This window comes from Thalassophryne amazonica, unplaced genomic scaffold (assembly GCF_902500255.1).
Source record: "Thalassophryne amazonica unplaced genomic scaffold, fThaAma1.1, whole genome shotgun sequence".
Taxonomy (NCBI): Eukaryota; Metazoa; Chordata; class Actinopteri; order Batrachoidiformes; family Batrachoididae; genus Thalassophryne; species Thalassophryne amazonica.
The window spans coordinates 281,616-344,099 of NW_022986263.1; the positions used below are offsets into that span (position 1 = coordinate 281,616).

General features: G+C 41.9%; 1 protein-coding gene across 3 annotated transcripts; it reads left to right on the plus strand.

Moving 5' to 3' along the window:
• Nucleotides 1-4,645: 4,645 nt before the first annotated feature.
• On the plus strand, nucleotides 4,646-58,105 carry ilkap (integrin-linked kinase-associated serine/threonine phosphatase). 3 transcript variants are annotated; one of them, XM_034165426.1, is made up of 10 exons: nucleotides 4,646-4,914; nucleotides 20,001-20,132; nucleotides 20,267-20,384; nucleotides 41,670-41,776; nucleotides 42,070-42,163; nucleotides 42,350-42,437; nucleotides 49,692-49,822; nucleotides 49,993-50,112; nucleotides 57,501-57,582; nucleotides 57,857-58,105. In XM_034165426.1, the coding sequence occupies exons 1-10, from the start codon at nucleotides 4,872-4,874 to the stop codon at nucleotides 57,995-57,997; spliced, it is 1,056 nt and encodes a 351-aa protein (XP_034021317.1). In that variant the 5' UTR covers nucleotides 4,646-4,871; the 3' UTR covers nucleotides 57,998-58,105. The 3 variants fall into 3 exon arrangements, with proteins under 3 accessions (XP_034021317.1, XP_034021318.1, XP_034021319.1); XM_034165427.1 differs by lacking the exon at nucleotides 4,646-4,914 and having other exon boundaries at nucleotides 20,007-20,155; XM_034165428.1 differs by lacking the exon at nucleotides 4,646-4,914 and having other exon boundaries at nucleotides 20,032-20,119.
• Nucleotides 58,106-62,484: the final 4,379 nt, after the last annotated feature.

Consider the following 62,484-nt stretch of genomic DNA (forward strand, 5'->3'; position numbering starts at 1 on the left):
TTTCTGTAAGGCAGAATAAATCAATATGTTGATCAATTATTATATAATTTACTAACAGGGACTTAGAAGAGAGAGACCTAATGTTTAATAGACCACATTTAACTGTTTTAGTCTGTGGTGCAGTTGAAGGTGCTATATTATTTTTTCTTTTTGAATTTTTATGCTTAAATAGATTTTTGCTGGTTATTGGTGGTCTTGGAGCAGACACCGTCAGACCACCAGAGCAAGAATTTTAGCTGAGGAAGCTTCTGCGATTTGAAGCGAAACGTCCTCGCGTCAAGCAACCCAGTCCAGTCGAAGATTCAAGCTTCTCTACTATGGAAACCACCTGGACAAATGAGAGCCTACACAAAAACATTTGTGGAGTAAGTTTTCTTTGAGAGAGAAGTACCAACATTTGAAAATAAATTATTAAACTTGCAAGCAATATCAAAAGGATCAGAGAAACTTCTAGATCCATCTGAAAAAGTTTTAAGTAGTTCATGTTGGGAAAGTGAAATGCACGGACCCATGCCAGGGGGCGCAAATGAACGGTCAATACGAATTCAAATAAATGACAATTTATTATGCAAATGTGCAACACAACCAAATATGCTTAAGTCAGTCAATAACCAAAATGGTGATGCGTGGGCAGGCCCGAGGGTAGGAGACGCCTATCCAGAGAACAGCCGGGACCCACGAAGTTCCACCGCCAACGGAGACCTGCAGCACACCAGAGCCGCCAAGTCCCGATTCCCCCAGGTGGCCACCGCTCGTGGCTGTCAGACTTGGTACTGCTGGCAGGAAAAAAAACAGGTTAAGGTTGGTGTGTGAACATCCAACAAACAGTCAGCAACTCACAGAAATCCTCTTGTAGGAATAAATCCAGATACTCCCAGAGTGCAGAGTAAAAACTGGAGGACGTGCAGTGTCAATTGTTGTACTTAGTAAGTGAGAAGTGAGGAGTGGAGACGCCAACTCCTCCAACTTCCACAAACTCGGTTACAAGCTGCAAGTATAAGTCACAACTGCAAAGACTTCAGTACAATGAATGTGCGTACGGCACAAAATGGCTGAGTCGGCTTACCTGCGGGGTAAGCTGATAACTCGGCAGAGTTATGGTGTCTTTCCCAGGCTTTTATGGAATGAGGTGATGAGTGATGACAGACAGCTGACAGCCAAACGGTGCACCTGGATGATCCACCTGGCCAGTGCACCCTCTGGTGCCCGAAAAGTGCCAACAGGCAGGGCGCCCTCTGGTGGTGGGCCAGCAGTACCGCCTCTTCGGCGGCCCACACAACAGTTCATTGATTTATTGTTTGTTTTTTTATTTTTTTGTTTATTTATTAATTTATTATTGTTTATTTTATTTATTGTTTATTTGATTATTTATTGTTTATTTTCCAGGTCCCTTTAATATTGTTTCTTGATTTTTGAAAATTGTCACTGAAGTATTTCTTCTTTGCAGCCCTAACAAGAGTAGTGTATTTATTTTTTTTATAGAATTTATAGGTTGATAAATTTAAAGGTGAAGGAGTTGATAAATATTTTTTATACAGCTTGTGTTGTGAAAGTGTCGTGACACGGACCCACAACAGGGGGCGTTAATGAACGGACAATGGATAAGCCAAAAGTAACAATTTAATGTTGTGAATCGCACAACGACGTACAGACAATAACAATATGGTGGACTGTCAATCATACACCAGGTGACGTGTGGGCAGGCTCGATGATAGAAGACGCCTGGTGATAGAAGAGCTGGATCCCACACAGCTTCCACCACCAACGGAGCTGAAGAACACCGGAGCCGCCAAGCCCTGCGCCCCAGGTGGCCGCTGTCTTCAGCCGTCAGACCCGGTACTGCTGGCAGAGAACAGAGACAGTCCAGATGAGTGTGAGGTCGCACACTCAGTAATCCCACAGTCTGTATACAGTTAGGAGGGAGAACCTCCACCTCCAATCACACACTCGTACAGCTCCTGTGAAACCACTTATGTGGTTTGGGGTGTGAGGCAAAGCCGTCGCAGTCCACACCAAACGCCAATACCGCAGATAAGGACACCGTCACAGGAAAATGGCTGCAAATGAGATCAGACTATTAGTCACAGTTAAGCTTAGCAGAGAAATTACCTGAACAGTAGCTGATTTCTCGGCGGGGAGGTGGAGTTGCAGTCCGGCCTTTATGGTGGTGGTGATGAGTAGTGGATGAGTGACAGCTGGTACGGATGATGAGTGACAGCTGTCACTCGTGGTCGCTCCGACGCCCTCTCGTGCTTGAAGCCCGCACTTCAAGCAGGGCGCCATCTTGTGGTGGTGGGCCAGCAGTACCTCCTCTTCAGCAGCCCACACAACAGCTTGTTTTTTTCTGAATAAGGGTTTTTGTAGCCCCTTAGAAAACCATGGGTTTTGCTTTCTGGATGTATCACGAGATAATTTAATGACTGGAAATGATTTTTCGTAAACTTCACTGAACATTTGCATGAAGACCTGATATGCTAAATTGGGATCTGTTTCCATATATATTGTTTCAAAAGAAATGTTCTCCATTAGTCTCTTGAATTTAATTTTATTAGTAATATAAAAATTTCTATAGTCAGTAGTTGATTTCTTATTTGGCATATAACAGTTTTCCAATTCCACAATTTGAAATATTGGAAAATGATCTGAAATGTCTGTAAACAATATTCCACATTTCATTGCATAATTTAAATTATTAAATAAATATTATCTATTAATGTAGCAGAATGTTTTGTAACTATTATCTGTGTGGTAATTGAGGGAAAGAAGTAATCTGCATGAAGATTATTTAAGAAATCATTCGTTGCACAATGGGTTTCCCTATTGAACAAATTTTTATATTAAAGTCGCCAAGAATTTGACAGATTTTATCCTCTCTGTTAATGAGTTACAGAATATTTGAAAAACACTGGTTGAAGTTCACAACATCTGTATTTGGTGGCCTATAAATACAACCAATGATACGATTTTTTTTGTTCTACTATCAGACAATATTTCTATGAAAATTGATTCAAAATCAGATTCACTTGAATTCATGAGATCAAACTGGACATTGAAATCTAGATTTTTATGTACAAATATTGAGACTCCTCCTCCAGACCTTTGTTGTCTGACAAAGTGAGTAGAGTTATAAAGTTGTAATTCATACAAATTAGTGTCTTTGCACTGCTCAGTCAGCCATGATTCTGTAAGGGCAGTTACAGAAAACTCATGATTCAAAGAGGATATAAAATGTCTCAATTTGTCATAATTTTTTGGAAGACTACAAATATTTAAATGTAATATTGAAAATGTTTTATACACACATATAATTGCAAAACATGTGGGTGTGTTAAATGTTCATCAGTGTGTCTCTGATGTGCACATCACTCTGATGACTTCATGTTTTCACACTATTAACGGTTCCCTGCGTTACCTGCGCGTGTCAGAGATGGGACAATAGCTGTAGAAATGTACATACGCCAGTCTGGATTTTTGCGTGACGCACCACACATTTCCACACTCGAGTCACTTTTGATACATCTGCACGTGGACATGGAGATGGACGTACGCCAGGTTTTTGTGTGTACACACACTTTGTACACGAGGCCCTGGTGTCCTGGTGCAAACAGAACAACCTGGAGCTCATTTCCCTCAAGACAGTGGAGATGGCTGTTGACTTGACAAAGAGCCCAGTCCCGGTCGCCCCATCACCCTGTGTGACTCCCCAGTCACCATTGTGGAGTCTTTCCTTTACCTGAGGGTCACCATCACCCAGGACCTTAAGTGGGAGCTGAACATCAACTTTCTCACTAAGACAGCACAACAGAGGATGTAGTTTCTGTGGCAGCTGAGGAAGTTCAACCTGCCAAAACCAATGATGGTGAACTTCTACACTGTCGTCATTGAGTCCATCATCTCCTCCTCCATCACTGTTTGGTACGCTGCTGTCACTGCTAAGGACAGGAGCAGACTGCAGCGTATCATCCACGCAGCAGAGAAGGTGATCGACTGCAGTCTGCCATCCCTACAGGACCTGTACACCTCCAGGGCCTTGAGGTGAGGGTAGATAGAGGCCGATCCCTCTCACCCAGGACACAAACTTTTTGTCACCTTCCCCTCTGAGGGAGTGTGACAAAAACAGCTTCTTTCCACCCACAGCGAGACTAATAAATGCTGCCAGAGAACCCCATTTACCCTGCACCCCCCCAACTTCCACAAAGTACAGATTGGTCGCCCCTGCACTGAAAGGTTCTGTACATCTGCACACCAATCATATGCTTTTGCACAGCCCCATCACACTGTTATATTTATTTAACAGTGAACATAGTTTTGACTATTTGTCTATTTGACTCTTTTACTTCTTACAGAAGTATTTTTTCCTTCTCTTCTCATTACCAGTTCGAATTCCTTGTATGTGAGAACTTGCTTAGCAATCAATTTGATTCTGGTTCTGATTCTAATGAGGTAAAATATTGGCATAGAATATCTTTTATTTTGAACTCGACATTCGGAAATTGATTTGTCTATTTTCTCAAACAAATTACAAAGCAAAATCTTATACTACATCCAATCTTTGTTAAATTTTTCTTCATCTTGCCTTTTGTTTTGTGTAACGCACTTTATTTTGAAAGCCACATTGAGAAGTTGTTTGCGTCATTCTCGTGGACTTTGTGCCAGTGCAGTGGTTTAGCCGACTGCTAATATGCATGAATTTGGAGTAAATTAAGCTTTCAAACAGTACGTGTCAAAATAGTTTGAGTTTCTTTTGTGTTTCTGTTGAATTTATACGGGCAGTAACACAACTTAAACTTGGCCAGTTTGCTGGGCTCCACACAAACGGAATTGTGCAGGTGTCGCTCACACAGCTAAGCTAGCTTAGCATTAGCCGTGGAATGGATTTGTTTGACGACCTCCCGGAGCCCAAGCACACATCTGGTGAGTTAAAACTGTTAAAAACACGTCACTTGTTCACTGTTGACAGTAAGGAAGCTTCGTGAAGCGTATGAAGCTTTCCCCTTCTTGTTTCCAGTTAAATGTTGATGTTTTGAATCGCAAAAGAAGCGACATCTGGTGGAAGGCAAAAAAAACAAAAATAGCATGCGAGTATGTCAGTTCAACTTATTTTATTTGTGTGCGGCGTAAGGTAAAAAGAGAAGTGGCAGAAGCGAAGGAAAAGGCATATTGCGAGCTGTACAAGAAGTTGAATAGTAAGGAAGGAGAAAAGGACTTGTACCGATTGGCACGACAAAGGGACACAGCTGGAAAGGATGTGCAGCAGGTTAGGGTGGTAAAAGATGCAGATGGTTAATGTGCTGACAGTGAGGAGTGTTGCTGAGAAGGTGGACGGGAATATTTTGAAGAGTTGATGAATAAACAAAATGAGCGAGAGGAAAAGGCTGGAGATGTGGTGAGAGTAAATCAGGAAGTACAAGAGATTAGCAAGGAAGAAGTGAGGGCTGCTATGAAGAGGATGAAGAGTGGAAGGCAGTTGGTCCAGATGACATTCCAGTGGAGGCATGGAAATGTCTAGGAGAGATGGCAGTAGAGTTTCTAACCAGATTGTTTAATAAAATCTTGTAAAGTGAGAGGATGCCTGAGGAGTGGAGACAAAGTGTGCTGGTTCCTATTTTCAAGAACAAGGGTGATGTGCAGAGCTGCAGTAACTACAGAGGCATAAAGCTGATCAGCCACAGCATGAAGTTATGGGAAAGAGTAGTAGAAGCTAGGCTTAGAAAACAGGTGAAGATCTGTGAGCAGCAATATGGTTTCATGCAGAGAAAGAGCACTACAGATGCAATGTTTGCTCTGAGAATACTGTTGAAGTACAGAGAAGGCCAGAAAGAGTTACATTGTGTGTTTGTGGACTTAGAAAAAGCTTATGATAGGGTGCCAAGAGAAGAGTTGTGGCATTGTATGAGGAAGTCTGGAGTGGCAGAGAAGTATGTTAGGGTAGTGCAGGACATGTACAAGAATAGTGTGACAGCGGTGAGATGCGCAGTCGGAATGACAGACTCATTCAAGGTGGAGGTGGGATTACACCAAGAATCAGCTCTGAGTCCTTTCTTGTTTGCAGTGGTGATGGACAGGTTGACAGATGAGATCAGACAGGAGTCCCCATGAACTATGATGTTTGCAGATGACATTATGATCTGTAGTGAGAGTAGAGAGCAAGTTGAGTCTAGTCTGGAGAGGTGGAGACATGCTTTGGAGAGAAGGGGAATGAAAGTCAGTAGAAGCAAGACTGAGTACATGTGTGTGAATGAGAGGGAGCCCAGTGGAATAGTGCAGTTACAAGGAGTAGAAGTGGTGAAAGTAGATGAGTTTAAATATTTGGGGTCAACTGTTCAAAGTAATGGAGAGTGTGGTAGAGAGGTGAAGAAGAGAGTGCAGGCAGGGTGGAGTGGGTGGAGAAAGGTGGCAGGAGTGATTTGTGACCGAAGAATATCAGCAAGAGTGAAGGAGAAAGTTTACAAGACAGTAGTGAGACCAGCTATGTTGTATGGTTTAGAGACAGTGGCACTAACAAAAAGACAGGAGGCAGAGCTGGAGATGATGAGATTCTCTTTCGGAGTGACGAGAATGAACAAGATTAGGAATGAACATATCAGAGGGACAGCTCAGGTGGGACGGTTTGGAGACAAAGTCAGAGAGGCGAGATTGAGATGGTTTGGACATGTGCAGAGGAGGGACCCAGGGTATATAGGGAGAAGGATGCTGAGGATGGATCCACCAGGCAGGAGGAGAAGAGGGAGACCAAAGAGGAGGTTCATGGATGTGCTGAGAGAGGACATGCAGGTGGTTGATGTGACAGAGGAAGATACAGAGGACAGGGTGAGATGGAAACGATTGATGTGCTGTGGCGCCCCCTAACGGGAACAGCCGAAAGACAAAGAAGTGTCGGTCGCACATCCGGGCACTTCCGCCCGGAATCAGTCTGTTTTGAAGGTGCACGTTCGACGCAGTACTCGTGTAAATGTGTGCAAATTGCCATCAATCTGTCAAACTTAAAATAAAAACAACTTGCTTGTAGTGGTGCAGCCAAAGAACCGCAGCCAAATGAAATGAGTCAAAATCTGTGGAAAGACAATAGAATGCCACGAAACTGGTGATTTGGATACCAGGAACATTGACACAGAAGCAGGCATCAGGTACCGTGGGACTGGACGTTGTATGAGATCCACGTGAGTTTCTCTCTGTTTCAGTAAGTTAGTGCTTCAAGGACATGTCATACATTATTTAACATCCCACTTAAAACACATCAGCAAAGTATTCATGGTGGTAAGTCTATCCGTGCACATGTGAAAATAATTAGTGATCGCTGATGTATTTTATTTCTAACTATTAGTGACACTGCAACTGAAGCATTTTGAACCACTGAATCTGACTAAGGAAACAGGCCACACTGCCCCTGTGAAAATGTGAACAAGTACAAAAAATAGAGAATTGCAGCACCACCTATGGGCTGCACCCTGAGTAGCTGCCAAAATTTTCACGTTTTTGGAGAGTCCATACCTGATAGAGGGGTCAGTCAATCGCAGATCAACCAATGAGTTAAACCCCACCTCCTCCAATTTTTATGAAGTTTGGTATATAGGTAACTCATAGCCAGGAAAGCCTGAATTTAAAATTTTAACTTGATCGGACCAGCAGTTTTTGAGATATTGCAATTTCATTTTTTCACTTTTTCATGAAAAAGGGTGCGGCTGCCAAATTTCAAATTACTGTAACTCAGCAACCACTGGTCTGGACATTTTTGTAATGGTGGTAACATAGGGAATCTAAACCTGCATGTTGTTTTGTGCATTTGAGCACTTTTGAGTTGGATAACCTTTTGAACTCTATTTTTACCCTGAAATTGACACTGAGGGACACGCCCAACCATTTTGGCCCCATTATGAAAAATGTAGCCCTATATGTCAACTACAACATATAAAAATTGGAGGGGTTTTCTTTTTTATTTTCGTGCAATACCTTGTGGAAGTTTAATTCCCATTCCTTCAGAGATCCATTCAGTGTCCATTCTGTATACTTCAGTACATATACATAGTGTTGGAAGTTGATGTATTCCACAAAATATTGTCAATCACAAACCAAAAGTAAATGAAAATTTCACAAATGTCTGTCTTATGAACACCAGGTGTATGATTTTTACTCCATGTCAACAGGCCAATTCAAACAGTGGTCAGAAATTCTGGCTAGGTCATTGTGAGAAATACTGTAGTTTCTGGTTGAAGATGATTTCAAGAATGGAGCACTTATCACACAGTGTACATCAGATACAGGAATCCAACAACAGTCATCTCTGGATGGCCAGTAGACGGTTTTAGCTGGTCAATGAGGGTGCATAAACTTAATCCTATCGTCACCAAACTCCCCTGAGACCTCCTCCACCAATCCAATCCATGGTACATTATCACAGGTGCAGCATGCAAAGTTTTGAGGTCGAATTGGGTCATGGGTCAGTTAAAGATGCTTTTTAATCACTCCCTCGTTTCCCTTTGGGTTCTGCAGATCATAATTGTGTGCACCGTCTGCCAACCTACAAGACTGTTCTGAAGAAGGGAAAAGTAGAAACCAAGGATGTGAAAGTCTGGACCGCTGATTCTGAGCTCTGCCTGCAGGAATGTTTTAACTGTACTGACTGGGACATGTTGAAGCAGTCCTCTGATAAATTGGATGAACTCACTGATGTCATATGCTCTTATGTCACTTTTTGCAGAGACATGATTGCTCCCTGTAAGAGAGTTAAAATGTGTCCAAACAACAGACCCCGGGTCACTAAATCAGTGAAGTCTTGTATAAAGAAAAAGAAGGATGCCTTTAAAAAGGGAGTAGACTCAGACCTTCTTTTAGTCACCAAGGAGCTTAAAACAGAGACTCTTAAAGCAAAACAGAGCTACAAGTCTGAGTTGGAGAAGAAGACGTCTGCTCATAACCTTGGGTCCGCATGGTCTAGTATAAGGCCACTGCGAGCCTCCAAAATATGGAAAATAGCACAAACATTACTTTAAATAGTTTCAACTCAGATATTGAACCAGCTAACACTCTTAATTATTTTTTTAATCATTTATCCAATTTTAGTAAGGAAACCCAGGAACTTGGTCTCAGGCTCCGTGACCCCCAGTGTTTTTCCTTTAACCAATGGGATATAGAAAAAGCACAAAAGTAAACTAGAGTCATGGTCCAGACAATATCTGTGGCCACTTACTTAAATCTTGTGCAAAAGAGCTGAGTCCAGTTTTTTATCATATTTTTAACCAGTTTTGGAAACACAGCATGTTTCCAAAGTGTGGAAAGATGCTGTTGTGGTCCCAGTTCCTAAATCTAGTAATCCCACAACTTTGAATGATTTTAGGTCTGTTACCTGAACATCAATCCCGATGAAAATCTTTGAGAAATTGGTACGGTCTGAAATGCTAAAAAGCTCTATGCACGCACTTGATCCGTTACAATTTGCTTCCAGGCCTAACAGAGGAGTGGAGGAGGCCACACTCACTCTGCTTCATTTGCTTTTTACACATCTGGAGGCAGCGGGTGTCACGTCCGTCTTTTATTTATTGACTTCTCCTCAGCTTTTAATACAGTTCAACCTTGTATTTTAACCCAAAGGCTTTTAGAACATTTTAAACTAAGCAACAATCTTGTGGGCTGGATTTTAGACTTTTTAACAAGCAGAACACAGAAAGTCAGAGTGAACGGGATTTTATCAAACACAGTGTGTTCTTCTACTGGCTCACCACAAGGGGGTGTGCTCTCACCTCTGTTATTCATTTTTTACACCAGTATGTGTCAGAGCACTTTTAAAAACAGGTTCATTTTAAAATATGCGGATGACAGTGATTGTCAGACTGCTGCAGGACAATAAGAGCAGTCACAGCCCTGTAGGTGACCATTTTGTTCAATGGTGTGAGGACTCATATCTTCAGATCAATACATCAACAACTAAAGATATGGTCATTGATTTCAGGAAGCATGGTAGCACACCCAACAACACAATAATTAATGGTCAACCAGTTGAAATTGTGCAAACTTTTATTTTGTTGTGCTTTTATTGAATCTGTTTTATCTTTCTCTTTGGTGGCCTGGTTTGGCAGTTTGACACTGAAGGACAGGAACAGACTGAGGTCAGATTATTAAATGGTCCAGTCAACTGATTGGTGAGTCACAGCTGAGTTTAGAGTCCCTGTACACCAAACAGTTACAGTGGATAACCAGCTGCATCCCAGTTGATGACTCCCACCCTCTGGCTAATGAATTTCAGCTCCTACCTTCTGGCTGTAGGTTTAAAGTCCCAAGGTGTAGGACAAAACGCTACAGGAGTAGTTTTGTTCCAGTGGCAATTCTGCATTTGAACAAATCTTAGTAGGTTTTGCACATATTTATATATTTATTTGCCCTTTGTACATCAGTTTTATGCTGACCATCTTTTAGTGGTTTCTCCTGATGAGTCTTTCTTTTTTAGTGGTTTAGTGAGCTTGTGAGTGCTCGGTGGTGTCTGTGTTACACTCAGTGTTGTATAGTAACAAAGTAAAAATACTTCACTACTGTACTTAAGTACGTTTTGGGAGACTTTGTACTTTACTTGAGTTTTTTAAATTCAGCTTACTTTCACTTTTACTTCACTACATTTCCGACCTTAATTGCATTCTTCTACTCCGATACATTTTCTATGCGCCATGCCGTTACTCGTTACAAAAAAACAAACAAAACACACACAAAAAAGTCATGTTTTCACCCAGAGACACCACTGATTACTAGTGACCGCAACAAAGTCAGACCGATTTGTCACGAGTCATGTCCGATAGGCTTTTTGGCAGTTGTGCACTTGGGGGGTGTTTGTCAGGAAAATGATCATTTCTCTGCATTGATTACAGACCTGCAGCGGGTCTGTAATCAACTTTTCTGCAGCGCAGCTTTGCTTTGAACCTTGCGCCAATCGAAGCAGTGATTTGCAGGTCGAAGCAGTGCTTCGATCTACGATTTGTGGGTTCGTTAATTTCACTTTATCCTAATTTTTTCCTGTTAAAACCCTGAAGAGCATATGCCAGTGAGTAATATTTAATATTTTTATGTTAAACCGACCTGTTATGGTCTTCTGAAACAGTTGATAGATATATTTTATAACTTATAAACGGGATTGATGCTAATGCGTTAGCATGTCTATGGCGTTTTCAATGTTAAAGTTAGCATTAAGCTGTTTGCATCATTACGTTTGTGTTGATTTGTTTTCTGTATAATTAATGGCTCAGCATTCATTGTCGTAAAAGAGTCAATTTGTAATTTTTTAAATTTATTTTTATTCATATATTATAGCAATAATAGTCTACATAATAGACAATAATAGTCAATAATAATAGAATAATAATGTTACAATTTTAGAGAAAGAGACAAAAAGAACCTAATGAAACAAAACACAACAGAAAAGATAAAACCATGGAACAATGAAAATAAATAAATACATATAGAAATAAATAAGTGTTTCCTGTGAACACCTAGTGAGTAGCCTACTCTTGTTTAGGTTTTGAAACCTTGTTTCTGAAGTGTTTTTTTGTGATGTGCACAATTTTCAGTATTTTGACTAATACTACCAGTCATTTACAAGCCTAGATAAACTTTGTAATATAAAAAAATCAGTCCGTTTTTGATTATTAACATTTACTTGTACTTTTACTTTCAATACTTGAGTACATTCAGTTGTACATTACTTGTCATACTAAAGTACAATAAATACTAGATACTTTAAGACTTTTACTTGAGTAACTAGTAGTGACTTGAACTTCTACCAAAATCATTTTTTAATGGGTATCTGTACTTTTACTTAAGTGTGATTTTCCGGTACTTTATACAACAGTGGTTACACTTTGTTTTGCATATGTTATTCGTTAGTGTTTTCAGTGTTATTGTTGTGTCTGACTAACTTGGACGCCCTTTTCTGTTTGCTGCAAGTCAAATCTACCTACGGGTACAAATTAGGGCTGCCATAACTAGTCGACTAGTCACGACCATGATGACTATTGAAACCGTCGACAACTAATTTAGTAGTCGACGAGTTGTTTATTTTATTTAAGTCTTTGTTTTTCTCTCCATTCATAGTTTTAGGCAGCGAGCCATTCTGCCGTCATTTGGATGTTAAAATTTGGATAAGACGGCCGATTAAAACAATGGCCGTCTTGTTCAAAGCCGTTTAAAATGCGCAGTTTACCGAAGGAGCTGTGTGTGTGTGTGTGTGCGTGCGTGCGTGCGTGCGTGCGTGCGTGCGTGCGCGCGCTCGCAACTGGAGCGGGTGGGGGAGGAAGATTCCTGAACGGAGGCACGAGACGTTACATTCTGCTGAGAACTATGGAAAGCCATCCATGCCACAATGACGCCACTTTCAGTCGCGTTTCACCAAAAAAAGCCGTAAAAAACGCAGTTTTATCAGTTATTATGGCGCTTTTTATTTATTTATTCTGCCTTACAGAAACCTGGTTACAGCAGGATGAATATGTTAGTTTAAATGAGTCAACACCCCCGAGTCACACTAACTGTCAGAATGCTCGTAGCACGGGCCGGGGCGGAGGATTAGCAGCAATCTTCCATTCCATCTTATTAATTAATCAAAAACCCAGACAGAGCTTTAATTCATTTGAAAGCTTGACTCTTAGTCTTGTCCATCCAAATTGGAAGTCCCAAAAACCAGTTTTATTTGTTGTTATCTATCGTCCACCTGGTCGTTACTGTGAGTTTCTCTGTGAATTTTCAGACCTTTTGTCTGACTTAGTGCTTAGCTCAGATAAGATAATTATAGTGGGCGATTTTAACATCCACACAGATGCTGAGAATGACAGCCTCAACACTGCATTTAATCTATTATTAGACTCTATTGGCTTTGCTCAAAAAGTAAATGAGTCCACCCACCACTTTAATCATATCTTAGATCTTGTTCTGACTTATGGTATGGAAATAGAAGACTTAACAGTATTCCCTGAAAACTCCCTTCTGTCTGATCATTTCTTAATAACATTTACATTTACTCTGATGGACTACCCAGCAGTGGGGAATAAGTTTCATTACACTAGAAGTCTTTCAGAAAGCGCTGTAACTAGGTTTAAGGATATGATTCCTTCTTTATGTTCTCTAATGCCATATACCAACACAGTGCAGAGTAGCTACCTAAACTCTGTAAGTGAGATAGAGTATCTCGTCAATAGTTTTACATCCTCATTGAAGACAACTTTGGATGCTGTAGCTCCTCTGAAAAAGAGAGCTTTAAATCAGAAGTGCCTGACTCCGTGGTATAACTCACAAACTCGTAGCTTAAAGCAGATAACCCGTAAGTTGGAGAGGAAATGGCGTCTCACTAATTTAGAAGATCTTCACTTAGCCTGGAAAAAGAGTCTGTTGCTCTATAAAAAAGACCTCCGTAAAGCTAGGACATCTTTCTACTCATCACTAATTGAAGAAAATAAGAACAACCCCAGGTTTCTTTTCAGCACTGTAGCCAGGCTGACAAAGAGTCAGAGCTCTATTGAGCTGAGTATTCCATTAACTTTAACTAGTAATGACTTCATGACTTTCTTTGCTAACAAAATTTTAACTATTAGAGAAAAAATTACTCATAACCATCCCAAAGACGTATCGTTATCTTTGGCTGCTTTCAGTGATGCCGGTATTTGGTTAGACTCTTTCTCTCCAATTGTTCTGTCTGAGTTATTTTCATTAGTTATTTCATCCAAACCATCAACATGTTTATTAGACCCCATTCCTACCAGGCTGCTCAAGGAAGTCCTACCATTATTTAATGCTTCGATCTTAAATATGATCAATCTATCTTTGTTAGTTGGCGATGTACCACAGGCTTTTAAGGTGGCAGTAATTAAACCATTACTTAAAAAGCCATCACTTGACCCAGCTATCTTAGCTAATTATAGGCCAATCTCCAACCTTCCTTTTCTCTCAAAAATTCTTGAAAGGGTAGTTGTAAAACAGCTAACTGATCATCTGCAGAGGAATGGTCTATTTGAAGAGTTTCAGTCAGGTTTTAGAATTCATCATAGTACAGAAACAGCATTAGTGAAGGTTACAAATGATCTTCTTATGGCCTCGGATAGTGGACTCATCTCTGTGCTTGTTCTGTTAGACCTCAGTGCTGCTTTTGATACTGTTGACCATAAAATTTTATTACAGAGATTAGAGCATGCCATAGGTATTAAAGGCACTGCGTTGCGGTGGTTTGAATCATATTTGTCTAATAGATTACAATTTGTTCATGTAAATGGGGAATCTTCTTCACAGACTAAAGTTAATTATGGAGTTCCACAAGGTTCTGTGCTAGGACCAATTTATTCACTTTATACATGCTTCCCTTAGGCAGTATTATTAGACGTATTGCTTAAATTTCATTGTTACGCAGATGTACCCAGCTTTATCTATCCATGAAGCCAGAGGACACACACCAATTAGCTAAACTGCAGGATTGTCTACAGACATAAAGACATGGATGACCTCTAATTTCCTGCTTTTAAACTCAGATAAAACTGAAGTTATTGTACTTGGCCCCACAAATCTTAGAAACATGGTGTCTAACCAGATCCTTACTCTGGATGGCATTACCCTGACCTCTAGTAATACTGTGAGAAATCTTGGAGTCATTTTTGATCAGGATATGTCATTCAAAGCGCATATTAAACAAATATGTAGGACTGCTTTTTTTGCATTTACGCAATATCTCTAAAATCAGAAAGGTCTTGTCTCAGAGTGATGCTGAAAAACTAATTCATGCATTTATTTCCTCTAGGCTGGACTATTGTAATTCATTATTATCAGGTTGTCCTAAAAGTTCCCTAAAAAGCCTTCAGTTAATTCAAAATGCTGCAGCTAGAGTACTGACGGGGACTAGAAGGAGAGAGCATATCTCACCCATATTGGCCTCTCTTCATTGGCTTCCTGTTAATTCTAGAATAGAATTTAAAATTCTTCTTCTTACTTATAAGGTTTTGAATAATCAGGTCCCATCTTATCGTAGGGACCTCGTAGTACCATATCACCCCAATAGAGCGCTTCGCTCTCAGACTGCAGGCTTACTTGTAGTTCCTAGGGTTTGTAAGAGTAGAATGGGAGGCAGAGCCTTCAGCTTTCAGGCTCCTCTCCTGTGGAACCAGCTCCCAATTCAGATCAGGGAGACAGACACCCTCTCTACTTTTAAGATTAGGCTTAAAACTTTCCTTTTTGCTAAAGCTTATAGTTAGGGCTGGATCAGGTGACCCTGAACCATCCCTTAGTTATGCTGCTATAGACGTAGACTGCTGGGGGGTTCCCATGATGCACTGTTTCTTTCTCTTTTTGCTCTGTATGCACCACTCTGCATTTAATCATTAGTGATCGATCTCTGCTCCCCTCCACAGCATGTCTTTTTCCTGGTTCTCTCCCTCAGCCCCAACCAGTCTCAGCAGAAGACTGCCCCTCCCTGAGCCTGGTTCTGCTGGAGGTTTCATCCTGTTAAAGGGGAGTTTTTCCTTCCCACTGTAGCCAAGTGCTTGCTCACAGGGGGTCGTTTTGACCGTTGGGGTTTTACATAATTATTGTATGGCCTTGCCTTACAATATAACGCGCCTTGGGGCAACTGTTTGTTGTGATTTGGCGCTATATAAAAAAAAATTGATTGATTGAATTGATTGATCGTATACTGAATTTATGAGATCATAAGATGAAATGAACAGTTAAATATCCTTAAAAATCAGAATAAATAAATGAACGGAGCAAAAAGTACGTATACATGGGTTAAAAAAAACCCTGCTGTGGAGAAGCTGTGCAGTGATGTTCAGAGGCACAGATCACAAAAAGCAGGCGAGACCTCTGAACTTTAACAGCTGTTATTTTCCATTTGTTCAGTCTTAAGCTTAATTTAGTGTTCAAGCACAAAATGTGACTGATGAGGAGAAAAAAAATGACTTTTAAAAATGACTTCATCACACTAAAATGAACTGAGTCAGAATAAAAATACAAGCTGCTGATTTTTGTTATTTTTCAAAGTTATTATAAGCTGACTTCAATGGGCATGTTGGTGAAGGGAACAGAGGTGATGAGGAAGTAATGGGTAGATATGGTATCAAGGATAGGAATGGGGAAGGACAGATGGTAGTTGATTTTGCAAAAAGGATGGAAATGGCTGTGGTGAATACCTACTTTAAGAAAAGGGAGGAGCACAGGGTAACATATAAGAGTGGAGGAAGGTGCACACAGGTGGACTACATTCTTTATAGGAGATGCAAGCTAAAAGAAATCACAGACTGTAAGGTGGTAGCAGGAGAGAGTGTCACTAGACAGCATAGGATGGTTGTTTGTAGGATGACTTTAGAGGTAAAGAAGAAGAAGAAAGTGAGAGCTCAACAAAGGATCAGATGGTGGAAGCTGAAGGAGGAAGACTGTTGTGTGAAATTTAGCGAGCAGGTGAGAGAAGCACTGGTTGGAGGGGAAGCAAGTTTGGACAACTGGAAAAGTACTGCAGATGTGGTGAGGGAGACAGCTAGGACAGTACTGGGTATGACATCTGGACAGTGGAAGGAAGACAAGGAGACTTGGTGGTGGAATGAAGAGGTCCAGGAAAGCATAAGGAGAAAGAGGTTGGCGAAAAAGTTTTGGGATAGTCGGAGAGATGAAGAAAGTAGACAGGAGTACAAGGAGATGCGGCGTAAGGCGAAAAGAGAAGTGGCAAAAGCAAAGGAAAAGGCATATTGCGAGCTGTACAAGAAGTTGAATAGTAAGGAAGGAGAAAAGGACTTGTACCGATTGGCCAGATAAAGGGACACAGCTGGAAAGGATGTGCAGCAGGTTAGGGTGGTAAAAGATGCACATGGTAATGTGCTGACAAGTAAGGAGTGTGTGCTGAGAAGGTGGAGGGAATATTTTGAAGAGCTGATGAATGAAGAAAATGAGCGAGAGAAAAGGCTGGATGATGTGGTGAGAGTAAATCAGGAAGTACAAGAGATTAGCAAGGAACAAGTGAGGGCTGCTATGAAGAGGATGAAGAGTGGAAAGGCAGTTGGTCCAGATGACATTCCAGTGGAGGCATGGAAATGTCTAGGAGAGATGGCAGTAGAGTTTCTAACCAGATTGTTTAATAAAATCTTGGAAAGTGAGAGGATGCCAGAGGAGTGGAGACGAAGTGTGCTGGTTCCTATTTTCAAGAACAAGGGTGATGTGCAGAGCTGCAGTAACTACAGAGGCATAAAGCTGATCAGCCACAGCATGAAGTTATGGGAAAGAGTAGTAGAAGCTAGGCTTAGAAAACAGGTGAAGATCTGTGAGCAGCAATATGGTTTCATGCCGAGAAAGAGCACTACAGATGCAATGTTTGCTCTGAGAATACTGTACAGAGAAGGCCAGAAAGAGTTACATTGTGTGTTTGTGGACTTAGAAAAAGCTTATGATAGGGTACCAAGAGAAGCGTTGTGGTATTGTATGAGGAAGTCTGGAGTGGCAGAGAAGTATGTTAGGGTAGTGCAGGACATGTACAAGAATAGTGTGACAGCGGTGAGATGTGCAGTCGGAATGACAGACTCATTCAAGGTGGAGGTGGGATTACACCAAGGATCAGCTCTGAGTCCTTTCTTGTTTGCAGTGGTGATGGACAGGTTGACAGATGAGATCAGACAGGAGTCCCCATGGACTATGTTGTTTGCAGATGACATTGTGATCTGTAGTGAGAGTAGACAGCAAGTTGAGTCTAGTCTGGAGAAGTGGAGATATGCTTTGGAGAGAAGGGGAATGAAAGTCAGTAGAAGCAAGACTGAGTACATGTGTGTGAATGAGAGGGAGCCCAGTGGAATAGTGCAGTTACAAGGAGTAGAAGTGGCGAAAGTAGATGAGTTTAAATATTTGGGGTCAACTGTTCAAAGTAATGGAGAGTGTGGTAGAGAGGTGAAGAAGAGAGTGCAGGCAGGGTGGAGTGGGTGGAGAAAGGTGGCAGGAGTGATTTGTGACCGAAGAATATCAGCAAGAGTGAAGGAGAAAGTTTACAAGACAGTAGTGAGACCAGCTATGTTGTATGGTTTAGAGACAGTGGCACTAACAAAAAGACAGGAGGCAGAGCTGGAGGTGGCAGAGCTGAAGATGTTGAGATTCTCTTTGGGGGTGACAAGAATGGACAAGATTAGGAATGAACATATCAGAGGGACAGCTCAGGTGGGACAGTTTGGAGACAAAGTCAGAGAGGTGAGATTGAGATGGTTTGGACATGTGCAGAGGAGGGACCCAGGGTATATAGCGAGAAGGATGCTGAGGATGGAGCCACCAGGCAGGAGGAGAAGAGGGAGGACAAAGAGGAGGTTCATGGATGTGCTGAGAGAGGACATGCAGGTGGTTGGTGTGACAGAGGAAGATACAGAGGACAGGGTGAGATGGAAACGATTGATCTTCTGTGGCGCCCCCTAACGGGAACAGCCGAAAGACAAAGAAGAAGAAAGAAGATTATAAGCTGCATGTTTTATTAATTTCAAAGTGAGTTATGTCTTATTTTATTCTGATTTATTTATACAAAAATATGGAAAGTCAAATCAGTCTGCATTGTTCTGTCCAGGTTATATCAAAGTTTGCCTGCACGTCTGTGTATTTTTTCCTTCTTTATAAGAGTTTGGTGTTTGCATTTGCTCCATAAAGTTTTAAAACACAATAAAATGTTCACACTTTTCTTTAAAGCAGTTCTGTAATTTCAGAAATGCAACAGAAACAACCACAAATCAGAAAAAGGTGGGACTATAAGTAAAATGAAGATAAAAATAAAAATGTTGCACTATTCCCAGTTTCTCCACTCACAGAAGTCAAACGTTCTTCCAGAGTTGTGTCTTCGTGGCTTCCCTCACTTGTCTCCTTCCAGAATGGACATTTAGTTTTTGAGAACTGCCTACCTGACAGATTTACCATAAAGTACCACACTGTTTGTATTTATGAATGGTTGATGTAAATACAGTCTAAGAAATAGTCACTGATTTGGAAATGTTCATGTTTTCATCCCCTGACATTTCTTGGAAAATGCTGCAGGCCTTAAATTTAGGAAATTACGTATGATCCGACTAGTCAACTAATCGCAAAAATAATCGTTGACTAGTCGACTATCAAAATAGTTGTTTGTGGCAGCCCTAGTGCAAGTAACTTTTTTTGGTGCAAGTAATTTTTTTGTTACTAGCACCAGTGCAAGTAGGTTAAAAGTGGATTTCGACCCCTGATAAGGTTAGACCTTACTCCTGTGAAGCACCTTTGTTGTGATTTGGCGCTGTACAAATAAAGTAAATTGAATTGAAGATGAGGCTGTGAGTTTTCCAATTTATGTGTTTGTGGTTCCACAAGTCCTCAGTGTCTTGTGCTTGGCTTCCTCCGTCACTCACTGACTTCTCAGGAGTGTCCTCCAGGTAGGCTACACACCCCTCTGTCTCCTCCAGCCTCTGGGGAATAGGTTCTGCTGCTGTCTTAAGCCCCCTGATGGATTCTTCAAACACATCTTTGGAGACATTTTGACTGGCAGTGTATCCAGGCCGACTGTTGACCGCCGCCCGTCAGAGGGAGGAGAATCTTCCACGCTGTCATAGTCCTCTTGTGTAGGACTCTGCCTGGTAGTTTTGTGCCCTGTTGTTTTGACGTACTTTGACTTCATTATGTTGTATATTAACTGTAATCTGCCCTCAGATAGAATTTATGTTTCAGTTCAAGGTGTTTCTGGATGCAAATAACCGTGAACGAGCTAAAGGGTGATGTTTTAGAACGTGGGATTCATCAGCTGGTTCTTGTGTAGGTGCGTACGACCTTGGAACCTTTTCCATGCACTGTTTGATAAATGAAGCCGTGATATGTGGTTTGAACCTTCATGTTTCTCGCCTGGAAGCATTGATTGGATGATCATTCAGGGTACATGGTCTTAGTTTATGTGGCGTTTTAGGGAACGAGCTTTAATGCTTGTTTGCAGGACTCGCCTTTAAGAAGCTTATCAAAGCTGGGCACCGACTGAAACCGTGGACTGTCAGTGTAGTTGATGGTTTTCTCTCTCACAGGGCCGGCTTCGTTGGCGCTCAAAGCTGAACTTCAAGCAAACGCAGAAAAGGAGGAGCCACGTTTAAAGCGAAAACTAGAAGATGCTCCTGAAGGACGGGAGGAGGAGGAGATCAAGAAAGTTTGTAGAGAAGGTTTTCAGCTGTTTCACCACAATGTTTGTTTACTTCTTTTCCTCTCAGCAAACCTACCGGGCCCTGTGCAGGTCCAGAGAAGTGGACTCCATGGATTCAGTCTGACGCTGGGGTGTGTTTGATTTGTTGACCAGGCATCCCTGTGCTGAGAGGCTATGTGGCGGCGAGACGTGGCGAGAGGGAGGAGATGCAGGACGCTCACGTGCTGCTGCCTGATATGAGCGGGTGTCTGGCTGCCTCTCCGAGCCCCGTGTGAGCGCTCTCTCTGACACAGTCATCATCAGCGCGCGTGACGCGTGTGCCCGAGCCCTGTTTGCTTCTTCATATACATGCACAGTCAAGAATGATATCACACTGAAAAGTGGAAGTAGACGGGTTTCTGTTTATATTTGGGATCAACCAGATGTAAACACACAGCAGATACGAGTTAGTCTACAGACACAAAATGGTCTTTATTAACATGGACACAAAAACTCCATCAGAATTCTTCCCAGCTGTGAAAACCTCCACTCTGCTGGGTAAACGCGGAGCACATTTAGGGCTCAATATCCTTTCTCACATTTTATGATGCATATCATTAGTCGTCCAATATGGATCAGAGTATCAGTACCTTTATGTGTTTAATACTGCTTATGTTAGCTAATTATAGGCCAATCTCCAACCTTCCTTTTCTCTCAAAAATTCTTGAAAGGGTAGTTGTAAAACAGCTAACTGATCATCTGCAGAGGAATGGTTTATTTGAAGAGTTTCAGTCAGGTTTTAGAATTCATCATAGCACAGAAACAGCATTAGTGAAGGTTACAAATGATCTTCTTATGGCCTCAGACAGTGGACTCATCTCTGTGCTTGTTCTGTTAGACCTCAGTGCTGCTTTTGATACTGTTGACCATAAAATTTTATTACAGAGATTAGAGCATGCCATAGGTATTAAAGGCACTGCGCTGCGGTGGTTTGAATCATATTTATCTAATAGATTACAATTTGTTCATGTAAATGGGGAATCTTCTTCACAGACTAAGGTTAATTATGGAGTTCCACAAGGTTCTGTGCTAGGACCAATTTTATTCACTTTATACATGCTTCCCTTAGGCAGTATTATTAGATGGCATTGCTTAAATCTTCATTGTTACGCAGATGATACCCAGCTTTATCTATCCATGAAGCCAGAGGACACACCAATTAGTTAAACTGCAGGATTGTCTTACAGACATAAAGACATGGATGACCTCTAATTTCCTGCTTTTAAACTCAGATAAAACTGAAGTTATTGTACTTGGCCCCACAAATCTTAGAAACATGGTGTCTAACCAGATCCTTACTCTGGATGGCATTACCCTGACCTCTAGTAATACTGTGAGAAATCTTGGAGTCATTTTTGATCAGGATATGTCCTTCAATGCGCATATTAAGCAAATATGTAGGACTGCTTTTTTGTATTTGTGCAATATCTCTAAAATTAGGTCTTGTCTCAGAGTGATGCTGAAAAACTAATTCATGCATTTATTTCCTCTAGGCTGGACTATTGTAATTCATTATTATCAGGTTGTCCTAAAAGTTCCCTGAAAAGTCTTCAGTTAATTCAAAATGCTGCAGCTAGAGTACTGACGGGGACTAGAAGGAGAGAGCATATCTCACCCATATTGGCCTCTCTTCATTGGCTTCCTGTTAATTCCAGAATAGAATTTAAAATTCTTCTTCTTACTTATAAGATTTTGAATAATCAGGTCCCTTCTTATCTTAGGGACCTCGTAGTACCATATCACCCCAATAGAGCGCTTCGCTCTCAGACTGCAGGCTTACTTGTAGTTCCTAGGGTTTGTAAGAGTAGAATGGGAGGCAGAGCCTTCAGCTTTCAGGCTCCTCTCCTGTGGAACCAGCTCCCAATTCAGATCAGGGAGACAGACACCCTCTCTACTTTTAAGATTAGGCTTAAAACTTTCCTTTTTGCTAAAGCTTATAGTTAGGGCTGGATCAGGTGACCCTGAACCATCCCTTAGTTATGCTGCTATAGACGTAGACTGCTGGGGGGTTCCCATGATGCACTGTTTCTTTCTCTTTTTGCTCTGTATGCACCACTCTGCATTTAATCATTAGTGATCGATCTCTGCTCCCCTCCACAGCATGTCTTTTTCCTGGTTCTCTCCCTCAGCCCCAACCAGTCCCAGCAGAAGACTGCCCCTCCCTGAGCCTGGTTCTGCTGGAGGTTTCTTCCTGTTAAAAGGGAGTTTTTCCTTCCCACTGTCGCCAAGTGCTTGCTCACAGGGGGTCGTTTTGACCGTTGGGGTTTTTCTGTAATTATTGTATGGCTTTTGCATTACAATATAAAGCGCCTTGGGGCAACTGTTTGTTGTGATTTGGCGCTATATAAATAAAATAGATTTGATTTGATGTTAATTTTATTTAAATAGATTCATAAATTTCAGTGTATGGTATTAGTGCTCTTTAATACTTTAGTTATCCTGTGTGTTAGTATTTTCTTTTGTACATTTTCATCATTTCTTTGCCTTTTATCCAAAATTGACATAAACTGTTTGTTTGATAAGATAACTAACCCAAAGAGCCTTTATCATTTTCATATTTATGGCTTCTCTCACCCAAACTGACCTGACTTTAAAGTCGGAACCCCAAAACAGGCCCAAACGTAGACATTTCTTTTACAAAAAAGATAATGCTTCACTTCCCACTTCATTTATGCAGAAAAAATAAAGTAAGTAAACATATTTTTATATGGCTCATCAGCTCCACTTACTGTAGAACTGTAGTAGAGTCCCAGAGTAATAGTGATTAAACATTTTAGTTGGTAATAATAGTAGTAAGAATAGTAGTACTACAGTGCATGTGGAAAGTATTCACAGCACTTTTTCCACATTTTATAAATTCATTTTTCCCTCAAGATTTTACTCACAACACCCTATAATAACAACATGATTTTATTTTTTGCAAATGTATTAAAAATAAAAACTATGAAATCACATGTATGAGTACATGTATGAGTACATAAGCATTTACAACCTTTCCCCTGCCACACCATGCTTCACTGTAGGGATGGTGCCTGGTTTCCTCCAAAGAGTTCAATTTTTGTCTCATCAGACCACAGAATTTTGTTTCTCCTGGTCTTAGAGTCCTTCAGGTGCCTTTTGTCAAACTCCAGGTGGGCTGCCATGTGCCGTTTTTTCTAAGGAGTGGCTTCTGTCTGGCCACTCTACCATACAGCCCTGATTGGTGGATTGCTGCAGAGATGGTTGTCCTTCTGGAAGGTTCTCCTTTCTTCACAGAGGAATGCTGGAGCTCTAACAGAGTGACCATCGGGTTCTTGGTCACCTCCCTGACTGAGGTCCTTCACCTCCGATCGCTCAGTTTAGACGGGCTTCCAGCTCTAGGAAGAGTCCTGGTGGATCTGAACTTCTTCCATTTACAGATGATGGAGGTCACTGTGCTCATTGGGACCTTCAAAGTAGCAGAAATGTTTCTGTACCCTTCCCCAGATTTTTGCCTCGAGACAATCCTGAAGAAGGTTAGAAGAAGGAGTCCTACTTGTCTTTGTTGGTAGGTGGGACCCCGGAGGCAGCTGACAAGTACCAGCAGGTCAAGCGTGTCGCAGCCCGTGCGGTCGCAGAGGCAAAAACTCGGGTCTGGGAGGAGTTCGGGGAGGCCATGGAGGAGGACTATCGGTCAGCCTCGAAGAAATTCTGGCAAACCGTCCGACGCCTCAGGAGGTGGAAGCAGCTCTCCACCCGCACTGTCTACGATGCGGGTGAGGAGCTGTTGACCCTGACTGGAGATGTTGTCGGGCGGTGGAAGGAATACTTCGAGGATCTCCTCAATCCCATCGTCACGTCTTCCGAACAGGAAGCAGAGACTGGGGACTCAGAGGTGGACTCATCCATTACCCAGGCCGAAGTCACCGAGGTGGTTAGAAAGCTCCTCGGTGGCAAGGCTCCTGGGGTGGATGAAATCCGTCCTGAGTACCTTAAGTCTCTGGATGTCGTGGGACTGTTTTGGCTGACACGCCTCTGCAACATCGCATGGCTTTCGGGGACAGTGCCTCTGGATTGGCAGACCGGGGTGGTGATCCCTCTGTTTAAGAAGGGGGGCCGGAGTGTGTGTTCCAACTACAGGGGGATCACACTCCTCAGCCTCCCCAGTAAGATATGTTCCAGAGTACTGGAGAGGAGAATTCAACTGATAGTCGAACCTCGGATTCAGGAGGAGCAGTGTGGTTTTCGTCCTGGTCGCAGCACACTGGACCAGCTCCACACGCTCCATCGGGTGCTCGAGGGTTCATGGGAGTTCGCCCAACCAGTCCACATGTGCTTTGTGGATCTGGAGAAGGCGTTCGACCGTGTCTCTCGGTGCACCCTGTGGGGAGTGCTCCGGGAGTACGGGGTCCGGGGTCCTTTGCTAAGGGCTATCCGGTCCCTGTATGACCACAGCAGGAGCTTGGTTCGCATTGCCAGTAGTAAATCAAACCTGTTTCCAGTGCACATTGGCCTCCGCCAGGGCTGCCCTTTGTCACAGGTTCTGTTCATTACCTTTATAGACAGAATTTCTAGGCGCAGCCAGGGTGTAGAGGGGGTCTGGTTTGGGAACCACAGAATCCCATCTCTGCTGTTTGCGGACGATGTGGTTCTGTTGGCTTCGTCAAATCAGGACCTTCAGTGTGCACTGGGGCGGTTTGCAGCTGAGTGTGAAGCGTCCGGGAAGAAAATCAGCACCTCCAAATCCGAGGCCATGGTTCTTGACCGGAAAAAGGTGCCTTGCCCTCTTCAGGTCGGTGGAGTATCCTTGCCTCAAGTGGAGGAGTTTAAGTATCTCGGGGTCTTGTTCACAAGTGAGGGACGGATGGAGCGTGAGATCGACAGACGGATTGGTGCAGCGTCTGCAGTAATGCGGTCGCTGTATCGGACTGTCGTGGTAAAGAGAGAGCTGAGTAGGGGGACAAAACTCTCGATTTACCGATCGATCTACGTTCCGATCCTCACCTATGGTCATGAGATTTGGCTCATGACCGAAAGAATGACATTGCGAGTACAAGCGGCCGAGAGGAGTTTCCTCCGCAGGGTGGCTGGGCACTCCCAGATAGGGTGAGGAGCTCGGTCACTCTGGAGGAGCTCAGAGTCGAGCCGCTGCTCCTCCACGTGGAAAGGAGTCAATTGAAGTGGCTCAGGCATCTTTTCCGGATGCCCCCCGGACGCCTCGCTGGAGAGGTGTTCCGGGCACGTCCCATCGGGAGGAGTCCCCGGGGAAGACCCAGGACACGCTGGAGGGACTATGTCTCTCGGCTGGCTTGGGAATGCCTTGGGGTTCCCCCGGAGGAGCTGGGGGAGGTGTGTGTGGATTGGGAGGTCTGGGCTGCTTTGCTTGAGCTGCTACCCCGCGACCCGACTCCGGATAAAGCGGAAGAAAATGGATGGGTTGGATGGCTGGACAATCCTGTCTCAAAGGTCTACAGACAATTCCTTTGACTTCATGCTTAGTTTGTGCTCTGACTGTCAACTGTGGGACCTTATATGTAGACAGGTTTGTGTCTTTCCAAATCATGTCCAATCAACTGAATTTACCCCAGGTGGACTCCAATTAAGCTGTAGAAACATCTCAAGGATGATCAGTGGAAACAGGATGCAGCTGACCTCAATGTTGAACTTCATGGCTGCAACATAACAAAATGTGGAAAAGTGAAGTGCTGTGAATACTTTCTGGATGCACTGTATATGCAAAAAATGTCTTCAAAAGTGGACTCTTACTCTAAGGGTGGTGGTGGCGGGATGGGCGCTAATGGTTCCGTCCTCTTTCTCTGTGGCTAATCTGCCCTGCACAGCGAGGAGGAAGAATGAAAAACTCATGTATTCAGTGAGTCCAGATTTTCACTTCCTTGGCAAACGTTTCCGGGATTGTTTTTGTTTTCCTGGCCCATGTCGGATTTAGTCTGTGGCCTAATGTCATGATGTTCGTATTTGTAAAATTGTTTGGAAATGTGTCTGATGAGATGCCACAGTGTACATGAAATTTCAGGTTTTCATGTCCTGATTGGAGACTGAAGGATAAATGTAACATGCCGCCACTTGTCCACACAGCAGCCAATGAGAGCCACTATTATAGATTTTACCGTGAACTCTGTGTGTTGTTGAAACTCCATTTTATTTCAATGTATTTAATTTATATAGCGCCAAATCACAAAGTTGTCTCAAGGTGCTTTACGCAAGTAAGGTCTAACTTTACCAACACCTAGAGCAAGAACACAGGAGACAGTGGAAAGGAAAAAACTACCTCTGATGACATTGAGGAAGAAACCTCAAGCAGACCAGACGCAGAAGGGTGACTCACTGCTTTGACCAAAGGTGGGCAATAATGTGCCATGAAGAGCCAAGACACTGCTGCTACCAGGTGATTATATTGATGATCAGGTGTTTATGTTCAGGAGAGAAGCTCATCAGCAAACCCACCTGCTGAGTTAATTGGTTGCAAGGAAAGCCTGCACTGTCTTGGCCCTCGCCCACCCCTGGCTTAGGCAATTTTCATGGTTACAAGATTTTTACAAAGTTTTTACCATGCTGAAGAAATAGGAAACGGAACAACCAGAATTGCATAAAAACAGTGCACACAATTGTGCCACAGGCAGGGGGTGATCCAGCACTCAGGGGTGCTCTTGAACAAGTACATTCCAAAAGCAGACTTCAGTGTGCTGCATCAGCTTCAGCCAGGGCATCTTGTGGTCAGTCCAGCGCCCTGTGGTGTGTAACTGTCGGCTTCACACGGTGTCTTCAGTGCCTCAGACAGAGAGAAAAAGTGCAGTATCCTGGACTGGTTTACTGCAGTCCAGCATTAGGGCTCTCCAATTGGTTCAGAATGCTGCAGCCAGACGTTTGACACGAAGCAGGAGGTTCGACCGCATTACACCCATTTTGGCGTCTCTTCACTGGCTTCCTGTCCCAGTGAGATCAGATTTGAAGGTTCTGCTACTAATCTGTAAAATTGTTCATGGACTGGCACCTCCCTACCTAGCTGACCTAATTAAACATTACGTACCTGCCCGGGCTTTGCATTCTCAGGGTGCAGGACTACTTTGTGTCCCTAGGTTGAATAAAAAGTCTGCTTTCTCTTATCGTGCCCCTGTTCTGTGGAATGATCTCCCTGTGTCAATAAAACAGTCAGATTCGGTGGAGACTTTCAAGTCCAGACTTAAGATGCACTTATTTTCCCTTTCATATGTCCAGCATACTGGTATAGTTTTGTTTTACGCTTTTTACTCTTTTTAATTCATTTTATTAGTAAACAGAGCGTGCCGCAGCCTTAACTTTACCTAAATTCTGGGTCTTTTAGTGAAGCTAATGGCCCAGTCACATGGCACTTAACGAAGGGTGACGAAGACCTGACGAAACAAGAAATCTGGACTTTCGTTGACTGTCGTTGACATCGTTTAACCTTTGCGCAGCTTCGTTCCTGCAGCAGGCGCTTTGTCAGTTGAAAAATTCTGTTGAAAAATTTGAACGAAGGGCAACAAAAACCTCAGTTCGTCTGTGTTTCGTTTTGCTGTCGTTCTTGACATTTTTTAATCGTTTGTGTAGTTTTTGTAACGTTATTGTTTAATTTGACTTCGTTGGAGCAGCTGAATGTTTTCACACAGCGCAGAAGCCGGTTTGTGAGCGCGGAGGCTGCTGCTGCGTTCATGTACCGTCGGAAATTACAGGGCAAACTCAGCCTGCTTGCTTGGATTTTTTTTTTATCTGTGTGGGGGGGCAGCTTCAATGGGCTCAGGCACCTTACAGAGGCCAGATTTAATATTTTGTGTGAATATAATTAATTATTTTGCCACAAGCAACTACTGAATTTGAAACAACGAAAAAGTTGTGTAATTTCCGACAGTACTTGAATGCAGCGGCAGCAGCAGCTCCTCTGTGCGTTTATTATTTTGTATTAAATATAACAATCTGAGTGTAGGAATGATAATCCAGTCCTTCTGTACATGTGGCAACAGGTAGATGAATCAAAATGATGATATAAAGAGCTGTTCTGGAAGGAAGAATTCACGTTGTGGATCAGTGATCATCTGGTGGAAAAACCGCACATGTGAGTCAATGCGCGCGTTCACACGCACTGATTAATTACTGCTCTGATATATTCAATCATCTTTACACTTATATTTATTCTCCCTTTTGACAGTTTTCTGTTATAAATCAATATATATGTCTTACAGTGATACAGCAGTGACCAAAGCACACTTTTTTTTTTTAAATTGGAGCACGATGGAGTGCGCATCGTGTCGACAGACAGTGTGGATTCTGATGATGATGGAGATGATCCCTCTTTTGTTTTGGACAAGGAACCAGAGCAGGTGGTCCACCGACGTGCGCACAGATCTCCACAGATTCTGTTTGCAGTTTCTCCAGGACTCAGATGCTATGAGCTCAGTCCCAGTGCCGAGTCCTGGAACTCAGAGATGCAGACACACACTGCTCCAGCTGTGGCTCCAGATGCGTTTTGTCGCGATCGTGAGCTTCGGTTTTGTTAATTTCCTCTTTCATCCCTTTTGTGCTCTTGCTTCGCAGACTGTTCGGTGATAAAAGCTCTTTCGTCCACATTTTCTCAACGAGTGCTGATGTTTTTTACTTTTTCCCTTCGTTCAGGAATCGTCGTGTGACTGGGCCATTAGGGCTAGTGGTCGGTGATCACCTTAGTATTTCCTGTTTTCTTGTTGTTTAATGCTGAAAAGTATACAGTATTTCTGTCTTTCTGATGCCTGATTCTGTTTTTTCTCTGTTTAAGGTGCAGCTCCATCAGAGATGGGTGTGGTATTTGTGCTGGAGACCCTCCTGTCCTGTGCACCAACAGCATTTCCTGTATATTTGTTTTGTGAATTGTTCTGTAATTTGTATCTGTATCATGGCCCAAGCAGAGGGTCACCTCTTTGAGTCTGGTCTGCTTGAGGTTTCTTCCTCAGAGGGAGTTTTTCTTTACCACTGTTGCTTTGGGGGTTAGTAAGGTTAGACTTTACTTGTGCGAAGCGCCTTGAGGAAACTCTGTTGAGATTTGGCGCTATATAAATGAAAATAAATTAAAATTAGAATCAGTCCACCGGGAAAAACTGCACCTAAGCTATGAGTTCACCCGCAATAAATTGACAGGTAAGAAGAGAGAATGCTAAGGTGATCACTGGCAGCCAGAACTGAGCTTCACTAACAGACCCAGAATTTAGATAAAGCTAAGGCTGAGACCTGTTCCATTGTTAATAAGATGAATTTAAAAGGATAAGAAGCATAGTTCCATACTACAGTGGTATGCTAGCCATTTGAGAGGGGAAATAAGTGCGTCTTATATCACAGTGTTGTCGACCGCAGGATTTTAAAAATGTATCTGTTGGTTTCCAAAACCTGAGAGACCACACAGGTGGAGATAAAAAAAATCACGGATCTGACAGGTTTATTTGTACAGTGTGTGGTGTCAGCCACACGGTTAAAAACAACACACATGAACAGATTTCACACATGAACATTCCCAGGTCAGACACCTCGCTTTCTGATTGGCTACATGTCACATTTCGCTCCTCACGTCCTTCTGAGCAGATCAGAGTGCTCTTACAAACCACACACAGCAGGAATATCTGATAAGATTATATTTAGCATCATCACGATTGTCAGGGCGTCCTTAAGATTGTTGGAAGGGGAAGATCGGATCCAATATCGGCCTAATTATCTCACCATGTGAACCAGCCTTGATGTTATGACGCCTCACGGAGCGACTGATTGATCTGTTATGACACCGCACCGAGCTGCTAACCGATCGGATGTTATGACGCCTCACGAAGCGACTGATTGATCTGTTATGACACTGCACCGAGCCGCTAACCGATCGGATGTTATGACGCCTCATGGAGTGACTGATCGATGCGTTATGACACCGCACTGAGCCGCTAACCGATCGAATGTTATGACGCCTCATGGAGTGACTGATCGACGCGTTATGACACCACACTGAACATGTTTTCACTATTATTTGATTTCTTTGTATGACTGACATCGTTATTCAAGCATTCAAACGGCGATTCCTATCGCCACACAATTCCAACACATGACAAAGTTTTTTGACAGTTCTTGTTATTGAAAGAAACCTTGTCTCCCTAACCAGATAGAGTTGTGATGTCATCACATGCGTGCTTAGGCGCTGTCTAGCGGGATCTTGAAAATTTCTTTTTTTATACAAATGAAAAATTGACATATTTTACAAAAGCACATTTATTTGTAAACACCAACATGGTACATTGATTCACTTGTGTTGGTTTTTACATAGAATGAATGAATCAACCAATCAGTATGAGCGGAGGCTTAGTTTACCCATGATCCCTTTGGTGTGTTAATGTTCAAATCTTCAGAATTAGTGCATTATTTTAAAATGAACAGATATGTGTTATATGTCACTTTGTACATTTTAAGAGTTTACATTAATGTAGTTATTCTGTCCGGAATAATTTTATTTTTAAATCAAAACCAGAATTCAAACCTGCTTTCCTTTTCAAGACCTCTGCCTCATGGCTGGACCACTGTATCCTGTCAGGGTAAATGACGCTTTCCTACAGCAGGGGGCAGCGTGCACAAAGACAGAAGCGCTGTTCATTGGCTGTTTGGGTTTGTAATCACCTTTGGTTCTGTTAGAAGCTTTGGTGGTGTTTAGACTCAAAATCAGCTTCTTAGTAGCTGAGAGTATGGGAGGCAAAACTGAAAGTTATTGGTTATCTGTAGCTGCCGGTAAGTTTTTAGGCAGTTTATCAGTTTAGCATTAAAAAAGATAACTCTTCAGTGAGCTGATTACCAGTTATCGAAGCTAACTTTTTGGTTAGCTGTGCCCACCACTGATTTGATGGTTTCTTCTGTTATACAGGCATGAAATATTAATGTGAATTAAAATCTGATAAATATTTTAACATGCTCATAGTCATATATTGATGTGAAAAATGTTTGTCATTTTTCATGACATGTTAATTGTCAGAATCCCAGAAATGCTGATGTCAGCACTTGATGGGTAAATCATTAATATAAGTCAATAAGAATTTAATTTAAACCCAAATCAGTGTTCCTGAGAACTGAAAGCTAAATTGGTGACTTAATGAACAACAGATGCAGCTTTACTTGTATCAAATTTTATTTTAAGACATCAGTTCTAAAAGGACAAATTGCTGAAGTCAGATGTTTAAATGTCGAGAGTGAACAGTAACAGTCCAATGTGAATATATGGTTTTTATGGAACAGGCAACATTCGTACAGGGCAGCACTGATTAACCCTTACAACCTTGAAGAGGCCCAGTCAGGATAGAGTAACCTTTAAACTCTATTTCATGGATGTTTTATGGTCCCAGATGAAGCAGTTTGATTGATGCTAAATATATTATTCTTTCTGTACGTGTCTATAGCTGTCTACAATAGTAATATTTCCTATTCTGAAGTATCTTTAAATCCCCCTTCCAAATATACTCTACCAATATATGGACCTGATTGATAACCTGAAATATAGGATGGAAAATACTCAGTTTAGTTGTGCAGAAAATATCCACTTTATACAGTTGTATGTAAAAGTTTGGGCCCCCTGATAATTTTCATGATTTTCCTTTATAAATCATTGGTTGTCTGGATTAGAAATTTCAGTTAAATACATCATATAGCAGACAAACAGTGATATTTGAGAAGTGAAATAATTCTTCTAGTATTTACAGAAAGTATACAATAATTATTTAAGCAAAATTAGCCAGGTGCATAAATTTGGGCACCCTTGTCATTTTATTGATTTGAATACATTTAGCACTAATTACTGGAACACAAAATTGGTTTGGTAAGCTCATTGACCTTTGACCTCCTTACACAGGTGAATCCAATCATGAGAAAGGGTATTTAAGGTGGCCATTTGCAAATGTTTCCCCTGTTTGCATCTCTTCTAATGAGTGGCAACATGGGAGCCTCTAAACAACTCTCAAATGACCTGAAAACACAGACTGTTCAACATCATGTTTTAGGGGAATGATACAAAAGCTATCTCAGAGATTTCAGCTGTCAGTTTCCACTGTGAGGAACATAGTGAGGAAATGGAAGACCACAGGCACAGTACTAGTTAAGACCCGAAGTGGCAGGCCAAGACAAATCATAGATAAGCTGAAGTCTCTCGTCTTGTGTGCGTTCCCAGGTCTGCTTGGTGTTACCCTACCATTTTGAGGGGGGAGCAGCACATTAGTATTTTAGATTTTCCTTGATCGATGTAAGAGATTTTGCAGTTTCTCTTAGTTTGGTTGTATCTTCTTCAAAGATATACTCAGTTGTTACTTTTGGGTACTCTTGCCTATTGATTTGCTGGCATTCTTCTAGTATATGTTTTTGGGTTTCCTCCTCAGCATTGCAGAACCTAAAGCAGGGGTGGGCAACCTGTTCCAGAAAGAGCCATGAGGGTGCAGGTTTTCTTTGCAGCCACTGACTCCACCAGGTGATTTCACTGATTAACTGATTCCATCTGCTCAAAGTGATATTAATCAGTAAAATCACCTGGTGGAGTCAGTGGCTGCAAAGAAAACCTGCACCCTCATGGCTCTTTCTGGAACAGGTTGCCCACCCCTGACCTAAAGGATACATTGGCATATTTATTCCTATAGTTGCATTTTACTGCCAGCATTCTTGTTCTTGCCATCATGATGCTATGTGCTTCCATCCTGTTTAGTTTGTCCAGTTAGGGTTTCCTTTTTCCTATTTCCAACGTTTTTACATTTTCAATGTAGTGTTTTACCTTTGATTTGATCTCTCCTTGTTCTTTGATATTCTTCATTAGCTGTTGACCTATTTTCCTTTTTCTATCTCCTTTGCTTGTTTGATCCATTATTTGCAGTTTTTCCCTAATCTTGTTGACTTCCCTTTTCCATGGTTTACTATTGTTGTTGATTATGCTTTTCATTAGGTCTGATCCTACTGTATTTATCCTTTTTTGGAAGTTGACCTTATTTTTTGTATTATATGGTCTATATCCCAGAGCCCTGTTTCTGCATACATGATTTCTCTCGGTGTTGTTGTTGGTAGTATTGGTAGTATGAAGTGAAGGATGGTGAGAACAGTCATAGTCAACCCACAGACCTGCTTCAAAGACTTACAATATGATCTTGCTGCAGATAGTGTCTCTGTGCATCATTCAACTGTACAGCAGCACACTTTGCCCAGAGAGATGCTGTATGATGCTGTAATGCAGAGGAAGCCTTTTCTGCATACACGCCACAAACAGAGTTGCTTGAGGTATGCTAAAGCGCATTTTGACAAGCCAGCTTCATTTTGGAATAAGGTGCTGTGGACTGATGAAACTAAAATTGAGTTATTTGGACACAACAAGGGGCGGTATGCATGGCTGAAAATGAACACAGAATTCCAAGATAAACACTTGCTACCTACAGTAAAATTTGGAGGTGGTTGCATCATGCTGTGGGGCTGTGTGGCCAGTGCAGGTACTGGGAATAAAGTTGAGGGTCACATGGATTCCAGTCAATGTCAGCAGATTCTTCAATTTCAATTCAATCAATTTTTTTTTTATATAGCGCCAAATCACAACAAACAGTTGCCCCAAGGCGCTTTATATTGTAAGGCAAGGCCATACAATAATTATGTAAAACCCCAACGGTCAAAACGACCCCCTGTGAGCAAGCACTTGGCTACAGTGGGAAGGAAAAACTCCCTTTAACAGGAAGAAACCTCCAGCAGAACCAGGCTCAGGGAGGGGCAGTCTTCTGCTGGGACTGGTTGGGGCTGAGGGAGAGAACCAGGAAAAAGACATGCTGTGGAGGGGAGCAGAGATCGATCACTAATGATTAAATGCAGAGTGGTGCATACAGAGCAAAAAGAGAAAGAAACAGTGCATCATGGGAACCCCCCAGCAGTCTACGTCTATAGCAGCATAACTAAGGGATGGTTCAGGGTCACCTGATCCAGCCCTAACTATAAGCTTTAGCAAAAAGGAAAGTTTTAAGCCTAATCTTAAAAGTAGAGAGGGTGTCTGTCTCCCTGATCTGAATTGGGAGCTGGTTCCACAGGAGAGGAGCCTGAAAGCTGAAGGCTCTGCCTCCCATTCTACTCTTACAAACCCTAGGAACTACAAGTAAGCCTGCAGTCTGAGAGCGAAGCGCTCTATTGGGGTGATATGGTACTACGAGGTCCCTAAGATAAGATGGGACCTGATTATTCAAAACCTTATAAGTAAGAAGAAGAATTTTAAATTCTATTCTAGAATTAACAGGAAGCCAATGAAGAGAGGCCAATATGGGTGAGATATGCTCTCTCCTTATAGTCCCCGTCAGTACTCTAGCTGCAGCATTTTGAATTAACTGAAGGCTTTTTAGGGAACTTTTAGGACAACCTGATAATAATGAATTACAGTAGTCCAGCCTAGAGGAAATAAATGCATGAATTAGTTTTTCAGCATCACTCTGAGACAAGACCTTTCTGATTTTAGAGATATTGCGTAAATGCAAAAAAGCAGTCCTACATATTTGTTTAATATGCGTTTTGAATGACATATCCTGATCAAAAATGACTCCAAGATTTCTCACAGTATTACTAGAGGTCAGGGTAATGCCATCCAGAGTAAGGATCTGGTTAGACACCATCAATCAATCAATCAATCAATCAACTTTTTTCTTGTATAGCGCCAAATCACAACAAACAGTTGCCCCAAGGCGCTCCACATTGCAAGGCAAGGCCATACAATAATTATGAAACACAGTCTACGTCTAAAGCAACATAACCAAGGGATGGTCCAGGGTCACCCGATCCAGCCCTAACTATAAGCCTTAGCGAAAAGGAAAGTTTTAAGCCTAATCTTAAAAGTAGAGAGGGTATCTGTCTCCCTGATCTGAATTGGGAGCTGGTTCCACAGGAGAGGAGCCTGAAAGCTGAAGGCTCTGCCTCCCATTCTACTCTTACAAACCCTAGGAACTACAAGTAAGCCCGCAGTCTGAGAGCGAAGCGCTCTAATGGGGTAATATGGTACTATGAGGTCCCTAAGATAAGATGGGACCTGATTATTCAAAACCTTATAAGTAAGAAGAAGAATTTTAAATTCTATTCTAGCATTAACAGGAAGCCAATGAAGGGAGGCCAACACGGGTGAGATATGCTCTCTCCTGCTAGTCCCCGTCAGTACTCTAGCTGCAGCATTCTGAACCAACTGAAGGCTTTTTAGGGAACTTTTAGGACAACCCGATAATAATGAATTACAATAGTCCAGCCTAGAGGAAACAAATGCATGAATTAGTTTTTCAGCATCACTCTGAGACAAGACCTTTCTGATTTTAGAGATATTGCGTAAATGCAAAAAGGCAGTCCTACATATTTGTTTAATATGCGCTTTGAATGACATATCCTGATCAAAAATAACTCCAAGATTTCTCACAGTATTACTAGAGATCAGGGAAATGCCATCCAGAGTAACGATCTGGTTAGACACCATGCTTCTAAGATTTGTGGGGCCAAGTACAATAACTTCAGTTTTATCTGAGTTTAAAAGCAGGAAATTAGAGGTCATCCATGTCTTTATGTCTGTAAGACAATCCTGCAGTTTAGCTAATTGGTGCGTATCCTCTGGCTTCATGGATAGATAAAGCTGGGTATCATCTGCGTAACAATGAAAATTTAAGCAATACCGTCTAATAATACTGCCCAAGGGAAGCATGTATAAAGTGAATAAAATTGGTCCTAGCACAGAACCTTGTGGAACTCCATAATTAACTTTAGTCTGTGAAGAAGATTCCCCATTTACATGAACAAACTGTAATCTATTAGACAAATATGATTCAAACCACCGCAGCGCAATGCCTTTAATACCTATGACATGCTCTAATCTCTGTAATAAAATTTTATGGTCAACAGTATCAAAAGCAGCACTGAGGTCCAACAGAACAAGCACAGAGATAAGTCCACTGTCCGAAGCCATAAGAAGATCATTTGTAACCTTCACTAATGCTGTTTCTGTACTATGATGAATTCTAAAACCTGACTGAAACTCTTCAAATAGACCATTCCTCTGCAGGTGATCAGTTAGCTGTTTTACAACTACCCTCTCAAGAATCTTTGAGAGAAAAGGAAGGTTGGAGATTGGCCTATAATTAGCTAAGATAGCTGGGTCAAGTGATGGCTTTTTAAGTAATGGTTTAATTACTGCCACCTTAAAGGCCTGTGGTACATAACCAACTAACAAAGATAGATTGATCATATTTAAGATTGAAGCATTAAATAATGGTAAGGCTTCCTTGAGCAGCCTGGCAGGAATGGGGTCTAATAAGCATGTTGATGGTTTGGATGAAGTAACTAATGAAAATAACTCAGACAGAACAATCGGAGAGAAAGAGTCTAACCAAATACCGGCATCACTGAAAGCAGCCAAAGATAACGATACATCTTTGGGATGGTTATGAGTAATTTTTTCTCTAATAGTCAAAATTTTGTTAGCAAAGAAAGTCATGAAGTCATTACTAGTTAAAGTTAATGGAATACTCAGCTCAATAGAGCTCTGACTCTTTGTCAGCCTGGCTACAGTGCAGAAAAGAAACCTGGGTTGTTCTTATTTTCTTCAATTAGTGATGAGTAGAAAGATGTCCTAGCTTCACGAAGGGCTTTCTTATAGAGCAACAAACTCTTTTTCCAGGCTAAGTGAAGATCTTCTAAATTAGTGAGACGCCATTTCCTCTCCAACTTACGGGTTATCTGCTTTAAGCTTCGAGTTTGTGAGTTATACCACGGAGTCAGACACTTCTGATTTAAAGCTCTCTTTTTCAGAGGAGCTACAGCATCCAAAGTTGTCTTCAATGAGGATGTAAAACTATTGACAAGATACTCTAACTCCCTTACAGAGTTTAGGTAGCTACTCTGCTCTGTGTTGGTATATGACATTAGAGAACATAAAGAAGGAATCATATCCTTAAACCTAGTTACAGCGCTTTCTGAAAGACTTCTAGTGTAATGAAACTTATTCCCCACTGCAGGGTAGTCCATCAGGGTAAATGTAAATGTTATTAAAAAATGATCAGACAAAAGGGAGTTTTCAGGGAATACTGTTAAGTCTTCTATTTCCATACCATAAGTCAGAACAAGATCTAAAATATGATTAAAGTGGTGGGTGGACTCATTTACTTTTTGAGCAAAGCCGATAGAGTCTAATAATAGATTAAATGCAGTGTTGAGGCTGTCATTCTCAGCATCTGTGTGGATGTTAAAATCGCCCACTATAATTATCTTATCTGAGCTAAGCACTAAGTCAGACAAAAGGTCTGAAAATTCACAGAGAAACTCACAGTAACGACCAGGTGGACGATAGATAATAACAAATAAAACTGGTTTTTGGGACTTCCAATTTGGATGGACAAGACTAAGATACAAGCTTTCAAATGAATTAAAGCTCTGTCTAGGTTTTTGATTAATTAATAAGCTGGAATGGAAGATTTTTCTAGATGTTTCTAAGATTTGTGGGGCCAAGTACAATAACTTCAGTTTTATCTGAGTTTAAAAGCAGGAAATTAGAGGTCATCCATGTCTTTATGTCTGTAAGACAATCCTGCAGTTTAGCTAATTGGTATGTGTCCTCTGGCTTCATGGATAGATAAAGCTGGGTATCATCTGCGTAACAATGAAAATTTAAGCAATACCGTCTAATAATACTGCCTAAGGGAAGCATGTATAAAGTGAATAAAATTGGTCCTAGCACAGAACCTTGTGGAACTCCATAATTAACTTTAGTCTGTGAAGACGATTCCCCATTTACATGAACAAATTGTAATCTATTAGACAAATATGATTCAAACCACCGCAGCGCAGTGCCTTTAATACCTATGGCATGCTCTAATCTCTGTAATAAAATTTTATGGTCAACAGTATCAAAAGCAGCAATTCTTTTGCAAGCAATTCTTGAGAACAATGTTCATGAATCGGTGACAAAGTTGAAGTTGTGCCGGGGCTGGATCTTTCAACAAGACAACGACCCTAAATACTGCTCAAAATCTACTAAGGCATTCATGCAGAGGAACAAGTACAACATTCTGGAATGACCATCTCAGTCCCCAGACCTGAATATTATTAAGAATCTGTGGTGTGATTTTAAGTGGTCTGTCCATGCTCGGAAACCAACAAACCTGAGATGTTTTTTAAAGAAGAATGGTCCAAAATACCTTCAGCCAGAATCAAGACTCTCATTGGAAGCTACAGGAAGCATTTAGAAGCTGTTATTTCTGCAAAAAGAGGATCTACTAAATATTGATGTATTTTTTTCTGTTGGGGTGCCCAAATTTAAGCACCTGCCTAATTTTGTTTAAATAATTATTGCACACTTTCTGTAAATCCTATAAACTTCATTTCACTTCTCAAATATCACTGTGTTTGTCTGCTATTTGATATATTTAACTGAAATTTCTAATCCAAACAACCAATGATTTATAAAGGAAAATCATGGAAATCGTCAGGGGGGGGGCCAAACTTTTACATACAACTGTAATGTATAGAACACCCAGTATCATACCATCTTTATTTATAAAGCACTTTACTACAACCAAAGCTGACCCAATGTGCTGTACACTAAAACATACAGTTAAAACATGAAGACATATATTTGAACAAGTTAATCCTCTTCAACCCAGGCAAATGTTTTATATATATATATATATATACAGTGAGGAAAATAAGTATTTGAACACCCTGCGGTTCTGCAAGTTCTCCCACTTAGAAATCATGGAGGGGTCTGAAATTTTCAACTTAGGTGCATGTCCACTGTGAGAGACATAATCTAAAAAAAACAATCCGGAAATCACAATGTATCGTATGATTTATTTATTTTTTTATCATTTATTTGTATCTTATGCTGCAAATAAGTATTTGAACACCTACCAACCAGCAAGAATTCTGTCTCTCACAGACCTGTTAATTTGTCTTTAAGAAGCCCTCTTATTCTGCACTCTTTACCTGTATTAATTGCACCTGTTTGAACTTGTTACCTTTATAAAAGACACCTGTTCACACACTCAATCAATCACACTCCAACCTGTCCACCATTGCCAAGACCAAAGAGCTGTCTAAGGACACCAGGGACAAAACTGTAGACCTGTACAAGGCTGGGATGGACTACAGGACAACAGGCAAAAAGCTTGGTAGAAGACAACAACTGTTATGATTATTTATTAGAAAGTGGAAGAAACAAAAGATGACTGTCAATCGCCTTCGGTCTGGGATTCCATGCAAGAGAGGAGCCATGGGAGAAGGTCATGTGGTCAGATGAGACCAGAATAGAGCTTTTTGGAATCAGCTCCACTTACCATGTTTAGAGGATGAGAACAACCCCAAGAAAACCATCCCAACCGTGAAGCATGGGGGTGGAAACATCATACTCTGGGGGTGCTCTTCTGCAAAGGGGACAGGACGACTGCACCGTATTGAAGGGAGGATGGATGGGGTCATGTATTGTGAGATTTTGGCAAACAACCTCCTTCCCTCAGTAAGAGCATTGAAGATGGGTCATGGCTGGGTCTTCAGCATGACAATGACCCCAAACACAGCCAGGGCAACTAAGGAGGGGCTCCATAAGAAGCATTTCAAGGTCCTGGAGTGGCCTGGCCAGTCTCCAGACCTGAACTCAATAGAAAATCTTTGGAGGGAGCTGAAACTCCAAACCTGAAAGATCTAGAGAAGATCTGTATGGAGGAGTGGACCAAAATCCCTGCTGCAGTGTGTGAAAACCTGGTGAAAAACTACAGGATACGTTTGACCTCTGGAATTACAAACAAAGGGTACTTTACTAAATATTAACATTGATTTTCACAGGTGTTCAAATACTTATTTGCAGCAGTAACATACAAATAAATTATTTAAAAAAATCATACATTGTGATTTCCAGATTGTTTTTTTTTTTCAAATTATGTCTCTCACAGTGGACATGCACCTAAGATGAAAATTTCAGACCCCTCCATGATTTCTAAGTGGGAGAACTTGCAAAATCACAGGGTGTTCAAATGCTTATTTTCCTCACTGTGCGTGTGTGTGTGTGTGTATATATATATATATATATATATATATATATATATATATATATATATATATATATATATATAAGAGCGGTACAGCTAAAACTGCACTGCCCCCGCAGAAAGGGGAAGGAGTGACGTAGCAGGCGCCGGTGTGGGGGGTGTTGATGAGGGATAGGAGGCGGGTGGGGGGAGGCAATGGGGCATGCTTCAGTCCTGTGAAAAGCAGTTTGTCTTGTGAGTTGAGATAAGAAACAGCCAAATGTTCCCCAGGCCGAAGAAATCCCTCTGGAGGGAAAACAGTCAGGCAATTTGACCTTCAGGCTTGATCAGCCTGTAATGTTGTGGTTTGAGCTGTGAAAAACACTTTTAACAGGTCCACTTGAACAACCAAATCCCAATTATGAATTAAGAATATTCACCGGCCTCCGAAATCTTCAGCTTCAACTGCAAGGCACGCATCTGCTCCAAGATGCCATCCAATTTGCGTCTGAGTTCAAGAGTCATCGCAGTCTGACAATGCACTACCTTGTTAACCTCGTTAATCATGACGGACAAGTGAGGGCCCGTGGGTCTTGATGCCGCCGTCTTGCCAATTTTCCGGTAGATCAGGGCAGCACATAATCAATCAATCAATCAACTTTTTTCTTATATAGCGCCAAATCACAACAAACAGTTGCCCCAAGGCGCTCCACATTGCAAGGCAAGGCCATACAATAATTATGAAAAACCCCAACGGTCAAAACGACCCCCTATGAGCAAGCACTTGGCCACAGTGGGAAGGAAAAACTCCCTTTTAACAGGAAGAAACCTCCAGCAGAACCAGGCTCAGGGAGGGGCAGTCTTCTGCTGAGACTGGTTGGGGCTGAGGGAAAGAACCAGGAAAAAGAGATCGATCACTAATGATTAAATGCAGAGTGATGCATACGGAGCAAAAAGAGAAAGAAACAGTGCATCATGGGAACCCCCCCACAGTCTACGTCTAAAACAACATAACCAAGGGATGGTCCAGGGTCACCCGATCCAGCCCTAACATAAGCCAGAAAGTACCAGCCCTGCTACCATAAGACCAAATATGAATAAATCCTCGACGTCCTCCACAGAGAAAGGTGCCAAGCATGCCACACGCCAAGACCCCCAGGAGTCAAGGACATAGCTCGCAAGATACGTTCCATCTGGGCAGGTAGCATCCCCCGGTCCTGCCCTTCTTGTAGAAAAAATGGTGTCAATAGTGTTCAGAGACCAGCTGATCAATTCCATGGTTAATCCAATAGTAGTCCAATAGATCCAGAATCCAATATAATTTGAGGAATTCACAGTCTGGTGAAGTAGGGACTTGAAGGTTAAAGGCAGAGAACAGAGATAAGGGAGAGTGGAGGAGATGCAGTCGCCCTCGTCGGAGTCCCAAGCACCGGTTTGACTGACCGCTTGGCCTCGGCGCTGCCCCATCGAGGCCAAAAGTGAACAGTGTTGTTTGTTGTCCCTTTAAAGTGAGCCCACCATCTCTGTGCTGGATTTTGTCTCTGCAGGTCTCGTGTCTCATACTTTGCCGTGTTTGATGGTCACGGAGGAGCTCGAGCATCTCGCTTTGCTGCTGAGAATCTCCATCACACTCTCGCCAGGAATTTCCCCAGCGGTGAGTGCAGGCAGAGAGGACTCCCTCAGTGGGACACTCCTCAGCATAAAAACTGTCACATCAACATATGTATGGTGTCTGCTTTTGGACTGTTGCATAGCAACAGTGACCATGTGCCCACAAACGCACCCCCCTCACAAACACACACACACACATATTCCCACCTGTAGAAGTGGGTGTGGTTACAGCCTGTTCATGTGGAAACTGATGGACCATCTTTCCAAATTCGTTAATGATATGTTTCAATTTAGTCTAGCATGTTTGTTGTCTCAGATGCAGATTCTGTCTTTCAGGAGAAACAGAGAATCTGGACAAACTGATTAAGAAATGTCTCCTGGACACTTTCCGCAAGACTGACGAGGACTTCCTAAAAAAAGCGTCCAGCCAGTAAGAGCTCTTGTCTGAGTGAAGAAATGTCTGATGTTGTGGTTTGGAGTATTTAAGGTATCTTAAGCCAGGTCCACTTTAAAAACCTGATGTTTTGGGCCCTGATCAAAAAAGACGTAGTCTTGTGTTTTGTGTCTGGAGTCTCACTGTCTTTTGTCCCCTTTTTTTGTCTGTGTTGTGGAACAGGAAACCGGTGTGGAAAGACGGCTCCACGGCTACCTGTGTGCTGGTGGTGGACGACATGGTTTATGTGGCCAATCTGGGGGACAGTCGGGTACGCTTGGACTTGCACCTTGCTACATGACCGCTGCTTTCCTCACAGGGACAAAGTCCCACATGTTATGATCAGAATGTCTTGTGCGTCTGTCCAGAGCTCTGTCATAGTGACATCTGAGGAGGTTTTCTTCATATTTGGAAGGTTTTTCAGATTCATCCTTGTTGTGTTGTTGTGAAAGTGGCTTCAGTTTATGGACATGTTCAAATTACGTGCTCTTTAAGTTTTGATGTCTAAGTGTAGTGCCCTCTACTGTATGAAGAACATTTAGCAGTCCTGACTGGTTGCTTGAGCAGGCGAAATGAAGAAACAGTTTATTGCTGTCTTCAAATGGAACACATGGTGACATCATGACCATGGTGTCAACAGTCAGACCAGATGCCGTCTCAGAGTCTGCCAGTGTATAGACCTGTTATTATTTAGGGTCTGCTCCTTATTTGGGGTCCGCTCCTTATTTGGGGTCCCCTCCTTATTTAGGGTCTGCTCCTTATTTAGGGTCCGCTCCTTATTTAGGGTCTACTCCTTAATTACGGTCTGCCCCTTATTTAGGGTCTGCCCCTTATTTGGGGTCCGCTCCTTATTTGGGGTCTGTTCCTTATTTGGGGTCCGCTCCTTATTTAGGGTCTGTTCCTGGGGTCTCTTCCTTATTTGGGGTCTGTTCCTTATTTACGCTCTGTTCCTTATTTTGGGTATCTGCTCCTTATTTTGGGTATCTGCTCCTTATGTGGGGTCTGCTCCTTATTTGGGGTCTGCTCCTTATTTGGGCCCCGCTCCTTATTTAGGCCCCGCTCCTTATTTGGGCCCCGCTCCTTATTTGGGGGCCGCTCCTTATTTAGGCTCCGCTCCTTATTTAGGGTCCGCTCCTTATTTGGTCTCTGCTCCTTATTTGGTCTCTGCTCCTTATTTGGGGTCAGCTCCTTTTTCAAGATTCAAGATTAGTTTATTTGCCATTTGTACTTAAAAAACCACATAGGAAATGGTTGTGCAAAAAGCTCAGTGCATCACATACAAGAAAACAACATTAGACAGACTTGGAACAAATTACCACATAAAGACACATTGACACTGTGAAATACAAGGTACAGAGATCAAGTTAAAAAGTTAAGATCAAATAAATAAAATAAAATAAAATAAGGTGCTGTCAGGCTTAAAGTGCCACTATTCAGGCTGATCACAGCTTGTGGGAAAAAGCTCCTTGCATAACGAGACATCTTACACCTAATGGAGCGGTACCTTCTTCCAGAGGGAAGAAGCTCAAACATGACTCATTTTTGGGGTCAGCTCCTTATTTAGGGTCTGTTCCTTATTTGGGGTCAGCTCCTTATTTAGGGTCAGCTCCTTATTTAGGGTCAGCTCCTTATTTAGGGTCAGCTCCTTATTTAGGGTCCGCTCCTTATTTAGGGTCTGTTCCTTATTTAGGGCCTGCTTCTTATTTGGGGTCAGCTCCTTATTTAGGGTCCACTCCTTATTTAGGGTCTGCTTCTTATTTGGGGTCTGTTCCTTATTTAGGGTCTGCTCCGTATTTGGGGTCTGGTCCTTATTTGGGGCCTCTTCTCTATATGAGGCCAGGTCCTTATTTAGGGTCTTCTCCTTATTTGGAGTCAGCTCCTTATTTCCGAGCTGTTCCTTATTTGGGGTCCGCTCCTTATTTAGGGTCCGTTCCTTATTTAGGGTCTGTTCCTGGGGTCTCTTCCTTATTTGGGGTCTGTTCTTTATTTATGCTCTGTTCCTTATTTGGGTCTGCTCCTTATTTAGGGTCTGCTCCTTATTTGGGGTCAGCTCCTTATTTATGGTCTGTTCCTTATTTGGAGTCTGCTCCTTATTTATGGTCTGTTCTTTATTTGGGGTCAGCTCCTTATTTACAGTCTGTTCTTTATTTGGGGTCTGTTCCTTATTTACGGCTTGTTTTTTATTTGGGGTCAGCTCCTTATTTAGGGTCTGCTCCTTATTTGGAGTCAGCTCCTTATTTACAGTCTGTTCTTTATTTGGTGTCAGCTCCTTATTTAGGGTCTGTTCCTTATTTGGAGTTTGCTCCTTATTTACAGTCTGTTCTTTATTTGGGGTCAACTCCTTATTTAGGGTCTGTTCCTTATTTGGAGTTTGCTCCTTATTTACGGTCTGTTCCTTGTTTATGGTCTTTTCCTTATTTAGGGTCTGCTCCTTATTTACGGTCTGTTTCCTATTTAGGGTCTGCTCCTGATTTACGGTCTGTTTCTTATTTAGGGTCTTGTTAGGAGAGACGGCATCCATCCCACTTTGGATGGAGTAGCTCTCATTTCTAGAAATCTGGCCAATTTTCTTAAATCCTCCAAACCGTGACTATCCAGGGTTGGGACCAGGAAGCAGAGTTGTAGTCTTACACACCTCTCTGCAGCTTCTCTCCCCCTGCCATCCCCTCATTACCCCATCCCCGTAGAGACGGTGTCTGCTCCCAGACTACCAATAACCAGCAAAAATCTATTTAAGCATAAAAATTCAAAAAGAAAAAATAATATAGCACCTTCAACTGCACCACAGACTAAAACAGTTAAATGTGGTCTATTAAACATTAGGTCTCTCTCTTCTAAGTCCCTGTTGGTAAATGATATAATAATTGATCAACATATTGATTATTCTGCCTAACAGAAACCTGGTTACAGCAGGATGAATATGTTAGTTTAAATGAGTCAACACCCCCGAGTCACACTAACTGTCAGAATGCTCGTAGCACGGGCCGAGGAGGAGGATTAGCAGCAATCTTCCATTCCAGCTTATTAATTAATCAAAAACCCAGACAGAGCTTTAATTCATTTGAAAGCTTGTCTCTTAGTCTTGTCCATCCAAATTGGAAGTCCCAAAAACCAGTTTTATTTGTTATTATCTATCGTCCACCTGGTCATTACTGTGAGTTTCTCTGTGAATTTTCAGACCTTTTGTCTGACTTAGTGCTTAGCTCAGATAAGATAATTATAGTGGGTGATTTTAACATCCACACAGATGCTGAGAATGACAGCCTCAACACTGCATTTAATCTATTATTAGACTCTATTGGCTTTGCTCAAAAAGTAAATGAGTCCACCCACCACTTTAATCATATCTTAGATCTTGTTCTGACTTATGATATGGAAATAGAAGACTTAACAGTATTCCCTGAAAACTCCCTTCTGTCTGATCATTTCTTAATAACATTTACATTTACTCTGATGGACTACCCAGCAGTGGGGAATAAGTTTCATTACACTAGAAGTCTTTCAGAAAGCGCTGTAACTAGGTTTAAGGATATGATTCCTTCTTTATGTTCTCTAATGCCATATACCAACACAGTGCAGAGTAGCTACCTAAACTCTGTAAGTGAGATAGAGTATCTCGTCAATAGTTTTACATCCTCATTGAAGACAACTTTGGATGTTGTAGCTCCTCTGAAAAAGAGAGCTTTAAATCAGAAGTGTCTGACTCCGTGGTATAACTCACAAACTCGTAGCTTAAAGCAGATAACCCGTAAGTTGGAGAGGAAATGGCGTCTCACTAATTTAGAAGATCTTCACTTAGCCTGGAAAAAGAGTCTGTTGCTCTATAAAAAAGCCCTCCGTAAAGCTAGGACATCTTTCTACTCATCACTAATTGAAGAAAATAAGAACAACCCCAGGTTTCTTTTCAGCACTGTAGCCAGGCTGACAAAGAGTCAGAGCTCTATTGAGCTGAGTATTCCATTAACTTTAACTAGTAATGACTTCATGACTTTCTTTGCTAACAAAATTTTAACTATTAGAGAAAAAATTACTCATAACCATCCCAAAGACGTATCGTTATCTTTGGCTGCTTTCAGTGATGCCGGTATTTGGTTAGACTCTTTCTCTCCGATTGTTCTGTCTGAGTTATTTTCATTAGTTACTTCATCCAAACCATCAACATGTCTATTAGACCCCATTCCTACCAGGCTGCTCAAGGAAGCCCTACCATTATTTAATGCTTCGATCTTAAATATGATCAATCTATCTTTGTTAGTTGGCTATGTACCACAGGCTTTTAAGGTGGCAGTAATTAAACCATTACTTAAAAAGCCATCACTTGACCCAGCTATCTTAGCTAATTATAGGCCAATCTCCAACCTTCCTTTTCTCTCAAAAATTCTTGAAAGGGTAGTTGTAAAACAGCTAACTGATCATCTGCAGAGGAATGGTCTATTTGAAGAGTTTCAGTCAGGTTTTAGAATTCATCATAGTACAGAAACAGCATTAGTGAAGGTTACAAATGATCTTCTTATGGCCTCGGACAGTGGACTCATCTCTGTGCTTGTTCTGTTAGACCTCAGTGCTGCTTTTGATACTGTTGACCATAAAATTTTATTACAGAGATTAGAGCATGCCATAGGTATTAAAGACACTGCGCTGCGGTGGTTTGAGTGTGCAATAATTATTTAAACAAAATTAGGCAGGTGCTTAAATTTGGGCACCCCAACAGAAAAAAATACATCAATATTTAGTAGATCCTCTTTTTGCAAAAATAACAGCTTCTAAATGCTTCCTGTAGCTTCCAATGAGAGTCTTGATTCTGGCTGAAGGTATTTTGGACCATTCTTCTTTAAAAAACATCTCAGGTTTGTTGGTTTCCGAGCATGGACAGACCACTTAAAATCACACCACAGATTCTTAATAATATTCAGGTCTGGGGACTGAGATGGTCATTCCAGAATGTTGTACTTGTTCCTCTGCATGAATGCCTTAGTAGATTTTGAGCAGTATTTAGGGTCGTTGTCTTGTTGAAAGATCCAGCCCTGGCACAACTTCAACTTTGTCACCGATTCATGAACATTGTTCTCAAGAATTGCTTGCAAAAGAATTGCTGCTTTTGATACTGTTGACCATAAAATTTTATTACAGAGATTAGAGCATGCCATAGGTATTAAAGGCACTGCGCTGCGGTGGTTTGAATCATATTTGTCTAATAGATTACAATTTGTTCATGTAAATGGGGAATCGTCTTCACAGACTAAAGTTAATTATGGAGTTCCACAAGGTTCTGTGCTAGGACCAATTTTATTCACTTTATACATGCTTCCCTTAGGCAGTATTATTAGATGGTATTGCTTAAATTTTCATTGTTACGCAGATGATACCCAGCTTTATCTATCCATGAAGCCAGAGGACACACACCAATTAGCTAAACTGCAGGATTGTCTTACAGACATAAAGACATGGATGACCTCTAATTCCCTGCTTTTAAACTCAGATAAAACTGAAGTTATTGTACTTGGCCCCACAAATCTTAGAAACATGGTGTCTAACCAGATCCTTACTCTGGATGGCATTACCCTGACCTCTAGTAATACTGTGAGAAATCTTGGAGTCATTTTTGATCAGGATATGTCATTCAAAGCGCATATTAAACAAATATGTAGGACTGCTTTTTTGCATTTACGCAATATCTCTAAAATCAGAAAGGTCTTGTCTCAGAGTGATGCTGAAAAACTAATTCATGCATTTATTTCCTCTAGGCTGGACTATTGTAATTCATTATTATCAGGTTGTCCTAAAAGTTCCCTAAAAAGCCTTCAGTTAATTCAAAATGCTGCAGCTAGAGTACTGACGGGGACTATAAGGAGAGAGCATATCTCACCCATATTGGCCTCTCTTCATTGGCTTCCTGTTAATTCTAGAATAGAATTTAAAATTCTTCTTCTTACTTATAAGGTTTTGAATAATCAGGTCCCTTCTTATCTTAGGGACCTCATAGTACCATATCACCCCAATAGAGCGCTTCGCTCTCAGACTGCAGGCTTACTTGTAGTTCCTAGGGTTTGTAAGAGTAGAATGGGAGGCAGAGCCTTCAGCTTTCAGGCTCCTCTCCTGTGGAACCAGCTCCCAATTCAGATCAGGGAGACAGACACCCTCTCTACTTTTAAGATTAGGCTTAAAACTTTCCTTTTTGCTAAAGTTTATAGTTAGGGCTGGATCAGGTGACCCTGACCCATCCCTTAGTTATGCTGCTATAGACGTAGACTGCTGGGGGGTTCCCATGATGCACTGTTTCTTTCTCTTTTTGCTCTGTATGCACCACTCTGCATTTAATCATTAGTGATCGATCTCTGCTCCCCTCCACAGCATGTCTTTTTCCTGGTTCTCTCCCTCAGCCCCAACCAGTCCCAGCAGAAGACTGCCCCTCCCTGAGCCTGGTTCTGCTGGAGGTTTCTTCCTGTTAAAAGGGAGTTTTTCCTTCCCACTGTAGCCAAGTGCTTGCTCACAGGGGGTCGTTTTGACCGTTGGGGTTTTACATAATTATTGTATGGCCTTGCCTTACAATATAAAGCGCCTTGGGGCAACTGTTTGTTGTGATTTGGCGCTATATAAAAAAATTGATTGATTGATTGATTGATTGGTCTGTTTCTTATTTAGGGTCTGCTTCTTATTTAGGGTCTGTTCCTTATTTATGGTCTGTTTCTTATTTAGGGTCTGCTCCTTATTTACGGTCTGTTCCCTGTTTGGTGTAAATAACCGTAAATAAGGAGCTGACCCCAAATAAAGAACAGACCGTAAATAAGGAGCAGACTCCAAATAATTATTTACGGTCTGTGCTTTATTTGGAGTCAGCTCCTTATTTACGGTCTGTTCTTTATTTGGGGTCAGCTCCTTATTTAGGGTCTGTTCCTTATTCACGATCTGTTTCTTATTTAGGGTCTGCTCCTTATTTACGGTCTGTTCCTTATTTAGAGTCAGCTCCTTATTTACGGTCTGTTCCTTATTTAGGGTCAGGTCCTTATTTGGGATCTGTTCCTTATTTCCTCTTGGTTGAGGTTCATAGTTTGGTTCTTCTTCCAGACTTTGGCTCCACTAACGTCTTGCATTAACCAGTAACTTCTGAGGTCCAGTTGTTTGAAGTGATGATGTTGCTGAAAAATTGCTCCTAACCGTGATCCTGTTTGTCTCTTTGGACTTTCCCGTCACACTGTGTGTTGGTCTGTCCACTGAGTGCTGAGCGACCAGCTGGAGTTAATCCTCACCAACAGGATGTTCAGGCATTGTTCATCTGACTGGGTGGATATATATTTTTGGTCCTGTGTTGATGTCAGAAAGCCTAAAACAAATGATTTTTGTGTGAGTGATGTGCGTCATACAGTTGTTCAAAGCCTGATGGCGTTCATGTCCGTTCGTGTATGGAAATCTCTAATCACAGCTGGATCTGGATCAGTCCGGGGGGCGTTGTGGGCGCGCTCTTCATTAGCTGGGTGCTGTTGGTATTTGTGAAGCCGTGTGGTGATGAGGTGGTCTGTGTGCGTAGGCGGTGCTGTGCCGGGTGGAGCAGAGACCAGGAGGAGAGAGGAGGCCCGTTACTCTGGCTCTGAGTAAGGAGCATAACCCCACCATCTACGAGGAGAGGATGAGGATACAGCGAGCAGGAGGCACTGTCAGGTACCACACAAAGACACACACCAACGTAGAGCAGCAGATCCCAGTCTGTGGACCACAGCAGCAAAAATGAATACCGACACTGAAGAGTCCAGTTCCACCTGACCCAGAGTCAGAGCGGGACCACAGACTGAACAGCTTGGAGTGTGACCTTCTCTGGGTTTGTACTTCAGGGACGGCAGAGTGCTCGGTGTCCTCGAGGTGTCTCGTTCCATTGGAGACGGTCAGTACAAACGCTGTGGAGTCATTTCCACCCCGGACCTGAGGAGGTGTCAGCTCACCGCCACCGACAGGCAAGAACACTGTCAGCAGGACTTTAACTAACACAGTACTGTGATAGCTGACGTCAGTACCACGCAGTACTGCTTTGTTGTTGCAGTACAGCAGTACATTGGTAAACTGGGGTTCAGTTGTTTACAGACCAAACTTAACCTGAGGAGTTAGGCCCCGCATCCATGTGTTCATTTATTTTCACTGTTCTGTCACTTGAAATCAATTACGCTTGACAAAAAACAAAAAAACAAAACTGACATTTAATTATGACTTGGATTTATGGAGCACTTTTCAAAACACCCAAAGTGCTTTACAAGTTGCATTATTCATTCACACATTGGTGGTGCTGAGCGACGACGCAACTCAACTCAACCGTTATTCTAAAGCAGCTTTAAAAGGACAGCAGACAACCAAAGTGCTGTCCAGTGGCCTGCAAAAGTATTCAGCCCACATTTTAATTTATTTATGCCATTTCATATATAAAAAGTAAATCTTAATCTGAAGAAATCTGGCAATCAAACTGATTATTTACAGGTATTATACCAAAGGGGCTGATTACTTATGTAACCCATCAGCTTGGCTTTTATATTTTTAATCAGTTTATATCAAGTTGTAGAGATTTACTTTGAGTTTGAGTTTTAAGGAAGATTCATTCATCTTCTACTGCTTAGTCCAATCAAGGGCTGCGGGGGGCTGGAGCTCATCCCAGCAGTCATAGAGCGCGAGGCGGGGTACACCCAGGACAGGACGCCCACACAAACCCACACAAACACGGGGAGAACATGCAAACTCCACGGGAATTGATCCCACATCCTTCTCACTGTGAGGCAACAGTGCTAACCACTAAGCCACCGTGCTGCCAGTTAATCAGTTTATATCAAGTTGTAGAGATTTACTTTGAGTTTAAGTTTTTAAGGAAGATAATTTTTTAAATTTTTATATTGAGAAGCCTGATTTACTTTTTATATTTGAAATGCCATAAACAAATTAAAATGTGTGAAATACTAAGGGGCTGATTACTTTTGGAGGCCACTGTACATAATTAAGAAATAGGCACCAAGTTACCACCAGTCGTAAATAAATAAATTTAAAAATAACAATAAAATTGCAAGAGGCAATCAAACTAATAAAAGAAAAAGCTAAATAAAGAGTACGTAGTAGGAAATAATTTAATTTGATTTAATTTTTTATTTTATTTACATGGCACCAAATCACAGTAAAGCTGACTGCATCACATATTTAAGGTTTAAAGGCCCGGTCACACGGCACTTAACGAAGGGCAATGAAGCCCAAATGAAACAAGAAATCTGGACTTTTGTTGGCATCGTTTAACCTTCACACAGCTTCATTCCTGCAGCTGGCACTTTTGCTGTTGTTCTTGATGTTTTTTAAGCACTTGCTTTGTTGCAATGTTAGCATTTAGTTCGACTTCTTTCAACCAGCTGAACGTTTTCACACAGTGCACAAGACGGTTTGTGAGTGCTGCTGCGTTTATGTACCATCGGAAATTACAGGGCAGACTCAGCCTGTTTGGATTTTTTTTTTTTGTTGTTGTTTTTTTATGTGGGTGGGGGATCAGCTTCACTGGGCTCAGGCACCTTATGTAAGCCAGAATTAATCTTTTGTGTGGATACAATTAACTATTTTGCCACAAGCAACTGCTGAATTTGAAACAAAAATGTTGTGTAATTCAGTTCTTTCATTCCTTTTGCACTCTTGATTCACAGGCTGTTCAGTGATAAAACTCGTTCATCCACAGTTTCTTGACAATTTGAGACTTTTTTACTTTTTTCTCTTCGTTCAGGAATCGTCATATACCGTGTGACCGGGACATAACCTTACCAACCGCTAGAGCAAGCACACAGGCGACAGCGATAAGGAAAAACTCCCTCTGATATTGAGGAAGAAACCTCAAGCAGACCAGACTCAGAGGGGTAACATTTATGCTTGCGCCATGCTACTTATACACGAGACAAACACAACCTTAATTCTAATGAAGTTGGGACGTTGTGTAAAATGTAAATAAAAACAGAATACAATGATTTGCAAATCCTATTCAACCTATATTCAAATCAAATCAGTTTTATTTATATAGCGCCAAATCACAACAAACAGTTGCCCCAAGGCGCTTTATATTGTAAGGCAAGGCCATACAATAATTACAGAAAAACCCCAACAGTCAAAACGACCCCCTGTGAGCAAGCACTTGGCTACAGTGGGAAGGAAAAACTCCCTTTTAACAGGAAGAAACCTCCAGCAGAACCAGGCTCAGGGAGGGGCAGTCTTCTGCTGGGACTGGTTGGGGCTGAGGGAGAGAACCAGGAAAAAGACATGCTGTGGAGGGGAGCAGAGATCAATCACTAATGATTAAATGCAGAGTGGTGCATACAGAGCAAAAAGAGAAAGAAACACTCAGTGCATCATGGGAACCCCCCAGCAGTCTAAGTCTATAGCAGCATAACTAAGGGATGGTTCAGGGTCACCCGATCCAGCCCTAACTATAAGCTTTAGCAAAAAGGAAAGTTTTAAGCCTAATCTTAAAAGTAGAGTATTCAATTGAATACACCACAAAGACAAGATATTTAATGTTCAAACTGATAAACTTTATTATTTTTGTGTAAATATTTGCTCATTTTGAAATGGATGCCTGCAACACATTTCAAAAAAGCTGGGACAGTGCTATGTTTACCACTGTGTTACATCACCTTTCCTTCTAATAACAATAAGCATTTGGTAACTGAGGACACTGAGTGGCTTGCATTTTCGCTAGCGGTTAGCTTGTGTTAGCTCATTTTTTTTAAATACTTCTGTTAATTTTTTAGTGTAATTGTTGTGAATTTTAGCTTAGTACTTTACTCTTGTGTTAATCTTAGGAGTGGTTTACTTGTAGGAGTTTTTTTTTTTTTACAAGTCTAATACTTCTGCTACTTTTTCAGTGTAACTGCTGTGAATTTTAATTCATCTATTTACATCTGTGTGAATCCCGTGTGAGCCTTAGTGTTTAACTTATCCATTATTTGTTAGCTCGTGCTTGCTTGGTTGTACTCTTGAATTTCTTAAATAAATGAATTAAAATGAGTTCCTTAGTCTGGGTCTCATTAACATAAGATCACTATCCTCAAAATCATTGTTGATTAATGATCTAATTATTGATCATCACATAGATATGATTGGGTTATGTGAAACCTGACTTAAACCTACAGCTGTCCTCCCCTTAAATGATGCCTGCCCACCAGCTTATACATTTAGTCACATCCCCCGTGATGCGAAGCAAGGCGAGGGTGTTGCTCTTATTTATAAATCTAGGTTTATCTTATTAGCTGTTGGGGGTTTATAAATATAACTAATTTGAGCATCTGATTATCCGCTCTGCTCAGGATATCACGCATTGCCAAAGTCAGAAGTATAAAAATCAGCTGTACTACTTTGTCACTGTATATAGGCCTCCTGGCCCATATTCTGAATTCTTAGATGAATTTGGTGCGTTCATCTCTAACTTGTCAACTAGTGCAGATAACATTCTGATCATTGGTGACTTTAACGTTCATATACGAGTAAATAATCCTTCTGATCCCCTCTGCAAATCATTTATGGAAATTGTGGATGCAAATTGGCAATGCATTCGGGACTCGACGCATATTAGTGGAAATACCCTGGATCTGGTTCTCACACCTGGTACTGCTGTCACGAATACTGACATCATGCCTCTTACATTAGCCCCCCCTCCTTAGTTGCCCTGGCTGTGTGTTTGGGGTCATTGTCATGCTGGAAGACCCAGCCATGACCCATCTTCAATGCTCTTACTGAGGGAAGGAGGTTGTTTGCCAAAATCTCGCAATACATGACCCCATCCATCCTCCCTTCAATATGGTGCAGTCGTCCTGTCCTGTCCCCTTTGCAGAAGAGCACCCCCAGAGTATGATGTTTCCACCCCCATGCTTCACGGTTGGGATGGTTTTCTTGAGGTTGTTCTCATCCTCTAAACATGGTAAGTGGAGTTGATTCCAAAAAGCTCTATTCTGGTCTCATCTGACCACATGACCTTCTCCCATGCCTCCTCTGGATCATCCAGATGGTCACTGGTGAACTTCAAACGGGCCTGGACATGTGCTGGCTTGAGCAGGGGGACCTTGCTGCCCTGCAGGATTTTAAACCATGACAGCATCATGTGTTACTAATGTAATCTTTGTGACTGTGGTCCCAGCTCTCTTCAGGTCATTGACCAGGTCCTCCTGTATCTTTCTGAGCTTTCTCAGAATCATCCTTACCCCACAAAGTGAGATCTTGCATGGAATCCCAGACCGAGGGAGATTGACAGTCATCTTGTGTTTCTTCCACTTTCTAATAAATAATCATAACAGTTGTTGTCTTCTACCAAGCTGCTTGCCTGTTGTCCTGTAGTCCATCCCAGCCTTGTGCAGGTCTACAGTTTTGTCCCTGGTGTCCTTAGACAGCTCTTTGGTCTTGGCTATGGTGGACAGGTTGGAGTGTGATTGATTGTGTGAACAGGTGTCTTTTATACAGGTAACAAGTTCAAACAGGTGCAGTTAATACAGGTAAAGAGTGCAGAATAAGAGGGCTTCTTAAAGAAAAAATAACAGGTCTGTGAGACAGAATTCTTGCTGGTTGGTAGGTGTTCAAATACTTATTTGCAGCAGTAACATACAAATAAATTATTAAAAATTATTAAAAAAAATCAATTGTTTTTTTAGATTATGTCTCTCACAGTGGACATGCACCTAAGATGAAAATTTCAGACCCCTCCATGATTTCTAAGTGGGAGAACTTGCAAAATTGCAGGGTGTTCAAATACTTATTTTCCTCACTGTATATCACTACGACGATGCATCAACTCCTCAACTAAGACTGAACTCGAAGCTCGACTGCCTGATGTCTTAGCTTCACTTCTGACAAATACCCAATCAGTAGACAGACTTGTGGATAGTTTAAACTCAGTGCTCAAAACTACTCGACATGATTGTGCCACCTTTATTAAAACCGCGCTCCCCCAAATCACAGTCACCTTGGTTCAGTGATTACCTGTGTGACCTCAAGCATAAGGCAAGAGGTCTAGAACGGAAATGGTGTCGTTCAAAATTAGAAGTATTCCACCTTTGTAGCATGATGCTATCTTAGACTATAAGCATGCATTACTGGCTACAAAGTGGACCTATTACTCTGATTTAATCAACAAAACAAGCATTTTTTTTCAATTTCAATTTATTTTCATCTATATAGCACCAAATCACAGTTGCCTCAAGGCGCCTGCCTGCAGTCCAGACCTTTTGCCCATTGAAAATGTGTGCCACATTATGAAGTGCAAAATATGACAACGGAGACCCGGACTGTTGAACAACTGAAGTCGTACATCAAGCAAGAATGGGAAAGAATTCCACCTACAGATCTTCAACAATTTCAGTTTCAATTTATTTTCATTTACAAGGTCTATTAGATAATAAACCGACCCTTTTATTTTTTTTTTAACTATATGGATTTGAATGACGTGCGATTACACCAATCATGCTTGAACCCTCGTGCGCATGCGTGAGTTTTTTCACGGGTGTCGGTGACGTCATTTCCCTGTGGGCAGGCCTTGAGTGAGATGTGGTCCCGCCCTCTCAGCTGAATTCCTTTGTTTCACACGCTGCTCGAGACGGCGCGCGTTGCTTTATCAAAATTTTTTCTGGACCTGTGAGGAATATCCGAGTGGATACTATTCGAGAATTTAAGCTGGTTTTCGGTGAAAAGTTTAATGGCTGATGAGAGATTATGGGGTGTTTCTGTCGGTGTAAGGACTTCCCACAGAGCGGGACGTCGTGCAGTGCTTCCAGGCGCCGTCGTCGGCCTGTTTCTGTGTGCGCCGCGACAGGAAAAACACCTCCGTGTTGAAAACCATTTGTAAAATTCAGGCGGCTTTTGATGGCTTTTAACAAGTGAGTAACTGAGAAATTGTTTAACAGCTTGGGCATGTTCCAACTTGCCCGTTAAGGTTTCCAACGGAGGTGTTTTTCCTGTCGCAACCCCAGCGGTCGGGTCCGGCCCGACATGCGACTCTGCCCGCACGTTCTTTCATTACAAAATGTCTGTTAACAATGGAATGTCCGAATAAACTCCTCATACCGACTTCTTCTGAAAGTTCTCTGACGACTTACTGCGTCAACAGAGCCTGAAATGTGGAAGTTTTCAACTTGAAACGGCAAGACGCTGCCGCCTCGAAGCGCAGATCACCGTCAGGCGTCGTGGACCGTCCTTAAAGCGACACTACCAGACCAAAATCTCTCATCAACCGTTAAAATTTTTACCGAAAACCAGCTGAATTTATCGAATGGTGTCCACTCAGTTGTGCCTTACAGTTTTGAAAAAATTCTGATCAAACAAAGCAGCAGTCTCTGAGCCATTCCTAAACAATGAAAAAAATCGACGAGAGGGTGGACGACTCCTCACTCAAAGACTGCCCACAGGCGAATGACGTAACCGACAGGCGTGAAAAAACTCTTACATGCCCACGAGGGTTCAAACATGTCTGATGTAATCACACGTGATTCAAATCCATATGGTTTTTGAAAAAAATAATAAGGTCAGATACTTTTCTAACAGACCTCGTATATTGCGCCAAATCACAACAGAGTTGCGTCAAGGTGCTTCACACAACTAAGGTCTAACCCCAGAGCAAGAACACAGGTGACAGTGGTAAGGAAAAACTCCCTCTGAGGAAGAAACCTCAAGCAGACCAGACTCAAAGGGGTGACCCTCTGCTTGGGCCATGATACAGACACAAATTACAGAACAATTCACAAAACAAATATACAGTAAATGCTGTTGGTGCACAGGACAGGAGGGTCTCCAGCACAAATACAACTCCCATCTCTGGATGGAGCTGCACCTTAAACAGAGAGAAAAAAACAGAATCAGGCATCAGAAAGACAAAAAATACTGTATAATTTGTCAACATTAACAAGAAAAACAAGAAATACTAAGGTGATCGCCGGCCACTAGCCCTAAGCTTCACTAAAAGAACCAGAATTTAGATAAAGTTGAGGCCGCGGCCCGCTGCGTTTACTAATAAAATGAATTAAAAGAGTAAAAAGCATAAAACTGTACCAGTATGCTGCCATATGAAAGGGAAAATAAGTGCGTCTTAAGTCTGGACTTGAAGGTCTCCACAGAATCTGACTGTTTAGTTGACACAGGGAGATCATGTCTTGAACTTTGTTCTGGATCCTGTTACTGATCTGGACCTGGTAGACAGACGCTTGGGGCTTTCAGGGGGTTGATTGTGTTTCCCTGGCTGTTGTATGCCTTCTGAGGGCTGCTTTGTTAAAGTTCTGCTGAGTTTTTGTAATTATCCAGACTTGGAGGATCCAGGTCCAGCTGTGGTCACTCAGGAGTAACAGTGTTGTCTTTGCAGGTTCATCATCTTGGCCTGTGATGGCTTGTTTAAGGTCTTCTCTGCTGAAGAAGCTGTGAAATTTGTCCTGGGCGTCCTGCAGGTGTGTGTGTCCTCTCAAGCAGACGCGGAGCTTTTCTCTGCTTTGACAGATCCAGATCATTTTTAGACCCATCCACAGACTGTAAGGTCCAGATAGAACCACTTTATCACAGCGTGTATCTGAAGCAGGACAACTTCGAATGACTCATTAAACAAAGAATCTGATGATTCAATTATCAACATATTGAGTTTGTTCCTTCTGCAATATTGCCAGTGTCCACTTTGCTGACTGTCTCTGATTGTCTGTCTGTCTGTCTGTCTCTGCCTGTGTCCAGGAAGGGGACACTGAAAAGAAGGAGGGGCTAACTGAAGAGGAAGTACGTTTTGAAGCTGCTTCCCAGCGGCTGGCCAATGAGGCAGTGAGGCGGGGCTGTGCTGATAACGTCACTGTCATCCTGCTTTCTATTGACTTCTAATCATCAACATTATTGACCCCTGATCACGCACATGTCCACATTTTCTGTTTGACCTGATAGTTCTCATTTTTACTGATCTCCAATAAAATCTTCTACTTTCAGCTGTAACAGGAATTTACTGATCAGTTGGTTCTGTGGTGCCGCCTCTCCATCCTGTCACACAGTCAGAGAGCCACCGTGCCTACGATCACCGTTAACGCTGGCACATTTTATGTTCCTCACAAAACCACGCAGGCAGACAACCGGTCCATCTCCACCTCACCACACTCGCCATCTGACTGCTGCAGCCATACCTAATGTGGGCGTGTCTTTGTCTGGGCAATACGTGGGTGTGTCTTTGTCCTGGTAATAAGTGAGTGTGTCTTACTGCAGTCCAGCATTAGGGCTCTCCAGTTGGTTCAAAAAGCTGCTGCCAGACTTTTGACAGAAAACAGAAAGTTTGACCACATTACACCCATTTTAGCATCTCTTCACTGGCTTCCTGTCCCAGTGAGATCAGATTTTAAGGTTCTGCTACTAACCTATAAAATTATTCATAGACTGGCACCTCCCTACCTAACTGACCTAATTAAACCTTACGTACCGGCCCAGGTGAATAAGAAGTCTGCGGGTCACAGAGCTTTCTCTTATCGTGTCCCTGTTCTGTGGAATGATCTCCCTGCATCAATAAAACAGTTTCTGTGGAGACTTTCAAGTCCAGACTTAAGACGCACTTATTTTCCCTTTCATATGGCAGCATACTGGTACAGTTTTGTTTTACACTTTTTACTCTTTTAATTCATTTTATTAGTAAACGCAGTGTGCCGCTGCCTCAACTTTATCTAAATTCTGGGTCTTTTAGTGAAGTTTAGGGCTAGTGGCCGGCGATCACCTTAGTATTTCCTGTTTTTCTTGTTGATTAATGCTGACAAATTATACAGTATTTCTTGTCTTTCTGATGCCTGATTCTGTTTTTTTCTCTCTGTTTAAGGTGCAGCTCCATCCAGAGATGGGTGTGGTATTTGTGCTGGAGACCCTCCTGTCCTGTGCACCAACAACATTTCCTGTATATTTGTTTTGTGAATTGTTCTGTAATTTGTGTCTGTATCATGACCTAAGCAGAGGGTCACCTCTTTGAGTCTGGTCTGCTTGAGGTTTCTTCCTCAGAGGGAGTTTTTCTTTACCACTGTTGCTCTGGGGGTTAGTAAGGTTAGACTTTACTTGTGCGAAGCGCCTTGAGGAAACTCTGTTGTGATTTGGCGCTATATAAATGAAAATAAATTGAATTAGAAAAATCCACATCTGTGATGGGACATGAGGAAGAAGGTGACTGGTGGTTTTTCCTGCTATGTGAAAATATACTGTGCCTGCTGCAAGGCTAGCATTAGCTCCATCGATTAGCAGAGTGTCGGCCTAGCGTTAGCTGCATCGATTAGCAGCGTGTCGGCCTAACGTTAGCTCCATCGATTAGCAGAGTGTCGGCCTAACGTTAGCTGCATCGATTAGCAGCGTGTCGGCCTAACGTTAGCTCCATCGATTAGCAGAGTGTCGGCCTAACGTTAGCTGCATCGATTAGCAGCGTGTCGGCCTAACGCTAGCTCCATCGATTAGCAGCGTGTCGGCCTAACGTTAGCTCCATCGATTAGCAGAGTGTCGGCCTAACGTTAGCTGCATCGATTAGCAGCGTGTCGGCCTAACGCTAGCTCCATCGATTAGCAGCGTGTCGGCCTAACGTTAGCTCCATCGATTAGCAGAGTGTCGGCCTAACGTTAGCTGCATCGATTAGCAGCGTGTCGGCCTAACGTTAGCTGCATCGATTAGCAGCGTGTCGGCCTAATGTTAGCTGCATCGATTAGCAGAGTGTCGGCCTAACGTTAGCTCCATCGATTAGCAGAGTGCTGGCCTAACGTTAGCTGCATCCGTAAAAAAAAAAAAAAATGGCTGAATTTGTTAGCTGAGTGTCGGGCTAATGTTAGCTGCATCCATTAGCTGAGTGTTGGGGTAATGTTAGCTGCATCCATTAGCTGAGTGTTGGGGTAATGTTAGCTGCATCCATTAGCTGAGTGTTGGGGTAATGTTAGCTGCATCCATTAGCTGAGTGTTGGGGTAATGTTAGCTGCATCCATTAGCTGAGTGTTGGGGTAATGTTAGCTGCATCCATTAGCTGAGTGTTGGGGTAATGTTAGCTGCATCCATTAGCTGAGTGTTGGGGTAATGTTAGCTGCATCCTTTTAAAAAAAAAATGGCTGAATTTGTACGCGGAGTGTCGGGCTGACGTTAACTGCATCCATAAAAAAAAGAAAATAGCTGCATCCATTAAGACTGTTGTCCTAACGTTAGCTACATCCATTAAAAAAAAATAGCTGCATCCGTTAGCCGAGTGTCAGGCTAACATTAGCTACATCCGTAAAAAAAAACCCCAAAAAGCTGCATTTGATAGCCGAGTGTCGGGCTAACATTAGCTGCATCCGTTAAAAAAAAAAAAAAAAAAAAAATAGCTGCATTCATTAGCCAAGTGTCTGGCTAATGTTAACTACATCCATAAAAAAAAAAAAAAAAAAAAAAGCTGCATCCGTTAGCCGAGTGTCGGGCTAACGTTACCTACATCCATTAAAAAAAAAAAAAAAAAGCTGCATCCGTTAGCCGAGTGTCGGGCTAACGTTACCTACATCCATTAAAAAAAAAAAAAAAAAAGCTGCATCCGTTAGCCGAGTGTCGGGCTAACGTTACCTACATCCATTAAAAAAAAAAAAAAAAAAGCTGCATCCGTTAGCCGAGTGTCGGGCTAACGTTACCTACATCCATTAAAAAAAAAAAAAAAAAAGCTGCATCCGTTAGCCGAGTGTCGGGCTAACGTTACCTACATCCATTAAAAAAAAAAAAAAAAAAAGCTGCATCCGTTAGCCGAGTGTCGGGCTAACGTTACCTACATCCATTAAAAAAAAAAAAAAAAAAGCTGCATCCGTTAGCCGAGTGTCGGGCTAACGTTACCTACATCCATTAAAAAAAAAAAAAAAAAAAAGCTGCATCCGTTAGCCGAGTGTCGGGCTAACGTTACCTACATCTGTTAAAAACAAAAAAAAATATATATAGCTGCATTCGATAGCCGAGTGTCGGGCTAACGTTACCTACATCCGTAAAAAAAAAAAAAATAGCTGCATTCGATAGCCGAGTGTCGGGCTAACGTTACCTACATCCGTTAAAAAAAAAAAAAATAGCTGCATTCGATAGCCGAGTGTCGGGCTAACGTTACCTACATCTGTTAAAAAAAAAAAGAAAATAGCTGCATTCGATAGCCGAATGTCGGGCTAACGTTACCTACATCCGTTAAAAAAAAAAGAAAATAGCTGCATTCGATAGCCGAGTGTCGGGCTAACGTTACCTACATCCGTTAAAAAAAAAAGAAAATAGCTGCATTCGATAGCCGAGTGTCGGGCTAACGTTACCTACATCCGTTAAAAAAAAAAAGAAAATAGCTGCATTCGATAGCCGAGTGTCGGGCTAACGTTACCTACATCCGTTAAAAAAAAAGAAAATAGCTGCATTCGATAGCCGAGTGTCGGGCTAACGTTACCTACATCCATTAAAAAAAAAAAAAAAAAAGCTGCATCCGTTAGCCGAGTGTCGGGCTAACGTTACCTACATCCATTAAAAAAAAAAAAAAAAAAGCTGCATCCGTTAGCCGAGTGTCGGGCTAACGTTACCTACATCCATTAAAAAAAAAAAAAAAAAAAAGCTGCATCCGTTAGCCGAGTGTCGGGCTAACGTTACCTACATCCATTAAAAAAAAAAAAAAAAGCTGCATCCGTTAGCCGAGTGTCGGGCTAACGTTACCTACATCCATTAAAAAAAAAAAAAAAAAAAGCTGCATCCGTTAGCCGAGTGTCGGGCTAACGTTACCTACATCCATTAAAAAAAAAAAAAAAGCTGCATCCGTTAGCCGAGTGTCGGGCTAACGTTACCTACATCCATTAAAAAAAAAAAAAAAAAAGCTGCATCCGTTAGCCGAGTGTCGGGCTAACGTTACCTACATCCATTAAAAAAAAAAAAAAAAAGCTGCATCCGTTAGCCGAGTGTCGGGCTAACGTTACCTACATCCATTAAAAAAAAAAAAAAAAAAAGCTGCATCCGTTAGCCGAGTGTCGGGCTAACGTTACCTACATCCATAAAAAAAAAAAAAAAAAAAAGCTGCATCCGTTAGCCGAGTGTCGGGCTAACGTTACCTACATCCATTAAAAAAAAAAAAAAAAAAAGCTGCATCCGTTAGCCGAGTGTCGGGCTAACGTTACCTACATCCATAAAAAAAAAAAAAAAAAAAAGCTGCATCCGTTAGCCGAGTGTCGGGCTAACGTTACCTACATCCATTAAAAAAAAAAAAAAAAAAAGCTGCATCCGTTAGCCGAGTGTCGGGCTAACGTTACCTACATCCATTAAAAAAAAAAAAAAAAAAAGCTGCATCCGTTAGCCGAGTGTCGGGCTAACGTTACCTACATCCATAAAAAATAAAT

Coding starts and splice junctions, on each gene's coding strand:
- ilkap (XM_034165426.1), top strand. CDS start 4,872: ATGGATTTGTTTGACGACCTCCCGGAGCCCAAGCACACATCTG. Junction 41,777..42,069: donor CGCCAGGAATTTCCCCAGCG/GTGAGTGCAGGC, acceptor TCTGTCTTTCAG/GAGAAACAGAGAATCTGGAC. Junction 42,438..49,691: donor CCAATCTGGGGGACAGTCGG/GTACGCTTGGAC, acceptor CTGTGTGCGTAG/GCGGTGCTGTGCCGGGTGGA.